Genomic DNA, 72,089 nt, shown 5'->3' with positions numbered 1-72,089 from the left:
AAAGGTATCAAGGAGCTTGACCTAAACTGAGCCCCAGATAAGAGGTAGGCAAGCTACCAATTTGGCCACCCAGAATGTTACTAATTTTAATCCTCCTTCTCTCCGGGGTATTGATAAAATAAACAAAGCTTTTAGACCAATTTATAAGCTGACCAGTAGCCTCCCCATAGTTATCCAAAGCCTTATTTAGTCTTCTAGCGTCCTTCACAGTGGCTTTTCCCATTATTATAGAATCATCAACAAACTACTGATGAGAGCATATTTGATTTGTCGAAGAAGGATTCAAACCACAAAACTCCCTTTTCTCAACCAGTTTTCCAATACATCTCCCCAAACATTCCACCATGATGATAAAGATCACTGGAGATAGGGGGTCCCCCTGCCTGAGACCTCTTGAGGCTTTAAAGAAAGGAGAGGAGGAGCCATTCATTAACACAGAGAAAGTAGCCGAAGAAACAAGTTGCCTGATAAGGACAACACTCCTAGGATTAAAACCAAAAGTGGAAAGAACATCCATCATAAAATCCCAATCCACTCTATCATAGGCTTTAGAAAGGTCAAGTTTCAGAAAAAACCATCTTTTTTAGAGAAGGCTAGAGAGTGGATGTTTTCATGAACAGAGATGATAGAGTCCAAAATTTGCCTTCCCCAGACAAAACCACTTTGCTGAGGTGATACAATGGAAGGAAGCAATTTGAGAATTCTAGAGGTAAGGACCTTAGAGATAATCTTGTAGAGAGAGTTGCATAAGCTTATAGGTCTGAAAAGATCCATTGAATCTGCCCCCATCTTTTTGGGTATAAGAGCTATAAAAGTACCATTAACTTCTTTCAAAAGTTTTCTAGCACCAAAAAACTCTTTCACAACTCTGGTAACATCATCTCCAATAATATGCCAGTACATTTGGAAGAAGAACATGGGAAAGCCATATGAACCTGAGGCTTTGCTACCCTCAAAGGACTTGACAATTGTCAGGATTTCATCATGGGAGGGAATGGCAGTTAAACGATCATTGTGATCTTCCCCCAAAATGGTAGGTATACTATCCAGAAGTTCCCTTTGGGCCTGTATATTCAAATTCTAATCCTTAGCAAGTAAATTAGAGAAAAAATCCATAGCAGCCTTGCTCATGGAATCATCATCTTCAACACATCTGCCATTCACTTTAATCTGTATAATTCTATTTATGGTCTTATGTCTAAGGGTGGACATATGGAAGTATTTAGTGTTCCTATCCCCCTCCTTTAACCAGACATTTCTCGATCTTTGTTTCCAGTAGGTTTCCTCTTTAGCTATTATTTCATGATATCTGATCAAAATAGCATCTTCAGTGTTTCTAGACATATAGGTATAACCATTGTGTTGTATCTCATCCTGGATTTCCTTGAGTTCTAAGAGGGTTGTTTCTTTTGAGGTAAAGATGTTCCCAAAGCAATCCTTATTCCACTTCTTGACATTATCTTTAACATTCTTCAGCTTTTTGACCACTTTATACATGGCATTGCCTTCAATACTGACCTGCCACCAGTCCTTAATCTTACTTTCCAAATCCGGGTGTCTAGTCCACGTTTTTTCAAATCTATAAGGGAAATGTCTCCTTCTATTCTTTACTTCAGCCATTAAGGTTATAGGGTAATGATCTGATCCTGCCCTTATGTGAGAAGATAAAGAACAATCATGAAGATTAAACCAATCTAAGGAAAGAAGAGCTCTATCCAGTCTAACCTGAATCAAATTCTCACCACTTCTTCGATTAGTCCAGGTGTATTTGACTCCTTGCAACTACAGATCATGAATGGTATTATTGTTTATAAAGTCCATTAGGTCCAATATGCTATCTAGATTAGCATGACTCCCTCCCTTTTTCTCATTTTCCTTCAAGGGAGTGTTGAAATTTTCCATAATTATCCAACTGTCCTCAGCAAACCTTCTTCTTAGCCTAGTAAGATATCTTCACATCTCACTTCGTCCAGTCTTAGTGTTAGGAGCATAAACATTAGTTAGGACCCATGTAGTGCAATTCTGAATGTGCTTAAATCTAATATAGGCCAGATTGTTGTCCTGAATTAATACCTCTCCTTCTATATTGTTTTTGTTCCAGAATGTAACAATTCCTCCCGAGGCACCTTCTGAACAACCTCCGCTGACTCCTCCATTTTTGAAAATATTCAGACTTTCAACTTTATCTTTCACCATCTTAGTTTTTTGAATCAAAAAAATATCAGGGTTTTTGTCTCTAATCATGTTTCTAACTAAATTATGTTTGTGAGGACTATTAAGTCCCCTAATATTCCAGGAGCTGTTTTTCATGGATTTTTAGAAATACCTACCTCAAAGATGGTTCTTTGGGTACCATCTGCTAAATTCTTGCTTGTTTCCAATGTTCTTTTTTTGGCATTTGAGTGTCTTCCTGGAGAAGTGTGTTGCACTCCCACATCACCAAGCCTGCTTCTATTATTTCTAGTCAGCGTACTATTTACTGGGTTATTGTTATTCTTTTTTTTTGGCTTGTTCTTTCTTTTATCCTCTGCTACTTCTTCGTCCTCCTGCTTTGTTTCATTCTTCCCCGGTGCCTTTTTTATGTCCTCTTCATCTCCCCATTTTAGATCTTGTTCCTCCAAATAGGCCAGCTTTCCCTTTGCTGGGGTGGTTAATGAGATTTCCGATAGCCCTTGGCCCAAAATGGTATCAGGTTGGGCCTCTTGGAACCAGTCTGTTTCTTTATCTTGATCTTGAGATTTTGAGACAAGGTTGAAGTTATCTCCTTCCTCTTTATTATCTATAGGTTGTTTATATGCTTTCTCTACCTTTGTCTTGTCCTCTTTCTGATCCTCTTGCTAAATGTTGTCTTTTTCTTTGTGTACTAAGTCCTTAACACCCTGTTCCAACATCTGAGTCTTTAGTTCATTACCCACTTCACTAGTGATTTCTTCCTCCACCCTTACTATTTGGGACTACTTCTCCTGATTAGGATCATTGGAATCTCGAGCTTTTAGTGGCTTGTCCACTTTTTTCCAAACCTTAGTTTGGATATGGGGTTTATCCTCTATAGATGGAAATTTTTTAACCCAGTGTCCGACTTTTTTACAATGAAAATAGGCAAAGGAGATTGTTTCATAAATAATATTCTGCTTCCACTTCCCCAGTTTTGATTCTATCTCTATTTCCTCTAGCAAGTTCATCTCAAGTCCAACTCCAACACAAATCCTTGCATAGATCAGCCTTCTTCTAGAAGTCATGATTTGATCAATGGCGATAAGCTCCCCAAAGGTATTGGCAATTCCTGCAAAAAAGTCTTCCTCCCAGAATTCCATTGGGAGCCTAGGGAGTTTGACCCACACTGGGACTTGGGCAAAAACATTCTTTCCTTTCGCTACATTAGGGTACCACTTCTGGATGTACATGATGTATTTGCCTATTGCCCAAGACCCACTACATACAATGTTTCTTCTATCCTCATCACAAGAAAAGGAGAAGGATAGATAGCCTTTGTTCATTGCTACCACATCAACCTGACCTTTCAGGTTCCACTTTCTTTTGACAAATCCATGAACTATTTCTATGTTAGGTCTAGATCCAAAGAAATAACCAATCAAAGTGTTTTCCATTCCAGTGATGTTTTGATCAATGATTTGGTCAGGAACAATGATAGCAAACTTGCCCTGAGACACATTTGAGGATTTTTTAATAGGAGGCAATGAGGACTTACCTTTGGGCTCCACCCCAAACAATGAGGACCACTTACATGTTTGTCCATTGGGTCCCCCTTTAGTGTCCGTTGACAAAAGAACCTTTTTCGGATGATCTTTACCTTCCATCGTGTTCTCTAAAACACAAGTCATTTGTTGTCCTTGGGCTCCTTCCGAGTTGTCGTCTTCTATTTTTGAAGTTTGAACCTGCCCTTTCCTGTTCTCTATTGCTAACTGCTCTTCACGTGGAGTTGTTCCTCCCCTTGGGTCCCCCAAGTTCACGGGATTATCGGGGTCCTTACCATCTGAACCTTCTCCTTCAGTAAGAATCTCTGAATCATCTGTTGTATGTTGTCCTGATGTCGATCCAGAATTCCCGCTCGAATTTGAATCTTGGAAGCGCCCGCCTTCCATTCTTTGGAACTGCCTGCCATTATAGGAGTTGCGCTAGTTACCCTCATTTCTTCTCAAGCATTAAATGCTCTTTCCCTCTCCTCTCAAGCCATCTCATAGTGATACTTGTCATCATGGGATTGGGTTTAAAGCCATCACATGGATCATGAATCATTCAATCTTATCCCTTCACAAGCCCTTTCAATCCTGACCATCCAATCCTTTATTTTTCCTATAAATAGAGCCTCATTCCTCAAGAAAAAGAGGAATAATTTTGAGAATTGTTACTATACTTGTATAGACACTAACACTTAATCTTTTTCATGGTAATCTTGTTGTAGGCATTTGCATAGGAATAGGAAGTTTATTTCATTCAACCATTTGAATCTCCATTGGCATCCATGGTTTAGTGTTAAAGCTAAGAGCTAAATATACTCATTTGGATCTTGGGGAGGAGAGAGACAAGGGAGAGGCAACAAAAGGCATCATAGGAGCATCTAAGGTAGACTCCTCTTCATTCTCTTCTTTTATCTTGCTTTCTTTGCATTCTTTTTAATCTTTCTTGATATGTATGTGAAGGATTTTGTTTCATTTGTTTTAGTTTTGGTTGGAAACTAACACACTAACATTTGAATCTTGTTTTAGGCTTGTGTCCCCTTTCATGTGCATCACTGTGGTGATGGCAGTTTGTTATTTTTTTTAAATTCTGAAAAAGATATATCTAATACTATGATATATTGGAGTTGTATTGTGTCATCTTAGGATCTAAACTTGCTCATGATAAAACTAAATTCTTGATGTTTCTCTTATCACTTAGACCTACACCCTTTGCTAAGCTCTCAACTAAGCAAGCTTGTGCGACATGGGAGCATTCTCAGACTGTGCATAACCTATAGTGAGAGTGGACCTCCAAAGAAAAGACTTTGCAGAGAAAAGAGTAAGGATGAACAACATGTAAATGAAATCTAATCCTAAAGGTGAAGCACCAAATGATTTATGAATTTTACACAAAATAAAAGTAACAAAAGTTTACTCCTGAACAACTCAAAACCGATAAACTTTGCATAAATAATTTATAAGGAGGCTAAATACTCACAATCCTAGTAGGAGAAAGCATGTTTTTCTCACAACTTGAGACTGGTTATATTTTTTACACAACTTCTAACCTACAAATGTATATGTAATTCTAGATAAAGGTACAATTATGAGACAATTATAAAGATTAAGATATCACATGAAATTGCATCAATCACTAAGTACACAATTTCTATAAAAGAGAAGGATAACATTGTTCTATTACTGACAAAAGATGTTACAATGTTGTGTAAATATCTAAAATTTGAGTTACAAAATATATCCCTTTTGCTAAAAAAAACCCTCTCTGAAATTATAATTAACAAGAAAATAAATAATAAAAACTAACTTGATCAAAAATAAAGTTAACACCATACTTATGCTTTTCAAATGGCTACATGAAAATAACAACAAGATTGTTTGGGTCAAATGCCTCCAAAAAGTGTAAAATATAGCAATGAGATCTTCTCCAAAAGAGCTCCAAAGTGTTGAAAAGGTCAACTTTTACCATGTCAAACATGATGACTCCTTGAAAAATGCATTAATCTTCTCAAACTAACTCATAAAGAGTCCCTAGATACCCTCCACTTGTTGGACAAGTTGTTCAAATTTTCCTATATCTCCTCACACTCATAAATTTTTTAACTCCATCCCTTTACTAAAAAATAAAGGCAAATGCAATAACCTTATACCATAAATAAGACCAATTGCTTCTCTTTTGAATTACAAAAATAATATTCGCTAAGTGTTATACAACATTATTTCAGACAAAGACACAAAAATAAAAGAAAAATCCAAGGGATGCGGGAAATTGCTTGAATGAGAATAAAATAAAAACAAATCCATAAAATTCCTTGTCAAAAGGTAATACTTAGGGTAAAAACCCTAAATAATATTCCATCTTCATTCATCATTTTTTTTTGTGCTTCCTCTGGAAGCTTTGTTGTCTCCTTAGGGTTTCCTCTAGACTTTGTCTATAGAGATTTTCATGGCATTCTCAGGCAAATTATCAACCTCCTACAACATTGGTAATCTTATAACAAATTCATTCTATAATTTCTTGAATTTTATAGGCTCGAGCCCAATCTTTCTTGGCCAAAAAATGATGAAGTCTTGTTCATTTACTTTGTCTATAACTTACATGCATTTTTTGAATGTATTTTTTTGTGCTTATGGCAAATAGATTGTCTTATGTCTACACCATGTACCTTAATCTAGGATTGATATTGCGTTTATCCCTTGATAAAGGACATGATATTACTCTAATGATATTGGTTTTGAGCTTTTTCTTTCACTGTCCTTTTGTTGTAGCTCACCATCTGCACAATTACCAGGGTAATGACAACTTTTTGGACTGTAATCTTGCTTCTAAGTAGAATGTCAAAACAATAGTCCAATCATTATCTAAGGTTGTGTTTACTCTTTGAAAAGAAGGTAATCTTTGTAACAATAACTTAGAAGATGAGTACTTTGAGTAGACTATTATGTATGACTTGCAACTAGTATGATTGTCAAATGAAGAGCCAAAGATAGTCCCTTTTTTATAGTAAATAGAGCATTTTCAAATTTTGGATAAGTATTGTGTTTTGAATTCTTAATCATGGCTTTGTGAATAGCTAGGACTATTCTTATGAAGAAAATCAGTCTATTTCTCATGACTAAAAAAAACCCTTGTATCATGATGACTTGTGGCTGCTATATATGCTCTGTCATTTTACTGTTCTTACAGGGTGCTATGACTTTTATACTACACTAATGACTAGTATGACAGACATTTTTCTCTAATTTGCCCCTTTTCTCTGCTATTTGCATTATTTTCTCACTATCCTGGGAATCCTTTTGAGAGATCAACACCTTTCATATGGTTTGTTGTAGATGCATATGGCTACATTCACTTTCCATGTATCTTCATATCATTGTGATTAAGCATCTAATGTGATATATTATCATTTGATCAATCTTTTATAGCATTGTGACTACATATTGTCACTATCCTTTGATAGTGAAGGCATATGCCTTTTGACTCACAAGGGTTTATGAATACACAAAACCTTTAATCCTAATCTATCCTCTTGTAGCTTCATATAAGATATGTCTTATGGTTTTCATCATTAACCATACATGTTGTTTGGTAGAGATTGCAATCTTGTCACTATCTATGACTCGGGTCGTGACTTCTCTGAATGGATTCCGCATGAATTGAGTAGTGATTGTCTTGTAGATAACTGTTGCAAGGTCATTATAATGGCTTTTAATGACTGATAAACATTATTGAAGCCTTGATTTGGACTTCCCTTTGACAATAACCTCATGTTAGGTCACTGCCTTTTGAGATGGGTAGTCAATAATGTTGTTGCTCCAATGAAAAATTGGCAATGGCTTTTGTGCCTATCTTTATGATTTTCATTCATGTGTCTTTCCTTTGTACATTGGACTATCACAATTCTCATTGTCTTACTAGTCATTACCCTAGTATGCTCACTATCTTGATGCCACGGGTATTTTATTGACTGTAATGTCAAGTATATGTAGTGATGTTCATTGATTTTATTCTAGGTTCTATATGCTTAAGATTGTCTTATGAGATTCTTTTACGAGTTAGACACTGGTGACCCTACTGACTGATGGTTGATCAAAAGAGTATTCCATTGTTTCTCTCTCTAAGAGGTGTCTTGACTGTCAATAGGATGTTATCATATGACTATATTTGAGCTCTCAATGATCTTCAATCTCTATCTAGATTGAGCTTCTACAGGAAATAATTTGATATCATTACTTATAGATAACCTTGTGTCATAGATTTGCACATCTTACTCCATTAACCTCTGTTATAATACCCTTTCATTGTCCATTTGAATATGTTGTTATAGTACTTGTATGCTTTGATTTGTATCTCACAAAGATATGATTACTTTTCTATACCATTGGTACTACCTTGAGTTATAGGGTTGTGTTCACCAGTTGATTCTCAAACAATGTCTGATACCCTTGTTTTGACAATGATATCTCTTGATAGCTCTTGTACCTTTCTTAAATGCATCTACCTATGATTACACTGTCCTTTGAGTTCAAGACTATAATTGTCTCAAGGTTGTGATAGATATTTTGCTACTAACTTCCCTTAATCACTGTACTTTAACTTTACATTCTTGGACTATTGAATGCCTAAGACTGAAACATTGTCCTTGACGTCCTTGTTTCTCATATATCTTAGTTTGTATCAGACCTCAATCTTGTATATGACTATCATGACCACGTTATGCTCTAAGAGATGACTACACTATGAGATGTCTGCTATTTGTTTTTTGCATCCTTGAAGATAGTCACTTGGAATTTACTTTCAAATATCTATCTCATGAGCTCAATGACTGTTCTTTAATTGCTTTAGGGACAATGCTTTCATACTTGAAACTTCATGAAGGCTCTGATCAGCCATTAGAGAATATCATTGTATGATTTTTTCTTTATGTTAGTATAGTTCCATTAGGCACAAACTTGTTATCTATAACAGTGACCTCATGGCTCATCATTGTGAATGATGAGTTCTTGCCTGATGAAGAAATAATGGAAAAACAACAAGTTGGGATCAACCCTTGTGGGAGCCTCATTTCACTCTAGATTTTGTAATTAGATAGATGAAACGGTAATGCACTATATACCTGTATCTGGGCAATGAACAAACTTGTTAGAAAAATATGTGCATATGATAGATGTGTTTGATAATTCTCTTGTCTTCTTGAACATCTATGATATGCCTGGCTTTTAATGCACAAAAATGATCAGATTATATGTTTATAGATGAATGTACATATATTGATCAGTGATCTTTCATTGCTTTAACACATTATCTCTCTTAGATGTAGGCAACTAGGAGCAACAGGGAAGAAACTAAGGCAAGCAAGGAACTGGATACGATACATAAGTAGGACAACTCAAGTCAAATTCATCATTCAGGCAATGACGGGTAACTTTTCCTTAAATGTGCATTTATTTTTCTTTTCTATAAATGTATAATGCTTTCATTTGTTTGCATTAGAAAAGTTAGTCTCACGACTTGTGTGAGACATTGCACATTTATATTATCAATAAAGACTATGTTTCTGATAAGATTTGTATAACTATTCTTTTATGTTATATGCGTTTGTGTTATGCAAAAGGTAGAATAGTCTTTTGATTTCTTTATATACATGAATGTAACATAGCAGAAGTTAAAACGTACCTTTATTTCAGATTGAAAACACAAACTCTACTTGATTGAGCTAATAGAAAACTTAGGTAACAATTTTGGTAACATTTTCTATATGTCTACTTGCTAGACATCAAGACCTGTTTCCTAGGCTATCCATTGGGTACAGATTCACTTAGTAAACTCAAAATCACACTTGAAAACAACCTTATGTACAATTGGAACTCACTTTCATTGCTGAAACCTCTCCTATCCCATTGAGTACAAGTATATGGTTTGTGACAGTGAACTAAACACCTCACTGCTATGCAATATATATGTGTACTTAATGAGTTATGAGAAGATAACAACAAAATATCTTCTAACTCACTACATATTGCTATGATTTATTACAACTATATGAAGAATATATTTATTTTGTCTGACAATGAATACATAAATTCCTTGTTTCATATGATGAATACCTTCGTTCTATAACTATAATGTGTTATATCAACATAATCCTTATTACTCCTGCAGAATTGTGTGTAAAGCACTTAGAGAAATGAAAACTACAACTAATCTATTGTGCAACAACACTTATTAACATCAAAACTTTATGGCATACCTCAAAAGAAATGCTTGAGGTGAATCTCAACTGGGATTGGCTCTATTTCACCATACAACCTTGATAGCTAAAAAGCATTGTGCTACTTAAATTTTGAAATAATATAGGGCCCAATCCAAAAAGCATCAAACTTGGAATGCTTTCTAGGTTTACTCTTTAGCTCATCCCATTTTAGTACTATGTCACCCTCCTAGAATGTTCTTGTAGATTCTCTTTTGTCAAATGATCTCTTGATTTGGGCTTGATGATGTTCTATCTTTCTCATGGCGTCATCCCTGGTCTCTTCAAGCTCAACTAGCTGAGCTAATCTTACTATCATGGGCTCTTCCTCTAGCATATCAAGTTGATGGGATAAATCAAGTGTTGGAAGCTCAAGTGGGATAGTAAATCTTGCCTCTTTACCATAAACCATCTTGAATGGTGAATTTCATGTAGCTCTTTTGGGAGTTATCGTATCAGCCCGCAAGGCTAATTTCAACTATGTATGTCAGCCTCTCTAGTTACCCTCCATAGTCCTCTTAATGATTCACATCAAATTCTTATTTGTGGATTCCACTTGGTCATTTCCTTGTGGATAGTAGTTGGAGGATGTATTGAGATAAATCTCATTCTTGATAGCCCAGTCAGAAATTCCAATACCCACAAAAGAAAGGGCATTTTTTAGAAATAATAGATTATGGGACTCCAAATCTGGTAATCAGGTCCTCATAAAAGTTTAGTACAGAAGACTCATTGATCTCTTTGAGTGCTACAACTTCAGTCCACTTGGTAAAATAGTCTATGGTTGTAAGAACCCACTTGTGGCCAGCAATCGATGGAGGATTTATAACTCCAATAAAATATAACCCCCACCTCATAAAGGGTTGTTCAACCTAAATAGGTTGTAGTGGTTAGGCTGCCAACTTCTCCTTTCCAACAAACAAAGCACATTATTTTCACTTTATGACCCACAAGTTTGCATCTTTAAATAAACTAGGCCAATAATAGCCACCTTTCATCACCTTAAGAGTTGTTTCTCTAGGTGAAAATGGCCTCCAGTTGACCTTTCATGAAACTCATGCAATACTTTATCAACTTGGTCAGCTCTAATACATCTTAATAAAAAATTGTTAAAATATTTTCTAAATAAAATGTAATTGAGAAGTACTTAAGGTATGGATTGCAATCTGAAATACCTTCTTTTAGCCTTATCCAAACCTTGAGGAAATTCATCAATTTACAGAAAATGTACTATGTCTTGAAACTACTTGTTCTTGGTCATGCAAAGCCAAAACAACTTCTTGTACCTGTCCTTCTTTGTTGATAACACCATCAACAAGTTGTTCACATATCCCTTTGCCTCTAACCAACTTGGTAACTTTAATGTCTACATCATACTCCATTACCTTAGTTACCCAGCCAACTCTCTTATCAATGAGATCTTTACTCAACATAAATTCCTTCACACTCAAATGAGTGACCATTAGATTAATCTTATTATTAGACAACATGTGTTTAATTTTCTTTAAACTCCTTATAACAGCAAGCACATGCTTTTCTACAAAAGTATACCTCAGTTCATAATCTTTGAGTCTTTGACTAAAGAATGCAATAGGCTTCTCAAAACCTTTGTCATTACATTGTACAAGCATAGTTGAAATATAATCAATGTTCCCATAAGCATATAAAGTGATGTCCTTGGAAAAATTAGGATTCAAATGTGTAGGTGCAGTTGCCAATGCTTCTTTTATAAGCTCAAAACTCTATTTTCCTTCCCTAGTCCATCTGAAAGACACATTCTTTCTCAACATAGCAGTTAGTGAACATAACGAATCAGCAATATCAGGAATAAATATCCTGACAAAATTGATTCTACCAATGAAACTCTGCAGTCCTTTCTCGTGTGTTGATAAGGGGAGAGCTAGAATTGTGCTTACTCTTTTAGGGTCAATGGTGATAACCTATTTTGACACCACATAACCAAGCAATCTGCTCTCATGAACAGAAAAAACACACTTTTTGAGATTAAGTGATGTCCCAAACTCCCTGCATCTCTCAAAAATCTCCCTCAAGTGGTTTAGATGATACTTGGCCTCTTTGGAAAAAAATAATGATATCATCAAGGTAGACTAAGACAATCTTGTACATTAACCCCTGAAAGGCCATATCCATAGCTTTCTAAAAGGTTGCCCTAACATTAGAAAAATTGAAGGGCATCTTCTTGTAGGCCATAGTCCCCCATTTTGTGCTAAAGGCTATTTTATACTAGTCTTCCTCTTGTAATAACATCTTATTATAACCAAAATAACCATCTAGTAAGGAAAACCTCTCGGATCCTGAGACTACTTGAAGTATCTATTCCATGGAAGGAAAACAATGACGGTCTTTCAAAGAAGCTCTATTCAAGTCATGAAAATCTATGCATAGTCTTATCTCCCCATTCTTTTTCCTAACCAGTACAAGGTTTGAAAACCATGAGGTATGTTTACTAGGAAAGATTATACTACTATCAATTAGTTTGTTCAGTTCTTTCTTCATAAGAGGCTCCAACTTGGGATTCAATGGCCTATGTTTCTACCTGATAGTTTTGGCATTAGGCTCAAGTTCAATGGCATGTTGGGCAAGATGAGGGTCAAACCCCTTTAAGTCACTCTATTCCCATGCAAAAATATCATTAAATTATTGAAAAAGATAAATATTGCTTTCTTTTCTTTAGTCGTACATACCTTGCTCAATTTAAGAAGCTTCTTGAAGACCTCAACCTCTTCAAAGTGATCTTGTTGAACTTGTATGTTGACCTTGGGTTTTCTAGCTTCATCATCAGTATTAAAAATTGATTCTAAGGTGACCAAACCTTTTGGCATCTTATTATTTTTTAGCTAAATAATTTGGTCACCATACTGATGTTGGAGCTTCTCCTCATTAGCATGCGGGAACTCAACTTCTTCCCTTGAGAATTTTACTATTTGTTGGTCACTATCAAATAATTTCTAGTGAATGTTATTATTAGGTACAATAGACCTAAGAATAATCTTAACATTTTGATGACTATTACCACTACCGATCTCCTTGGTAATATCAAACTCAGCTCCTATAGCAGCTAACCTATCAGCAGGTTTATTTTGATTTCTAGGTATGGATATCAAATTAAATGCATCAAATCCCTCCAAGAGGTCCCATACCCTATGCTTGTAAGAGTTAACAAAATATTTTTTTATAACACAAATACTTCTCACCTAATTAGTAATTAACTCATTGTCCCCATATACCTTCAAGCAGCTAATACCCTTTTGTCTTACCCATTCCAAGCCATGGATAAGAGCTTCATATTTAGCAACATTGTTACTACAGCTAAAACTTAATAAAAAAGATGAAAAATATTTCTCACCTCGGGAGAGACAAGCATGCACCCACCACCAACACCAACTCTACTCCTTGAGCCCCCAAAATACAACTCCCACACCTCATTATCTTGATGTTTACCATGTTGTTATGTGCTTTTCTCAATATTAGGCATAAAGGAGTCGGACTCATGCATCATATAAACACCAAAATCAACTTCTTCTAGATTCTCACATGGACCAATCACATGAGTCTAAGTTGCCCACTCATCAAGAATAACATCTGGTATACCTTTACTTGATGTATTACCTTCTTGAACAATAGATTGTTCTTCTTGTTCACTTGAAACCAAATTGGCATTAATAGGGGGTGCATTGTAAGGCTCGATATGATCTTTGGCTATGGGTTCTAATTTTATAGTAACTTTTATACCATACATGGTCCTAAACAGCACATGAGACCAATTTGAGGATAAATAACCACCTTTCTTGGCTGTGAAATCCCTATATAAACATATGGCAAAATGGGGAGGTAGCTCAATGATATAGATATCTTATGGGATGGAGAAGTTAGGGCAGGCATGTAAAGTTAGACTTGGACCTTTAATGACCCCTATGGTGTTAACAACAGTACCATCTAGTTGCACTACCCCTTTTTCAAGTGGCTCATACTCAATACCCAGCTTATCAATAATTTGTTTAGGCATTACTGAACTACTGGCCCCTAAATCTATCATGTAGTTATGTACTAAATGGTCACCTATAATGACAAACACATAAAATGGTAGGGGTTTAACTTTTGAAGCTTGTTCCTCTTTATCATTCACAACAGTATTAGTCAACACAACCTTGGCTTTATCTCTATTAGACTCATTAGACATACTTAAATTTGACAAAGTTGATTGGAGCAGGTCCTTTTGACCAGGGATACTCAAGGAATCCCAAATAAACATAGATACATTATCATTTTTCATATGCTCAATAATGTTAAAAGAAGATTTACTTGACTTAACTTGGCTTTTAGGGGTAGTGACATCACCTTGAATAAAATCTAGTTGAACTAACGAACTGCTAAAAGAAGATGTACTTGACTTAACTTGACTTTTAGGGGCAATGACATCACCTTGAATAGAAGTTGGTTGAACTGATGAATTGGGTTGCTCCTCGCCTACCGAAGGTTGACTTCTTGGCAAAATTTGAATATTCTCAGTATTTGAAGGGCTAGGAGAACCTTGGTTCATATGAGTTTGAGCTCTATCAAACTGCTTCTCTTCATCAATATCTCTCATCTTGTTGTGTGTATTGGCCGCAATTGAAGAACCATCTTGGTTCATACCATATAATTCTTCTCCTTGCCAGTTAAGGAGTGTTGCTTCATGTATATGTTCTTCTTTTTGCTACACTAGAGCTTCTACAAGCACATTAGACTGCATTGTTGGACTGTTTTGAACCATCAAGGCCTAATTAATCACCTCATTTGCATAGGTACTTTGATTATGGGGTTGAACACATGGAAAAAACAACTCATAATCCTAGGCTAAATTATCCTAGATAGGCAATAGGCACAAGCTCCTTGGAAGTGCTAGAAAAATTGGGATTATAGGCTTGATAAGCCCTTGAGTTAAGAACAGGTCTTTGGCCTTGATTATAAGGCTGGTAAGGTGATCTGATTGACTAATTTTGTTGGTAGTTAGATTGAAATGGGGGTTGATAAGGCCTGAAACTTTGATTTTGTTGCTTCTTTAGACTCACTATCTCATTACGAAAGGTCTGCAAAAGGCCCTTGATTTCTTGTAATTCACGAGACTAAACTGGAATAGCATTCTCTTGATTATTGGGTTGGCTATTAGGTGCTGACAATGCTAGGACAACTAGAATAACAACAATAGGTGGTACTTGTAATGGTGTAGTTGGTTTAATAGTAGGGAATATTGGCAAAGAAGGTCTTGGGGCAATTTTACTAGCCTATATGAGGTTGTTCTCAGCTTTTATGGCTATGGCATAAGTAGTTGGAAGTGTGTTTTCTCCCATAGATTGGACCATTACTGAAATATCACTATTTAGAGCCCTTAAATAATAAATAAATGCATGATCAATAGTAGGCCTTAGCGTTTGTGGAATCCTATTCCAGGTCTTTTGAAAACGGAAGTTGAAGTCTACCATGAGCTCGGGAGGAGATCTCTTGATAGTGTTCATCTGCTCCACCAAAGATAAGTGATCAGACTTATCTTCAAAAAATTTGTAAAGTTCCTCACCTAGACGATCCCATGAATTTATTGAACTCATTGGCAAACTTCTAAACCGCTCTAAATCCCTTCCTTTGAAGGAAGATGCTAACAATCTAATTGCAACATTCTCTTCTATGACATGGTGAACAACACAAAGGTTGGCCATATATTTAATATGTTTATCTTGGATGGTCTGATCTTCACCAGTAAAATATGGCAAACTCTTCAAAGCAACTATAGGAATGTCATCATGATGGGTTAATTCAATGGATTGCTTTGGTTGAACGCAACAAATGGTTGATTTATTGCTCCTGGAATCATGATAACTAGGATTCTTGGCAAGATGGTATGAATTCTAACAGCAGGAGGAGTAGACTTGGCTCTCCTAAAATAAATAATAGTTTTTTCTGTCTTTTGAGTTCCTTAACCTTTTCTCCTAGGTGGAGATAATTGCAAATATTCAAAAGATGAAGAGCTACTTAGTGTTTGCACTCTTATAATAAGTTGTAATACACTAAATCTTATTCACCAAAGCTAAGAGTCGCTATGTATGTTAATAATATGTCTCTTAAAGACTGAAATTATTGTTACACACACCAACAACAACATAACAATTCTGAAATTGGATTGATAATTAGCTCTCGGTCCCACCAAGCATGCCAAAAATTGTTATCACTTAAACCTGCACCCTTTGCTAAGTTATCATCTAATCAAGCTTGTGAGACATGGGAACATTCTCAAGTTGTGGGTAACCTATAGTGAGAATGGACCTCTAGAGAAAGGGCTAGCTCCCTTGATACCTCACCTAAATCTATCTTACTAATGAGTTTGTAGAGAAAAGAGTAAGGAGGAATAACATGTAAATGAAATATAATCCTAAAGGTGATGCACCAAATGATTTATGACGTTTACACAAATGGAAACATATAACAAAAGCTTATTCTTGCACAACTCAAAACCCATAAACTTTGCATAAAAAATTTATGAGGCTAAATACTCACAATCCTAGTAGGAGAAAGCATGTTTTTCTCACAACTTGAGACTGGTTATATTTTTTACACAACTTATAACCTACAAATATATATGTAATTCTAGATAAAGGTACAATTATGAGACAATTATAAGGATAAATATATCACATGAAATTGCATCAATCACTAAGTACACAATTTCTGAAAAATGAGAAGGCTAACATTGTTTTATTACTGACAAAAGGTGTTACAATGTTGTGTAAATATCTAAAATTTGAGTTACAAAATATATCCCTTCTGCTAAAAGATTTCTTTCAAATTACAATTAGCAAGAAAATGAATAATAAAAACTAACTTCAAAAATGAAGTTAAGACCATACTTATGCTTTTCAAACAGTTACATGAAAATAACAACAAGAAATTGTTTGGGTCAAATGCCTCCAAAAAGCGTAAAATATAGCAATGAGATATTCTCCAAAAGAGCTCCAAAGTGTTGAAAAGTTTAACTTTGACCATGTCAAACATGATGACTCCTTAAAAAATGCATTAATCTTCTCAAACTAACTCATAAAGAGTCCCTAGATACCCTCCACTTGTTGGACAAGTTGTTCAAACTTTCCTATATCTCCTCATACTTATAAATTTTTTAACTCCATCCCTTGACTAAAAATTAAAGACAAATGCAATAACCTTATACCATAAATAAGATCAATTGATTCTCTTTTGAATTACAAAAATAATATTCATTGTGTTATACAACATTATTTCAGGCAAATATTATTTGGCCTATGCAAAGACACAAAAATTAAAGAAAAACCTAAGGGTTGCAGGAATTTGCTTGATGAGAATAAAATAAAAAACAAAGGCATAAAATGCCTTGTCAAAAGGTAATACTTAGGGTAAAAACCCTAAACAATATTTCATCTTCATTCATCATCCTTTTTTTCAAGCTTCCTCTGAAAGATTTGTTGTCGCCTTAGGGTTTCCTCTAGACGTTGTCTACAGAGCTTTTCATGGCATTCTTAGGCAGATTCTCAGCCTCCTATAGCATTGGTAAGCTTCTAACGAAATCGTTCTATGATTTCTTGAAGTTTATAGTCTCGAGCCTAAGCTTTCCTGGCTAGAAAATGATGAAATCTTGTTCTTTTACTCTGTCTGTAACTTCCATGCGTTTTTTGAATGTATTTTTTTGTGCTTATGGAAAATAGATAGTCTTACATCTACATCATGTACTCTTCTCTAGGTTTGATACTGCTTTTAGCCCCTGAGAAAGGAGATGATATTACTCTAAAGGTATCGGTTCTGGGCTTTTGCTTTCATTGTCCTTTTGTTCTAGCTCGCCTTCTACACAATTACTAGGGTAATGAAAGCTTTTTGAATTGTATTCTTGCTTCTAAGTAGAATTTCAAACAACACTCCAATCATTATCTAAGGTTGTTTTTTACTCTTTGAAAATAAGGTAATCTTTGTAACATCAACTTAGAAGATGGGCAGACTAAATTATGTATGACTTGCAACTAGAATGACTGTCAAACAAAGAGCCAAAGATAGTCCCTTTTTTATGGTAAATAGAGCATTTTTAAATTATGGATTAGTATTGTGTTTTGAATTCCTAATCATGGCTCTATGAATAGATGGGACTATTCTTATGAAGATAATCGGTCTATTTATCTTGACTGCAAAAAACCCCTTTATCATAATGACTCGTGGTTGCTATATATGCTCTTTCTTTTTATTGTTCTTACAGGGTGCTATGAATTTTATATTGCACTAATGACTAGTATAATGATCATTTATCTCTAATTTTCCCCTTTTCTTTGCTATTTATATTGTTTTCTCACTGTCCTGGGAATCCTTTTGAGAGATCATAACCTTTCATATGGTTTGTTGTAGCTGCATATGACCACCATTCACTTTCCATGTATATTCATATCACTGTGATTAAGGATCTAATGTGATACATTGTCCTCTAATCAATCTTTTGATAGCACTCTGACAACAGAATGTCACTGTCCTTTGATAGTGAAGACATATGGCTTTTGATTTACAAGGATTTATGAATACACAAAACCTTTAATCCTAATATGTACTCTTGTAGCTTCATATAATATTTGTGTCTTATGGCTATCATCATTAACCCTACTTGCTATCTGGTAGAGACTGAAACCTTGCCATTGTCTATGACTCAGGTTGTGACCTCTCTGAATGGATTCGACATGAATTGAGTAGGGATTGTCTTGTAGATAATTGCTGCAAGGTCATTATAATGGCTTTTAATGACTATCAATCATTATTGAAGCCTTTATTTGGACTGTGCTTTGGTAGTCACCTCATGTTAGGTCACTACCTTTTGAGATGGGTAGTCAATAATGTTGTTGATCCAATGACAAATTGACAGTGACTTTTGTGACTGTCTTTGTGATTTCCATTCATGTGTCTTTCCTTTGTACATTGGACTGTCATAATTCTCACTATCTTACTAGTCACTACCCTAGTATTCTCATTGTCTTGATGCCACGGGTATCTTATTGACTGTAATGTCAAGTATAGGTAGTGATGTTCACTAATTTTGTTCTAGGGTTTGTATGCTTATGATTGTCTTATGAGATTCTTTTATGTCTTAGACACTTGTGACTCTGTTGACTGATGTTTGATCCAAAGAGTCTTCCATTTCTCCTCTCTCTAAGAGGTGCCTTGACTGTCAATACGATGTTATCCTATGATTGAATTTGAGCTCTCGGTGATCTTTAATCTCTATCTAGATTAAGCTTCTACGGGAAAGACTTTGATATCATTACTTATAGATAGCCTTGTGTCATATATTTGCACATCTTACTCCATTGACCTTTGCTATAAGTCCCTTTCACTATCTATTTAAATATGTTGTTATAATACTTTCATGCTTTGATTTGTATCTCACAAAGATATGATTGCTTTTATATACCATTGGTACTACCTTGAGTTATAGGGTTGTGCTCACCAATTGTTGCTCAAACAATGCCTAATACCCCTATTTTGATAGTGATATGTCTTGATAGCTCTTTTACCTTGCTTAAATGCATCTACCTATGACTGCATTGTCCTTTGAGGTTAAGATTGTAACTGTCTCAAGGCTATGATAGAGATTTTTCTTTTTGATTTTGCTACTGACTTTCCTTAATCATTGCATTTTAACTATACATTTTTGGACTGTTGAATGCCTAAGACTGAAACATTGTCCTTGACATCCTTGTTGCTCATATTTCTTAATTTGTATCAAACCTCAATATTGTGTATGACTATCATGAACCCATTATGCTCTAACAGATGACTACATTATGAGATGAGTGCTCTTTGTTTTATGCATCCTTAAAGATAGTCACTTGGCATTTACTTTTCATTCTTTGTCTCATGAGCTCAATGACTACTATTTAATTGCTTTAGGGACAATGCTTTCACACTTGAAGCTTCATGAAGGCTTTGATCTTCCATTAGAGGATATCATTGTATGATTTTTTTTCTTTATGTTAGTATAATTCCATTAGGCACAAACTTGTTATCTATAACAGTGACCTCATGGCTCATCATTGTGAATGATGAGTTCCTTCCTAATGAAGAAATAATGACATAACAAGAAGTTGGGATCAACCCTTGTGGGAGCCTCATTTCACTCCACATGTTGTAATTAGATAGATGAAATAGTAATGCACTATATACTTGTATCTGCATAGTGAACAAACCTGTTAGAAAAATATGTGCATATGGTAGATGTGTTTGATAATTCTCTTATTTTCTTGAACATCTATGATATACCTTCTTTTTAATGCACAAAAATGATTAGATTATATGTTTATAAATGAATGCACATATATTGATCACCAATCTTTTATTTCTCTAACACATTATCTCTCTCTTAGATGTAGGCAACTAGGAGCAATAAGGAAGCAACCAAGGCAAACGAGGAACTGATACAATACAAAAGCAAGACAACTCAAGTCAGCCTCCTCATTTAGGCAATGACGAGTCACTTTTCCTTATATGTACATTTATTTTTATTTTCTATAAATGTATAATGATTTCATTTGTTTGCATTAGAAAAGTCAATCTCATGGCTTGTGTGAGACATTGCATATTTATATTATCAATAAAGGCTAAGTTTCTGAAAAGATTTGTATGAATCTTCCTTTATGTTAAATGCATTTGTGTAATCCAAAATGGTAGAATGGTCTTTTGATTTCTTTATGTACATGAATGTGTTGGCATATATGTAGAGTTTGATGACATGATGATATTGTATGTTGTCATTGATGTCAATATGCTGAAGTATGAACCGGTATATTGAAGAAAGCAAATAGGCAAGAGAACCGGTATGATGGTATGAAGTGAACTGGTATGATGATGTGAACTGGTATATGTGAAAAGGTGAACTGGTATGTTGGAATGTGAACTGGTATATGCAAAGTTTGTATCGGGGTTTCATTTGATATAATTATCGGTTGGTAGTCTCAACTTCAGGGTTTCCGATTGATGCATTTCAAGTCTATGCGATTCAATCGACGACATCCTGTGATGAGTTAGCATTGAAATGAAGATCAGATCATGTTGCCACATCAGCCTTATGCACGTGAATAATTTCCTTGAGGATATTGCATGAAGAAGATTGATTCTATCTACCTTGGGAATGTATGAAGTCTCAGTAAACGGTGGAGAGCGCGTGATGGGTTATTAGCTTTCAGAAGCGGTGAAGAATGAATGATGGAGAATGTCTTAAGATTTGTTCAAGACTATTTCACCCTATGCAATGTGATTGAATGGTCAGGATTGGACCGATTGTATTGTTAACCTAGATGCTTAGGGTTTTAGGTTTTGGCTACCGACCTAATTGTTGTCTATAAGGTCGATGATGATTCTCATTCAAGATTGTTGGAAAATGTTATGTGTGTATCCAAGTGAAGAGATACTTGATTCTTGTCAGACCAGTGCAGTGAGTAGAGATCTATAGAGTGTGATTGCAGATGTAAAGGAATTAAAGTGGATCTGCCTTGGCATTAAGTGTTGTTATCAAATCAGTGTATTACCTGTTGACTTCTAACCATTTCAGCAGTTGGAAAATCCCTTTACCAGATAGCTTTAACAAGCTTTTTGTAAATCCTTTAACAAGGTGACTCAAAATCATTGAGTTCTTTAAATCCTCTGACAAGGTAACCTTTAACAGGGTTTCAACCTTTAACCGGGTATTTAGCCATCCCTTAACCTGGTGATCCCTAGCAGGATCAATTCCTAGTAGAACCTATTGTAAAGTCCTTAACCGGACTAGGCTCCTAACAGATCAGACTTCTGAAGAGTTCAAGAACAACTTGTGGATATTCATCCCCACCATGGTTTTTCCTAGTTGGGTTTCCACGTGAAAAATAAGTGTGTCGTGTGTGATGCTTTTTTATGTGATGATTAGTGTTTTTTGTTAAGCGATAAAGCATGATGATCCAGTGGTCATTATATTTTTGATGTATTACTTGTTTACGCACATGGGTTAAGTGGAAATGAGATATTAGGTTTAGTGAAGATCTAAGTGTTACCGGTTTATGTCTTTCATAGTCATATTGTGTTTTACCAGTATTGCCTTGATTTAGATCGATGATGTTGTTTACCAGTTAGTGCAGTCTTTGCAGTTTAAGTTGTTAAAGAAGTTTTTATCTATACTCATTCACCCCCCCCCCCCCTCTCTCAGTGTTTGTTGAGTATTTACTGTTCATCATTATTCATCAAAATGTAACATAGCGGAATTTAAAATGTACCTTTCTTTCAATTTGAAAACACAAACTCTACCTGATTGAGCTAATAGAAAAATTAGGTAATAGCTTCAATATGGGCCTATTCCCCAATGGATGCCTCGAGAATGGAAAAAAATCAAACATGGGAAAATCTTGAGGTACCTTGGAATACCTTTTAGCATTAGGGTTCCTCTTTCTGATATATGGACCTAGTATCTTAATTGAGCAAGGAATGAACTTTTTAATTGGGGAAATAAATTATTTTCCTTGGTTGGAAAAATATAGGTTACTAGTAAAATAATTCTTGCAACACATGTTTATTATTCTTCATGTTGGATGCCTTCTAAGAAGGGGTATGATGATTTAATTAAAATTATTCATCGGTTTCTTTTGGCTAAATGGAATGGTAATAGGAGATTTATATCCACATCATGGAACCATTGTATTCAACCTAAATGTAAAGGTGTATAGGGGTTAATAGATCTAAGAATGCAAGGATTTTGTTTTGCTGCTAAAAGGATTATTAGAGTTGCTCGTGGGAATGAACCGTGGAAGATTCTCATATGGAATCACATTAATCTTGTCTTTGTCAAAGGTAAATGGCAGCATGTGGGATGACTTGATAAAGTTCTTCATGCTCATTTTTTTCTCAATCAAGGCCTATTTTCCAGTTTAGTCAATTTGGAAGGTTTGGAAACATATTTTTCGTCTTCTTAAATGGAGAGAAAAATTTCTTCAACATGGATTTAGCTTCACTTCATCTATTGGAGGGATAAACAAACTTTTTATCAGAATCAGTCCCTTGCCTTAAAGTTTCTTAATTATTCCTTTTATTTGTTTAAAAGAGGAGTTTGCAAAGTTGGGGATCTTTGGGACTTTCTTACAATGAGCTAGTTACCTTGGCATATTGTTAAAGCTTCTTTCAACTTGAGCAACAAATATAAAGTGTTCTTGACTTTGTGTAATATTTGGTTCCTTTGGATCTATCTATGAAATTATGTACTCCTATGTAATGGATTTCTTTAGGGACTGGTTAAGGATGTCTTCATATACTTTTCTATTTTTTCCTTTAAAAATGTCCACTTGCAACTAATTCCTCATATGCACCTAAATTCTTGATTGAAATCCAAATGGATTTGTAGGTTCAATGAAAATTTATGGTCAAAATGTTTTGCTCAAATTTGAAAATTAAAAGTTACTTAAAATGCTCAATTAATTGCTTGGAAGATTCTACTTTGTAAAATACCCATTGCAAGTACGATGAAATGTTTGATGGTCCAGCCATTTAATTGCCCTTTTTATCGTAAGCAATAAAGCATAAGATATGTTTTTAGGGATGTCAATTTGTTAAAAAATAGAAAAATATTGTCTTCAATGACCTACCTACTATCCTTGAACACAAACTAAGGTAGAAAGAGGCTATTCTGAAAGAAGGCTCACATGTTAATACTATTGTTGATGATGTTAAACATGTTATTTTATTGCATATTTGGAGGAACGGGTGTAAAGTTCTTTTTAATAACCACGATGATCATCAGGAATTTGAATATTTAAGGTTTTACTTTGATGTTTTATACAATCTTGCTATTGTTTTTTCTTAACTATAGGTCGAGGCCGAAAATAATTTAAAGGTGGATTTTCAAATACAATGAATCAAATCTCAAGTCACATAGTTGCTTAAAACAAAGAAGATTGGTGTGGGGAAAATTTTAAGGCCTCTCTTGCAGGATTGAATGTTGTTTATGCCACTTAGTCATGTTGTTGATCTATTTTGTATTGTTGTAATGTCACATTATCATGTTGTTGGTCTATTTTGTATTGTTGTAATGATTGGTGTTATGATAGTCATGTTATACTGATGTTAATGTTTATTTTGTGTCCATATAATTTCTTTTGCTGCTAGTCAACTTATTCTTGTAGTTTTAAACTACAAACTCTTATATAATTTACATTCTTTGAATAAAGAAAAGGTCAAGTGCCTTGGGAAACAAAAGTTTCCCATGTTTACCATATTATCCTCTGTTTCCTTAGATGCTCCATTAAATCATGACTATTATGGTCCTAGAAGAATACATCCAACCTCAACCTAGTTTTGCCAACTCTTGCCTCACCTTGTTTAACAAATGGTTAAGCCATCTATAGTTTGTATTATTATGATGCTGAAATTAGATGTTGAATGAAATATAAATTATGATGATTCGTTGATTCTACTCTTCACTTTGTTCATTGTTATTTATTGGATAGGTATACATAATGATTGAAATGGGTATGTAAAGAATTTTTATCTACTGATAAATTAATTGGAGATAAATTATATAATTTGTTTGATAATTATAAATAATAAGACTTGAGATGTTGAAACTTATCAAATCAATATCCAAATCAATTACAATTTTGAATCTCTATTGTACTATCTTGATAATTTGTTTGCTTTCTTACATACTTTTATTTATTTTCTAATTTTTATTTTAGTTATTTTAACTGAAATTTATTTAAAAAGATTTAGAGAAATGTGTACATTTCGTTGTATACTTTTATTATTTTTGCATATACATATTGATTGTCTTAAACAAAAATAATTAAACATAAGATTATATTTAAATAATCAAATATATGTTTGAAATTAAAATGAAGAATTTAAAAGTCTTTTATAGTATTATTTTTATATTTTTGGTACAAAATAAAGTGAGTTTACTATATATATACACACCTTAAAAATATTTATAGCTTTAAAAAAGTGCAAACTAACTTTCAAAATATGAGATCTTATTAGATATTTATGAGAAAAAATAAGTATTTGTTGAAATTAGATATTATCTCATATTTGAAAAAATAAGTGTGAAAAAAGATGAAAAAGGAAAAGGATTTAGATATTAGCTTATTTTGGTACAATAAAAAAAGGGAAAAATAGTGAAGTGTGTGTATGAAAGAAAATTTGAAGCTTGCCTATTGGTTCTTTTAGGAGAGAGAAAGATCTCCAACCTTACAACTTTCTAATCTTGAATTCATTGTAAACAAAAAGGTTTTCTTATGATTTTGTAGATTTAAGAAAGATATATATGATTTTAATTATCCTTATGTGAAAGAAATTCAAATTTGTTAGTATATGTGTATGATTATGTTATGTTCTCTTTGTACTTAGGCTTTGTAAGATCTAGGGGGTTTCTCTTTATGACACTCAATGTTAATACATGACAAATTTGTAACATAGTGTTTAGCAAATGAACTTCATACAAAATAACAAGGGCTTGCACAATTACATACATGACTAATTCATTCCCTGTGACCTTTACAATGTTGTTATGAAGTTATCAAATAATTACAAATACATTACATAATGATTTGAGATTTATCATTTTATAACAAACTTGAAAAATGGTGCTTCTTATGAGCTACAAAGACATAATATCATGCATTTTATATCACATCAATAAAACATATCATGATGATCTATTAAAAAATTATTAACATCCATGATACATTAAAAAAAAATCATAAATCTAACATATAGTTTATTTATGGCTTTGTTGTTTGGTGTATAGTTAAGAAAAATGAACCTTTATGCTTGACAATTGTTAGATTTTATTTACATATTATTGAAAATTTAATTTGAAAATATGAGTTTCATATCCAAATCTTTGTAAATTTTGTTTAAAAATTATGTGATAGCAAAAGTGTATCATTAGGTGAATTTGGAGAAGGGGTTTATTTCTTAATTTTGAATTTGTTTTGTACTTCGAATTTTGGATAAAATTTAATTTTTTTCTAATGGTGGACCTTGGATATTGGGAAGTTCAGGAAATAATTATCTTATTTAAGAATTTGTAATTTGTGAGTAGTTTTTTATTTTTGTGAGATATAGATTTTTGCCACAAAAATGGTGTGTTGGTGTCTCTAGGGATGTGTTTGCATGCAAACTATACCTTACCCATCTTTAAGCATTTTTGCAAAAGTTAGTCACTTGGATTGTCTTAGGAGTCAAGATGAAATTAGGGGCCTGAAGTGAGACACTGAACTGGTCTATTGAGGGATTGAGAGCAATGCTTAATGAAATAAATATGTTTTGAGTCTAAACTAAATTATATTATGGTACCAAACCATTGTATGGATAATGATTGGTGTCAAACAAGAATTAAAATAAATCCATCATCGAACTAATCTATTGAAGGATTGAGGGTATGATCAATGAAAAGTGTTATTTGAGGTGAATACTTAGTGATATGATAATATCTTATATTCTGCTTGTGTTTTGTAATGCCAAGTAGGATGTCATTACTCTTCTTTACATACTTTACTAGATGAATTGATGCCAATCGTGTGATAAAGAAAGCATGATGTGTTTTATGTGACAAAGAAACCATATGGTATGTCGTGTCTTTAAGACCAACTTTATATCTCATGTTTATGCTTGTAACCATGGTGTTCATTTCTTAGTATAGAGGGAGTAGAGGGAGCGGGCATCAAGGTCCCACATGGTTAAGTAGTGTTGGTCACTATTGGAATGTGTTATAAGATCATGGTGGTGTGCCTTGAAAAATGTGTAGGGATCTCATCTCTATTGGAAAATGTGTCTAAACACTGCTCCTAATGTTAATATTACAAAAGGTGCAATTTAGGATATAAAATGGTAAAACTCAATTTTTGGAATATAGAGTTAGTTTTTGGCCAAAATAAAAAATTCAATTGTTTGACATTGCTTATAGTAGTGCTTGTTGCATAGATCTTTTGAGCATTTTTTTAAAGGCCCAATTAGCCTACTAGATTAAAAGTTTTGGCCTCCAAAAGTTTGTATAGAAAACATAAAAAATTGTTGGACACATAAAAGAGTTGTAAAGGGGATTTATACATATTGACCAGCTTATGACACATCATAAGATAAATTTGATTGAGGGATAATTTGGGCACCGCATTTGGGTGTTTTTATTCCATGGGTTTCTAAATACCATTTGATGGTTTCAAGTTTTGTATCTCCTTTATATTAAGTGCTTGAGATGGAGGTTGAATGTAGAGGTTTGTAGATACTATTAAACTACAAGAATTCCTCCAGATCTTTGGTTAGTGATATTCTCATGAAGGCTTTCTTTGCAAACATATTGTACTCGTGGTTTATTGGATAATACATTTTGATTAAGAAAAAACAGGTATTTGAAAGGTACCCGAACCTTATACAAGCCAAGAAAATAGAAAAGCTAAAAAAAAAAGTGCCTGATCACTTCAAAAAGTCAAAATGAACCCACCGGAAGGGCACAGCTTAGTACATCATTACATAAAACTCGGAACAGATAGCAAAAGGAAAAGACAACAAAGAGACAGAACCAAGGACAGCAACTGGAGCCTAGTTTATTGGATAATACGTTGAGTTGCTTTGCACTATAGAGTTTTTCTTCTAGAAGGGTTTTTCCTCATGTACACCTATGTTATGGTATTTATTATTTTTCCATTTAAATGTATTTTTTACTTTTTAAAAATAAAAATTTGAAACTTGCACAACTCTCCTCAAAATATTAGTGTAGGAAGCATCTTAATGCATCCCACTTTCTTTTTATTTGGCATCAAAGCTTGATCACCTCAAATTCTAGGTGTTGGGTAGAGGATTTTTTATACTAATCTTCATTTGAGTGGTAGCTTGCACAAAGATGGTTTTGATCTTATTACGAGAAGAGATGGAAAGCACGTCAAGGATATAGATTGAAAAGTTCTCAAGCACAAAATTTGAGTTGTGGAATCTCAAGATAGAGGACGTTCTTGTAGATTGAGATTTATGGGTTGTAGTATCTAGATCCAAACATTAGTTCTACATCACAAGAAGACTAGGACAAGATGGATATAAAAGGGTTTTATTAGAGACTATTTAGTTGATTTAGTGTTATTGATTGTGCATGAAGAGACTACTACAATGAATCTTGGAACAATACATGGTGAAATGCTAAATCCCTTGTGAGAAAGAATTTGCATACCTTCAAGATGGAGGATGGTGGTTTTGTGGCTAAACATATAGATTCCTTCAAGATGATTGTTACCTAGTTGCACTATGTGAGAGTGAAAATAGAGGAGGCGGATCAATGTATGACTGTTGTATTTTTTGCCAAATTCACAAAACCACCTTGTTATGGCCATTGAGAGCACTCCCACCAAGTTCAAGATGGACAAAGTAGTTGCATCTTTGCTTTCAAAAGAAACAAGAATTAGAGTTTCTAGTCGGCTAAAAAAACCCTAGTGGTTCATAGAAGATTAAAATAAAAAGACAAGAAAGACAAGAAGCCAAATAACTCTAGATCTAAATCTCGAGGTAAGTTTAAGATGAAATATGATAAAATTGTACATTTGAGAAGGGATTTTAAGGAGGAGAAGAAAAAGCCTTGAAGACAAAGGAGAGATTTTGATGTTGAGTTTGAAAGATCCTCCCAAAATGAAGGTGAAGCTTTTGTTGTTGTCTTGACTACTTGTTCATTAAGTGTGTGGTTGATAGTTTTGTAAACATTGTTAACATGTAAGAATTCTTTCAAATCTTTGGTTGGTGGTACTCTTCTAAATCCTTGAGTGCGTGGTTTATTGAATAATACACTAAGTTGCTTTGAAGAAAAGGATTTCTCCTAGAACATATTTTTACTTTTTATAATTGTTAAAAGATTGAAATTTGCATCTCTCACAAAATATTAATGTAGGAAGCATTTTCACATAGCCTACTTAATTTAAATCTGTCATCTTTTTCTCTCATCTTATCACTATAATTTGTCATATTTGTGCAAGTTGTAAAATTTAATTATTAGTATTTTATTAAACCATGAAAAAGTGTAAATTGGATATGTTCCTTGTTCGCATGTTTGTTTGTGTCATTATTGTATTAAGTGAATGTACACTTTTACATGAGAAATAATGCACTTTCGGTTAAAAAAGAATATTAGTGTTTTGTTAGTCAGGGTTATTAATTTGTCACTTAGCTCTCTTAAATTGGTTGTTTCAAACCATTCTTAAGTAATTCATAACTCAAGAAAGATATTTGGTGTTTTGTGAGTTAGGGTTATCAAGTTGTAACTTAGCTCTCTTAAATTGGTTGTTTCAAACCATTCTTAAGTAATTCATAACTCAAAAAAGATATGTTATGTCTCGCATAGATTGTTTTAAACTTGTGTATGCCCAAATCTAAAAAGATATGTTATGTCTCGCATAGATTGTTTTAAACTTGTGTATGCCCAAATCTGTACCCGTTTTAGGGATTTGAATCTTATTCATGGCTTTTTTGTCAATGTGTTTGAGCATTGTGAATCCATCCTTGTATGTTTTCTGTTATTCTTTGATGGCCTGCTTTGACCTTCTGTTATCATACAATTTATGGTGCCATTGTGTACAAGCATGAGATTTTGACTTTTTTTTTTTTTTTTTTCAATTGTCATCAATATTTTATCTACTACTATTCTATTGTAAAAAATCAAGTATTACACATAAAACCTAGACAACTTTTATATTTATCCAAACGAACCATTTTTCCTACTTTGCAAGAAGACTTGTTATCTCTAAACTCACGACGAGTAAAATTCCAGACAAATTTTATAAATAATATCAATTCTTGTAGAGCTTCTGGATTAAATTGTGTGTCAAAAATTTTGGCACACAATCTAATCCAGAAGCTCTACAAGAATTATAATATGGATTGTGGAAATCTGATAGCATTAATAATATCAACTTTTAAATTTTATTCTGAAAATCAGTCTTATGAATGAAAATCAGTCTTATGAAAGAACGTGGAGTTGAAGATACTTTTTGCTGCCAGATTCAAATTATACCCCAAACAAAATCTAAAATTGACTAAGAGTGAACATACAAGATGCGAAGAAATCTCGATCAATCTCAAAGAGCTTTACACCCTACTGGACCAATATAGAACCTTACACCCTACTAGACGAATATAGAGCTTTAGACCCTACCAGACCAATATCTGTTGTAATGCCTCTGAGGTCTATAATTGGCACAACAGGTCAATAGCGTATAGCTAAGACAAGGCTATTCAACATGTCAAGGAAAATGTAATAATCCCAGGTAATCTACCACGAAGAAATTTTTTTCATTTTCAAGTAGAAACGTGCCAGAGCAACAGAACAATCCAGAAAATATTGACGTTTCTTCACCCTAAAAGTCAACTCCCCCCTGTTATAGAGGGGATTTACAAATTTAACTATAAAATTTAGCATTGAATAATACAAGTAGATTACAGACGCAATCAAAAGGTTAATTTTAAAATATACCCAATAAGCTTCGTTCTTTCCTTTTTTACTTCAGATCTTCATAAGGTTTACAGGTTTATCATATATAAAACAAATTAAAAATGTCATGACAATATACTACTTTCTATATTAGATTATGTAGAATTTTTGTTGCCAACATTTCGAATCGAACTCTATGAGGATAGATAGCCAGAGAAGAGATCTTCATAAGGTTTACAGGTTTATCATATATAAAACAAATTAAAAAAGGTTTATCATATATAAAACAAATTAAAAATGTCATGTCAATATACTCCTTTCTATATACTCCTTTCTATATTAGATCATGTAGAACTTTTGTTGCCAACATTTCGAATCGAACTCTATGACGATAGATAGCCAGAGAAGAGAATTGTTCATTTGAAAAAGTCTCAATCAGACTAGAAGTTAAATTGATATGGAGACTTCTTACCCATGAGATTTACCTTATGTATTGTTTATTAAGATATACAACCTTACACCCTTCCATGTTAAAACTTGTAACCTCTAAAACAAAGCTCACAAGATCCTAAAGTAATAAGTGGTCAACTTAAAAAATGACTTACAGTTGGGCAGTGTATCAAATAAATGAGCCTCGCCAAATTAGCAACATCAAAAAAGATCCTCCTTAACTATCAAAGTTTTACGTTGTAGAAGTTCAACCATAATACGGCTCAGCCCAGAAACGAGATAAATACGAAGTTGTCTTCAATCAAGAACTGAAAATAAATATTTCCAAACATTTATGGACAATGCAAAACAATCATTGATTCTATATGAAGGCTTTGTGTACACTACACAAGTAGAAACCAAAGTAAAAAGAAATTTGTGTTCTGATTAATGGTTAATATTAAAACCATATACACAACGCAGCAAAATCAGTTTATTTATTACATAGTTTTCATTCACAAAGTTCCCAGAATAAGCTAAGACCCCATCATCAAATCTGTGGGATGACAGAAAGCATAATTAACATGATAGAAAAACTATCCACAGTCATTGTCAATGGTATAGTGCAGTAACAAATTTTCATCCAATTTTAAAGCCTCTTTGCAGCATATCAGAGAAAGAGGAGTTGTAAAGGAGAAAGAATAAAAGAAAATTCAGTCCTTTGAACCATTGGGCTCAACATTTTTTTTATTACAAGGTGTACCGTTATTGAGGTGCCCATTTGATTCAACGTTAGTTTTATGACATGGAGCTACACTGTGGAGGTGCTCTTGACAATATTTCTTCTGCCAGGCTCTCCCTGTATCCACGGTTTTTCCGTTCCCATATTCCTCCAGCAAGTTGAGTCCATTTGGAAGCTGAATTCAAGCATATAAGAAATACCAACAAAAAATATAGCATAAGCAAATAAACCATGACTTTTTTTTTCTGTAATTCCAAGATCCCAAGGACAAACCAAAGGCCAGTCACCTGTGAAAAGTGGACTACACTTGAGGCAATTAAATCTCAGAGCAGACGACACAGAGGGAAAAGGCAAAAAGAAAATAAATTTCACAGCAGCTACAACTAAGCACATACTCATCTAGCTTGGAAGTAGAAAACGTATGTGTTTACCTCGACTCTTTGCCCCAATAACAGGTACCTTTGGTGGGTTCTTTTCCCACCTATATGGACATCCATATCACATTGGAGGCACAAGGATGATCCATCAATGCTACAATGCAGAAAAGCTGCGGTGGAAGTCCAATATGCACAGTAAATAACTGGATTTTTTATGAACTATACATGAGTGGTAAACTGAGAAGCTGCACCTCACGGTTCAAAAATATACTACATGCACGTCTGACCATTTAATTTATGGCAAGTAAAACATATCAGTGAAACATAGAGACCTAGAGTCACAGATAACATCCAACAAAGCTTGTACACGTATCAACAAATACTGGTTCCACAAGGCAAAGATGTGAATACCTGGTGCAGTTTCACAAATGTCACAGCGTGGTACCGACCAGGACTCTCGCAGTTGCAGCCTTATATGCCTGCTTGCCAGCTTGTTGCAACTATGGACCTTCACAGCTACATACACAAAATTAATTCACCCTTGGATTTACAAATTTTATATAAGTAATTACTAATTATTCATATGCAATGATTAGTAGAAAATATATGTGATCTAATTCTGTGGTTCAGCATGTCACATAGATAATGACCAGGAGGCATGGAGTACAGGTAAAAGGACACCATTTCAGATCGAAGATATTAGGGCACATGAAAAAGGTAATGTTTAGCACATTCATGTACCCAACTTTTATGGAGAACGTAATGGAGCAGTTTTGGATTTTTTGTGAACAACTTTATTTTCTCTGTTCTTTTCTTCTTTGGATTTAAGCACATGTGCCTGCCATCCATGAGGCAGTCCTGAGGGGAATGATAACCTTGGAGATCGTTTCAATGTGAATTCCATGCAATTATTTGAGGTGTATGGTTTCACTATCTGCAAGACTCGGGTTTTCTTGTCTCATTTTCGTTTAGACTCCGCCATATATCTTTGCCAACTTAAGCCAGTCCTTATTGCAATTCTATGCAGTTTACTTTATATTCTTAGATTTCAGTCAGTAAAATTAGTGTTAGTTTTGGAGCACAAAAGCTATAAATTGCATATAAAGTAAAGAGTGGTTATTGTATTACCAAATCATATTCTATCAATATCTGACAAAATTAAGTGCAGACAAACAGTGATTTTGCACAACCCTCCTATGGCATGGAAGAAAGTATGCATCGTATTAATGGGCACGTAGTACAGCCCACGATTTCTCAAGCTACTTGGGAACCTGTAACCACCAGTTTGCTCTCCCCTCTGGATAAAATACTTTTGCTCTTTATGCTACAGTTGCCTAACACATGATGCCCTGATATAGTACATCTACAATATTGTGAACAAATCTGTAACGATCATTATACCATGGTGAAACTAAAAAGGCATATCCAGAACTAACACCCCGGACCAAAATGTATGCAAAGACGAAAGAGAGCTAAGATGGCCAATGCTTCAAGAGCTTATTAAATACCTACACACTAAGGAAACCATGGCCAAGACAAGTTTTATTACAACGTATAGAAGGGGCTGGGATTAAGTTCCAACGAAAAATAAACCTACTAAAGAATGGCACCATAAAAACCTGCTAAATCTGGGCAGAAGAGTTTGAGGAAAACAATCACATGATTTGTTTTGAGTTATATATATTAGATTTCTTTCATTAGACCCAGGGATTTAAAGAAGGTTAGGTCGGATAGCTATATCACAAGAAATGAAAGTGAAAGGAATTCAATTTCCAAACAACTTAAAATGAATGCCATAAATCTGATAAATCCCCATAATGATATGTATAAAACAAAAAGTTTTGGGAAGAAAAGAGAGCTTAATGATAAACATCATTTGATTAAATTCGGTGGTTTTGCCAACTTAGCTAGATAGCTTTATCCCACCAAGTTACTAAAGGAGCTGAGATTGAATCCCAAACAATTACGCTAACTTCAGATCAACACCAGAACAATCTGGTAAATCCTTGTTAAGATGTGCATTAAAAAAAGGTTTGAGAATAACAATCACGAGTTTTGATTTTGAGCTAATTGGTAAACCCTATTAAGACCCAGGGACTTCAATATAATGGTTGGATAGCTTTGTCCCAATAAGTTACGAAAGGAGTTTGAACTTAGGATTGAATGCCAAAAAAACGCTAATTCCAGTACAATGCCATAACAAATTGTAAAACATCAGAACAATATGCATGAAAAGTGACTTGAGAAAAACTTCATTTGATTAGACCCAGGGACTTTACAAATTGGGTTGGACACACTTAATCAGAAAATGTTACAAAAAGGAGCTGGGATTAAAAAACAAACAAAATATACACTAACACGTTTATCACAACAAGTTACAACAGGAGCTGGGATTGAATTGCAAACAAATACACTACCCAATCTAAGAACAATGACATAAAAACCTGCTAAAGCCTGGAATTGATATGCATAAAAACAAAAAGGTTTAAAATGATAAACATCCATAACTTTATCTTGCAACCAGGTGCATGGATAATTGGTCTTCTTTGACTGAGAGCTAAGGATGCTGGCATAATCTCTTGAACTATTGGGTCACTATACTCAACAACAAGTTTCCCCTGGTGAGCTCTTTTAAATCAAGCAACTTCAACAGTAGAATAAAAGCTTCAAGGGAATTGATTAGGAGTTGGTAAAACAAGGGGCTTTAGAAACTTGCACAGGATAGCTTTTCATAACCTAGGGAACTGAAACCCTGCTAGATCGAACTCTTACTTCATACAAATACATAGAGCTCCAGGCCTGACATGGTTGGACCTGAGTGGTTTGACAAAAACAATGGATGTTGGTAAAGAAATGGGGGAGGGTATCACACCACAGCACTAGAAAACATTCAATCTAAGAGACTACTCTAATGAGTATTTATTCATGGACTGAAGTCCTCCTTCCATCAATAGCTAAAGCAGAGGACCACACACCTCCGAGGGTTAGTGCACACAAGCAGGAGTTCGGACTACTGGAGTTCTAGATATCTCTTCATTTAAAAAAAACACCTCTCAAACCTAGTTTATCGCTTCCTCGAAATAAAACAAAATATGGGTAGTAGCCATATAAAAAAAGGATTACATCAAACCACTAGAAATTACTCCATTTCATAGCAGGTATTTGTTATTACAAAAGAACACAGGCTGACCCACAATTACAACAATTTAATCCCAACCAACACGGTGCACTTATTACTTGGACAGGCAAAAGCCATTGACGAAATTGACCATGATACTTACCCAAATTACACCTTATCCACGTATAGTAAAAACCAGAAAATACTCTATCAAATGAACAGTACAAATCCAGATGACCTCCCTATCCAATAAAATCACAAATAACAAACCAAAGAATTTTCATAAAAAAGAAAATGAATTTAAAAAATTTTATGGGTTTGCCAAAGAGCACCTTTTCATCACACTGGGCACACAGAGCAGCCTCATCAGCAGCACAAAAGAACTGGGCAGCTGCAGCCTCACAGCTATCACAGAGAGTCCGCATTATCAATGTCCTGTTTTTGTAATCGTCGTTGTTTTCACCGCCGCCAAACAAATTTATAGCTTTTCTCGGAACCCAACCCTAAATACAGCTCTATCTATAAGTTCACCATTTTCTTTATCGTTTGATGGCCTGTACTCTCTCTCCTTTCTATACAAGGCCGACAAACTATCAAAATCAGATCAAACTCCAATTTAATATAATACCCAAAATCCAAAAAACAATGTTATGCATCTGTAAATCCAGCATTAGCCTATTTTATACTCCCAAAAGTATTCTACAACGAAATCACAACTTCCCTCTGGTTTTTTAACAGCGAGGAAAGGCAAAAATAAGTAACCCAACTGAGCTTTTAAGGCCTGAGAGTACAGGGATCTGATATCCTTTTTTCTGTTACTGGACAGAAAAAAACTTGAATAGAATCTGTCTGGCTCAGGAGTCAGAATTGTTTGTGGTGATTTTCGCATGAGACCAACTAGTGGCTGAGAACAATTCCATGGTGTGACTAGGATTACACAGTCCGATTTACCAAGGATTGAGATATTGATTCTCTTCTAGATCTAGTCGGCAGATCCTGGCCATTAATCAAGGGAAAGTACGGCGCAGATCAATTCTAGGGTTCACAGCCCCATGGCCTACAGAATCTGGGCCCAGGTATTTAATCTGACTACTTGGGACCCTTATAAATGTTAAGGTTTTAAGTTCTCTATGGTGGGGCCTGCGTATTATCCCGAGACGGATATCTCAAGGGACATTATTATCTATAATGAATGGTGGCATGATGCATGAACCTGTGTCTAGGCTAGGTGGGTTCCTGTAATTAGTACAGAGCGTGAGTGCGACGTAAGCAGATCTTAATGACAGAGAGAGAAGGTAAGGAATGGCTGGAATTCATATTGTGGGATTTCTTTTGGTAGTTGTTTGCCACAAATCACAATCCCACTCCATCTGTTTTACAACAGCACAGTTGTAAGGCGTGGGAGGTACGATTTCTGAAAGCAACTGGCTAGCCAAGCACAACCATTTCTTTGGGAACGAACCTTCGCAAGGACACAAATTCACATTTACAATAATTGCATACTACAAAATTTCATGTATGATGGAATGATAAAATTATTACATATTGTATGATGGAATGATAAAATTATTACATAGGTAGGTTTACTCTCACAAATTTGGAAGTAGTGGTCCAATATTTATGTAGTAGGTATATATTTGAACTTAATTTACAAGTTTAAAGTTGATATATATTTGTTTAAGAGTTTGGATAAGAGGTTAGGTATCAAGTAGTATCAATTTCATCAAAGTTATCTTGAATGACATCCCAACCTCATCTTTTATAGCATTGAGGGACTTATACTCAACAAGACACCATCCCTAGTGAGCCTATTCATAACCATTCAACATCATTGCTATACTAATGACTCCTTGATTTAGTGTTTTTATTTGATAGCTATCACTTTCATCATTTTATTATCTTGTGGAATTCTAATTGTTATTGAACATGTATCCTTCATTCAAATATAATCATTTACACAAATAAGCATTTTGTTTTCCTTGTCCCTAACTTTTTGCACCCTAGATACTAGTGAAGTATGCTAATGTTCTCTAAACAAGACTATGCACCATCACATCACCCCAAATTTAGAATCAGTATTTCCTACCCAAACATTTGTCTTTCGACACATCAAAGATCCAAATTTGCATCCAATGATCAAAGAGGGTTGTTTTATAAAAAAGAAGATAAAAGGAAATGATCATAATAATGAGTAGTAAGTTGCATGCTTGAACATCTAAGACACTTAAAGGAGAATGTACACATATGCAAGAACAATGAGACCTCAATTGATAGACTACCATGTTTATAGTAGCTCGCACCTTGCACCTAGGGTTTATTCACACTATTAAAATATTATGTGTCGCTTAAAACTTTTAAATTTGTCTAAGCATCTAATTGAGAATTCCTAAATGTGCCAGAAGCACCTTCTTTATCATCTTTAGTAGTTATTTTGAGTGAAGGTGGAAATGCAGGCAAATATGTTAGTGCTTGAAGGTTTCCACTAGAAAGTTACAAAGGACATCATTGCAACCATATGGATGTTAGTGTGCTCGAGAAAAAAAGATTGCACATGCACAAATATTAGTCCATTAGGCATGGCATTACTACTTATTATTTCATTGAAGACAACACAAGTCCAAAATGTAGAAAACAAGTATATTATCTTTCCCTTCCTCTTTCTTTTGTGCATTATATTTTTTTATTATAGTTCATTGTCAATCTCAAATTTGTTTCTCTTTGCTTTTAAAATCTAAAATGTAAATTTAGTATCTTGTTAAATTTCTTTCTAAGTTTAGCTTATAAATAGAAAAGAAATAATGATTAAAATGTGACTTAAACTATCTATATTTTTTTTTTTTCATTTTGGTGAACTTGATAATATTCTATCAAAAAAAATCCTTCTTCATTATGCACTGTTACATATCTCTAATTGCAAACTAAATTAGCAAAATGAGATCTACACAAAAACTATCATGCTTGTCGAATAGTTGCATGACTAAATAGATGTGACTACACATATTCAAATGTAACTATGTATCAAACAAGATAGGACCATGCTTGGGTTCATCCAGGTAACAAAGATCCTACAAATTGAGGACAAACATGATAGTACATCATCCTAATTTGTGTCAATTATCATAATCTTCATCATGTCAAATCACAATATGTTAAATCCATTTCCTTCTACTTCATACATACATTATTTGCTTTTTGTTTTCAAATTTTATTTCAAAATTATTCAATTACCTTTATTAAAGAATATAATTATTAAAATAACATATTTAATCTTTCTCAATTTCAACACATAAAAAAAAACCTCACCTCATTATCTTTTGACCTCTTCCTATCTATCTATAATCTAGTGGTGTCTTTTTTTTTAAGGTGTTAAATTTTTGTACATTTAAAACCATGCATGCATTCTCATCTATTCTAAACATTCTCACTACATTAGCCTAGCGTCTTGCTAATATTGATCCTTCTTTCATGCATATGACAATGATTCCATCCTTATACAATCTTGAGCTATCTAGGGATAACAATGATAAGGAAGGCCAAGAAACAAGGCAAATGGAAGCCAAGGGATATCTCCAATTTAGCTTAAATAAAAGGCACTTATAATGTGATGTGGAATTGCACAAGGTGCAATTTACAACATTACATTTTGCAACCACTTTAGCGAGCATATAAATGAGAAACACAAAAAAAAGTAGAGAGAAAAAAAATTGAGAAAGGTGTACCAAGATACGAAGAGAACATAGAATCCTCTATTTGTGTGAAGTTCCCCCAAGGAAGAGACTTGAACCTTCATGAGATGTTCCTAAGATCTCTCACTACAAACATGCTAGATTCAAAAAATAAACTTTTTATACAAAAATGATTGATGATCAAACATAGATTGCAAGATAGTTATCGCTAAGATTAAGGATTGTTAGATTGTGTTGGTATGGGTACCAAGTTGTGCTATGTTAGATAGCCATACGATAGGGTGACATGTGACTGGTACAAACCACATAAGAGATTAATGATCAATAAGATAGTGGTTTGGACCCCACAAAGGGAACAAATAAAAGATATGATAAAATGTTATGATAAATATGATATGAATGCAGATATGCAGAAGTGCAAATATGATAGCCCCCCTTAGAATGATATGTGTTGCACAGAGGGAACACGAGTCATTTTAAGGAGAATAGAAATTGTGTCATGTTAACATAACTAGATGTTTCCATGGAATGCTACCTTGCAATAGATGATGCATGATACCCACAACATCAACAAAGTCTCACAAAGATCTAAGGGGATTTGATTATTCGACAGGAGAAGAACTCGCAATAGTGAAATTAGATAATGCATACATTTGCATATGAGTTACTCATCATGGTTTCAAATTTTTTAGATTTGAAGAAAAGCACATGAAGACAAAGATAGAATAAAAATTTGAGTCAACATGGAAGAAGGCCTAAATGCCCCAAATGCTTTGCATCATCCCCAAATGTTGAAACTCAAGATATGACAAATAGAAGAAAGATGATTAACAAATAGAGGAAGGACATGACACATAATCCCCTATTTCCAAGCACCTATAGAGTAACTCAAGGTTCCTCCAGGAGAGCACAAACACATAAAAACCAATACAAACTCATGTTTCCAAGTACCTACGGAGTAACTTAGGTCCTTCAAAAGGGCACAAATATGTAAAAGCATATACAACCTCTTGTTTCCAAGTACCTATGGAGTAACTTGGGTCCTTCAGGAGGGCACAAACATGTAAAAACAAGCACAAGGGAACACAAGCAGGCACACTCCAATCTACAAGATAAAAAGATTTGTTGCCCCTCTTGGCCATTGATTGGCATTAATGTCAAATTATAAGACATCATGGTGGTTTTACATCTTGCATTGGTTTGATATATTTTGAACAAGGCATACTTAGTTGGTCCTAATGAAGTGTTATACTTGTTGAAAAAGTGCACAAATTAAAGTCTAAATGACTTTAGACATAACATATTTTTCAATGGTATTAAAGGTTTGATTACACTTCCTAAGGTAGAAAATTGGTCAAGTCACTAGGACTTGGTGGGGTCATTAATTTGCTTTGACATCCCACCGAAATACATGGTGAGTGGGACATAATGTGTGATCGACATTTTATGAGTTTTTTTACGAAGACATATCCCACTGAAATACTTGGTGAGTGGACATAATGTATTATTGGCATTTTATACAAATAGTACAAGCATTTTGTTTTTGTTTGAGCTCTTTTTCGAGCTAGGGCATGAAGATAAATAACTGGGGTTTGATCTACAACAATTTCAGCTTGAAAGTAGTATATGGTATGTGACGACATGGACAAAACTCAGATGGCAACACTAGTTTTCAATAACTTATTTGTTCAAGGTGTTTCTACTCCTTAATCTTCGGTTTCAAATAACACAAATAGTTAAGGGTTATTTGCTTTGTGTTAGTTTGATGCAGGTAAGCATTTGGGTAGCCTTTGCTTTTCTTGGTTTGAAAGTGTTCTTTCTTTTGTGAGTCATTGTCTCATTTTGTTAACTCGAGAAAAGTAATGGTTTTTAGTTTCTCAATTAAAAGGGTTTTTGTTTTAGTTTTTTTTTTAAATAAAAATACATATTTGGACAAGTTGTAAGTGGTGTTCTTGAAATAGTAGGCCCTAGTTCGGGTCTGTGTAGTTTATGTGAAATAAAATGCTACAGTTTTGGTTTTATTAACCTGAGTACATGTGGTTAGAAGATATCAAAGTAGTTCATCTAGTTATTTGTTAAGGTTCAATTATGAAGAAATCAGTTTTGTTTCAATTTAAAAACATAGAACGATATAAATGTATTGTGAAGACTTTCAAATTGTGTGTTAAAAAAAAATATCTTTCTCAGACTGTGAGGCATTGTATTGAAAAATATTATGTATCTTGATAGCACATTCTATGCTCTGAAAAATTGCAATTGCGGAAATATTTCATAGTATTGTGTATACAAAATATACACACTACTATGTCTTATTTGGAACTATGTCTCTGAATCTTAGATGATGCAAGATCAGAGAATGTACTTGAATGAAACAAAGATGATACTCTTTGATTGAAATAAAATGATTGTGAAAGTGTTGAAAAGCTAGTGAGGCATTGAAAAGTATATCAGTGAGATAGCATTGTCAGTGAGACATACAAAATAGCCAGTGAGGCATTGTAAAAGAGAATGTTTTAGATAAGCCATTGAGGCAATTTTGAGTGGTTTTATTCCCCGGGAGCGTTTCCACTCAAGACATATCATTGTGTCATATTCTTGTGTATGTTTTGTTTATTCTATTGTTTATTCTATTTGTTTCATATTGCTCAAATAAGTCAATTTTGAAAAGGCATTTAATAAGAGAAAAATTGTGTATGAACACCGATTCACCCCCACCCCCCTCTTAGTGTTCATTGTACTCCAACAAGTGGTATTAGAGCCAAACCCTTGTTCAAAATCAAACTAGGGGTTTCTTGGTAGGAGTACTTATGGAAATTCAAGAAGGTCTATCCTCTATCAGACACCATTATTTGATGGTATTGACTATGCTTTCTAGAAGTTCAAAATAAAAAAAGACATATAACTTCTCTAGGATATGAAGTCTAGGTTGTAGTTGACACTGCATATATTTCCACCAAAGCTTCTACTACTCCTGATGAGAAAAGAGCTTATGAATGTGATGCAAAGGTTGCAAATGCCATTTGTTGTGGTTTGACAAATGATGTACTTGTCAAAATAATGGATTGTAAGTAATGCAAAATCCATTTCTAGGATAAACTCTCCAATATATATGAGGGTGATGGCAAAGTTAAAGAAGCAAAACTTCAAACCTTTAGGGCTAAATTTGAAAGTCTTAAGATAATTGAGGAAGAGAAAATAGCTTATTTCTTTCTAAGAATCTCAAAGGTTGTTAATTCAATCCGAGGACTTGGTGAAACATTGGAAGAAAAGGTAGTTGTAAAAAAGGTGCTGAGATCCTTAACACCTAAATATGATTCTAAAATCTCTTCCTTAGAAGAAATAGATCTAAATAAGTTTACTATAGATGAGATGCATGGCATCTTAACTGCTTATGAAATGAGAATTTTTGAAATGTCTCAACTAGTAAAGAAACAACTTTTAGAACTCAAAAAAATGATATTGAATCTAAATCTGAAAATCTTGATAAAAATGAGTCTGTTTTTGTAAGTAGACTAAAAAGAGAATCAAGTAGGTATAAGGAAAAATTGCCCTTTAAATGTTTCAATTGTGGTAAAATTGGGCATTATGCCTCTCAATGTCCAAATAATGATTTTGTAGTGATGAAGAAGAAAGTAGTAAATCAGAAAAGGAAAAGCATTTAAATTTTAAAAATAAAAATGTTTTCAAAAAGAAGAAAAACTTGTATGCAAATGCGGTTGATAGTTGTTTAGAGGAATTTCTAGAGGAATGAGAGGAAACTCTCTTCATGGCCATTATAACTCCACATGAAAAACAAAAGGAAATTATTTTTGACAATTCAAAATTAGAAATAGATCTAGAAGGAGAGCTAAAATCTGCTCTCAAAGATTAAAAGAAATCAAGAAAAGAAGCTATGAATCTAAGAGATCAAAATCAAAAGTATATTAAATATATTTATGAGCATAAACTACAAATTGAAGAAAACAAAATAATTGTCGAGGTGATTCAAGAAAAAATGAATCATAAAGAGAAGGAATGTTGCTCTTTAGAAGAAGAAGTTGTTAACTTGCGAACGAGGCTTCACTTGTGTGACAAGTCATCTGATTCATTGAACAAGCAAGGTTTTTTAGAAGGGCAATTCTCAAAGCAAGCTGAGAAAGAAAAAATTATTAACAAAGAAAGTAAGTCTTTTTGTTATAATTTCTTTGGTTATTGCTTTTACTATAAACAATTTGGACATAAAGCAGTTGAATGTAGGATGGTATCTAGTAGAAAGGCTAATCTTTTAAATGGCAATCTTTACAAGTTCTTAAACAAACTCCAATTCTATAAATGTGGTGAACTAGGACACATAGCTAAATTTTGCAAATTTACTTCAAGAAAACATAATGTAAAGACTGATAAAATTTATTTTCAAATCAATAAAACAAAACTAGTATGGAAACCAAAGAAGATTGATGTAAAGAAGGTAGCCATGATTGTTCACATACTTCAGTATTCACAGATAAAAGAGCAATGGATTATTGACAGCGGATGCTCTCATCACAAGAGAAAATTTGTTGAATATGTAGAATTTGTTGGTGGCTCAGTCAAATTTGGCAATAATTCTTGTTTTCAAATAGAAGGTAAAGTTACTATATTCTTGGATAGTGTCACTCCTGTGATTGGTGTTTACTTTGTAAAAGGTATGACTCATAATCTTCTCAGTGTGAGTCAAATTTGTGATAACAATCTCATGGTAACATTTACTGATTTAGGGTGTCAGATTATTGAAAAGTATGGAAGAATTATTGCAGAAAGTATAAGAACATAAGGTAATGTGTATAGTTTAAAAGAAGTTTTAAAATTTACAAGTTATGATGAAACTTGCCTTGTAGAGTCAATTGTGAATGTGGAACTCAAAGATGTATGTGAAGAAAATGACAATCATATAGACTATGAAGATTAATTGATCAATGCTTTAAAAGAAAAGGAAGAGTGTAAAGAAGTCTTTCAGAAAGAATTAAAGTTTAAAACAGGGGAATGTCAAAAGTCTAAGAATAATTTTTGTTGGCTAAAGGACAAACTAGCAAAATTTGACACAAAAGTTGAATCAACGTTCATGAAAAGACATTCTCAGAATCTAATGAATAATTTGATATTTTTTGATATTCATACCATTTTTTATTAGCAGATATGAATGACATATTCAGGATAGAAATTGGGAGGTGTTTCCCTTTCGATTTTTACTTAGAAATTATGTTTTTGGTTTTAGGGGGAGCTATATCCTTCTTTCCTCTGAAATCTATTATGCTTCTATGAAGGATGTTTGATATCTACATGATTAATTGAGTGGTTGTAGTTCTAGTAATCTATCTATCACAGGTTTGAGTGTAATAATTATTTTTACTCCAGATCATGAAGTTAAGGGGAGTTCTTTATATTTATTGTTACCCCCTGTTGTAGATGTTTTGGCATTCTAGATCTTGCATAGTATTTTGTATGATGCATGTTTGTACATTGTAATTTCATGTACCATGCATTATGCTTTATTGCCCATCTTTACCTGGCTCTCTTTCAAGATATTTTCTTTCTCTCCTTTGGCATTGTTGTCAAAAGGGGGAGAATTTGTGGTGCAATGAGTGATTTATGTGTAGTACAATGATTTAGCATTGATTTATTTATAGTGGTACAATGATTTACCAATACAGTGATTGTGAATTCAGTGATTCTGTGCAGTGATTTCTACTATGTTCTCAGTTATTTTAGTGATTCTGTGCAGTGATTTCTGCTATGTTCTCAGATATTTTAGTGATTCTGTGTAGTGATTTCTGCTATATTCTTAATGATTTAGCATTACAGTGATTGTGATTTCTGCTATGTTCTTTCAGTGATTATGTCCAATGATTGTTGCTATGTTTAGTGATTTTTATTTATAGTTTCTCACTTTGCAGTAATTTATGTAATGTCCATGTGACTGACATTTCTATTTGCTCCCAGTATTCAAGCAGATCATGTGGCTACCATGTCATTTGTTTTGGTATAGGTATATCCTTTATTTAGAATTTGACTCTGATTATTTTTATGGTATTTGACATCAATGCCAAAGAGGGAGTTTGTTGGCCCTCTTGGTCATTGATTGGCATTAATGTCAAATTCTAAGACATCATGGTGGATTTACATCTTGCATTGATCCGATATCTTTTGAACAAGGCATACTCAGTTGGTCCTAATGAAGTGCTATTCTTGTTGACAAAGTGCACAAATTTTTAAGTCTAAATTACTTTAGACATAACATATTTTTCAATGCTATTGAAGGTTTGATTACACTTCCTAAGGCAAAAAAGTGGCCAAGTCACTAGGACTTAGTGGGGTCATTAATTTTCTTTGACATCCCACCGAAATACATGGTGAGTGGGACATAATGTGTTATCGATATTTTATGAGTTTTTGTACATAGACATATCCCACCGAAATACTTGGTGAGTGGAAATAATGTATTATCGATATTTTATACAAAGAGGAAAAGCATTGTGTTTTTGTTTGAGCTCTTTTTCGAGCTAGGGCACGAAGATACATAACTAGGGTTTGATTTGCAACATTTTCAACTTGAAAGTAGTATATGGCATGATGGTATGTGACGTATGGACAAAACATCAGATGGTAACACCAGTTTTCAGTAACCGATTTGTTCCAAGTGTTTCTACTCCTTAATCTTCTTTGGTTTCAAATAACACAAATAATTAAGGGTTATTTGCTTTGTGTTAGTTTGATGCAAGTAAGCATTTCTGTATCCTTTTCTTTTCTTGGTCTGAAAGTGTTCTTTCTTTCATGATTATTGCCTCATTTTGTTAACTCGAGAAAAGTAATGGTTTTTAGTTTCTCAATTAAAAGGTTTTTTGTTTCAGTTCTTTTTTGAAATAAAAATACAGTTATTTGTACAAGTTGTAAGTATATTTCTTGAAACAGTAAACCCTAATTTGGGTATGTGTAGTTTATGTGAAATGAAATGCTACAACTTTGGCTTTATTAACCCGAGTACATGTGGTTAGTAGAATCAAAGTAGTTCATCTAGTTATTTGTTAAGGTTCAATTATGAAGAAACCAGTTTTGTTTTAGTTTAAAAACAAAGAAAAAATAAATGTATTGTGAAGACTTTCAGATTGTGTGTGTTAAAAAATATATATATTTCTTAGACTGTGAGGCATTGTATTGATCAATGTTCGGTATCTTGATAGCACATTTTGTGCTCTAAAAAAATTGCAATTGTTGAAATATTTCATAGAATTGTGTATACAAAATATACACACTATTATGTCTTATTTGGAACTATGTCTCTGAATCTTAGATGATGCAAAATCAGATAATGTACTTGAATAAAACAGAGATGATACTCTATGATTGAAATAAAGTGATTGTGAAAGTGTTGAAAAGCCAGTGAGGCATTGAAAAGTCTATCAGTGAGATAGCATTGTCAGTGAGACATACAAAATATCTAGTGAGGCATTGTAAAAGAGAATGTTTTAGATAAGCTAGTTAGGCAATTTCGAGTGGTTTTATTCCCCAGGAGGGTTTCCACTCAGGACATATCTAGTGAGGCATTTTAAAAGAGAATGTTTTAGATAAGCTAATTAGGCAATTTTGAGTGGTTTTATTCCTCGGGAGGGTTTCCACTCAAGACATATCATCGTGTCATCATCATCCTCCCCCATTAGATCATCATCCTCCCAATATTGATCATACAAGGAGGCAGGAGGATCTTGAAGAAGGACAATTGCTAAGGCAGTTGTAGACACCTCACCAACAACAAGAGCCAAGGAAGATGCAACCTCAACATTCTCATCCAAGAACTCTTGAGAGGTAAGAGTCGACGACCATGTGAAGATCATAGAAAATGTTGGGATGTTCTCTAAAGAGTCAAACAGATGCCCCTCCATAGAAGAGGAGGGTGACTTGGCCTAAGGCAAAAAATAAGGAGCCACACTATTGACATCTGAAATAGGGGCATTGAATAAATTGGGAGGAGGAAGAGACTCCTCAACAACACACATAGAAGAAAGAAAAGAAGTCATTGAAGCTAATTTTTAATGACAAAACTTTGAAATGGACCCTACTCAAACTTTCATTTAGGCTTCTACAGTGGTGAAGGCCTCCTATCAAGAATAGTTGGTTTGAGTTTCTTGAGAAAGATGTAATAAAGATGTAGTTGAAAAGAAGGAGGGTCTAAAAATGCTACACTAGACACAAACTTTGTATGCAACATGTCAATTGGTTGGGAGAACGAAGGGATATTAGACAAGGAGGTGATAAGGGGAGGGTCCAAGGAGGGATCAATGGAAACTTGTACCTATTTAAGTTGAGGCTCATCAACTATCCACAAAGTGGTATGTAACAACATGGAGGATGTAGTGGATGAAAGTGCAGATCTAGCAGTCAGAGCTATTGGAGAAGAAGTGGGCATAGACACAACAAGAGAAAGCGCGGGCATCAATGACTTACCCTCAGAAAGCCTCATGTTCTCAAGCCATTGTCTACCGCCAACACTTATAGTCACATGCAAGCTAGTTTCAGTATAGATGGGGACTAGGTAGAGAAGCCTGAGAAGGACCACTAGCATCCCACTCCATAGGAGAGACCATCTACATCATTTTTAGCATAGAAAAAGGCCCAACCTGAGGTAGGAGGTGTCATTGTAGCAGGAAATACATGCTCATCCATAAATACCCTTCCCTATTTTTCTCTGGGAGAAATTGGAGGAATAGGGGATACCCTCAAAGATGTAGATACATGAGCTGAAAGTGAAGGATGAGCACGAGGAAAATGCCTACCCTTATCATATTAAGAAGGATGAGGGATATCAATTGTTGAATATCCAAGACAATTGAGAGGGGAGGTGAATCAGTTGTTAATTAAAAATATTTTACTTTTCTCACAGAAACAGATCTAGAAAGTTAAACTCAAATAACTTAACCATAAGCATATATAGACATGAGAGATCATACACATGAAACACTAGATATGACATGGAAAACCCAAGAAGAGAAAAACCACGAAGAATGTTAGTTTTTAATATGAAAACACTTGTTAGGGTGACATTGGTTAAGGTGATTTTTAAAAAGGTGGCTCATTGCCAGAATGCTCACTATAGGTGGGCTCACTGTCCAGCTAAAATAGCCAAAAAAAGGAGGGCTCACTTCCCAAAAGAAGAAATAATCCACCACTGAGGCACAACTACCACACAACTATAATGTCAGAAGAAACCTTAGGTTCACTGCCACCGGTACCAAACAACATCAACTCACAACCATATTGATCAACCACTTCGCATCAACAAGGATAGATCTTTCTTTTCCGATCAACTTCCTTCTATATTTTCTTCATTATAAGCATCCTTTATTTATATTGATCTTTGAAATAGAATTTTCCAAGTCGGCCAAAGAGATAAAGAAACATAATTCAAAATAGGTCTTCACTAAACATTCTTGTGGTGGAGAGGAATGAGAAGTGGACCACAATATAACACATTGTTGATCAAATCAACATGTTATCAAAATGCCACAATCATCGGAGCAAAATATGGAGTATTCAAGATCAATCAAACCTAGAATGGATATATAGGAACAACCACAACTCCAGAGCACACCATCACATGTTGAATCAAAATAACAAAGATAAATATATGAATAACATAAATCCAAAACCTTATCAACAAAATTGGAAATGCAGAGAAATGTGAAGCTCTGCAAACTCTGCCAGAAAACATCATTATCACTTCATCGACTTGCGAAGCACAACTTCTGGACCACCAAAACACAAGAGTAGCATCTCAAGGAAATATCCAACAAGATACCAACCCATCCTGAACATATCTGCAACATATCAAAAATGTGGACCAAAACCAAACACTAAAACACATAATTAGTACATTGACATCAATGATAATCAATGACAACCATATTGACACATCAAACATCTTCACATTTTCAACAATCAATAAGGATTGGGAGCTTGAAAGGAGGGCAGGCCAAGTACAGGTCAACAACATGGGTGTCTTTCCCTTGTTTGTGTTGGGCACAAATGTAGGAACGAAAGACACCATTGGAGATTTTGTAGTCCTCAATGAACAAGGAGGTCTACCCTAAGGAACAAGTCATTCCTTAGCCCCAAACAAAGAAGGGGAAAAAGGCACAACTAATTGTAGTACAATAAAAGATAGGGAAGGAGTAGAAACTAATGCAGGAAGAGCTAAAGAAATTGCAAATTGAACTAAAATAGGTGCTAGCTTCCCCAACTTAAACTTATAATAATCTTTGTATAACAAGTCACTATGGGGAAGCATGGGCTCAATTGAAGCAAGCCAAAAATGATCCAATGAAAAGCTCCCACAGGCCACCAGTGACTAGTATCTAGTGTCCTAGACAATGTGCACTATAACTTCATGAGAAAACAAAAAATATCATAAAAGCTCTTGGAAAAGAACTAAAAAATAAAAAAACAACAAAAGAAAATTGCAATAAAATGTCTCGCAAGAATCAAACACCCTAGCATATATCCAGCAAACACTTCGCATGAAGTTAACAAAGGATACAACTATCAAAGCAACAATCTGCAATCAAACTAATCAAGTTGTCTAATAAATCGTATCAACTATCCATATCAAGTGGTCATTATCTTGTCTTAAACAAAAGAGGATACACTTGGAAATCAAACAGGTCAGTCTTAAACGAGGTCCACACTTTTTGAGATCAGACATTATCAACCATCACATCAAACAATAAAAGCAAAGGTACATATCAGTATGGCTGCTGAATTTTGTCCTAGTTAGTCTTTATCTTTTATCATTTGGTGACAGGTCATGTTTCTATGCTACTCAAGGACATCCATGAGTGACTAAAGGAGTCGTGATGGGCATGATCCTTTTCTTTGTTTTGTGGTGTGACCCAAATGAAGTTCTGGGGCTATAGTGCCTTGGGTGTTTGTGTTGGTATGTTCATTTTAGAAAATATATAATGAAAAATATCATGGATAGTTATACTTGTGACTATCGCACATACCTCGACCCCTGGCATTATTCCCATAATGGGGGGTTGACTCCTTGTCTACAATGTGTGTTTTTGCAATGAGATATCATTTACACCTTGGTTCCTTATACTCTGGTGTGCAAAGCTCCATTGTTACATAATAAGGCTCAGTGATGAATATATATTGTGCTATGAATAAAGGAACACAAGTTCATGTATCCATTGTCATCAATCATTTTCATTTCATTTTCTCATCTTAATTTTGTTGATTCTTTCTCCTTATCGTTCTCTCATCAATCAAATATCTTTTTTGGAATCAATTCTATCATTTCATCTAACACGTTCTTTCATCAATTCTCTCTTTCATTACACTAACAATTCTTCTATTTCTCACTAGCATGATACTGTTAAATTCGTCTCAGTTCCATAATTTTTCAACCAATTTTTGAAGGGGGCATAATTATACCGTAAGCATCATCAGGGCATACTAGGGCAGGAGTTTTTTTTTTTTCTTTGAAACAACATCATTTCAACATTGTCTTAAAGAGGGGCAAATGTAGACACCTAAAAATGTCTCATTAATCATATACTAATTATTCGTCTAATTGATTAAATAATTATTTAATTATTTAATTAAATTAATTAATCTTATTCTTCTAAATTCACATTTCTTCACCATCTTACTAATTATCCTATTTCAATTTCTATTCCTCGTCAGTTAGTCATTTAACCTTTTTTCTAAATATTAATTAAATATTAATTATTTAATTAATTTTGATTTAATTCATTTGATTAAATATTCTTTAATATTTAATTAAATTCAATTTCTAAATAAATAAATAATTTCTTTAAATTATTTAATTAACTAATTTATTCTTCTAATTCAAATTTCAATCCCCGAATTCCAATTTCATCTAATTTCAAATATTCTTCTAATTCAAATTCAAATTTGAATTTCCCCAAATTCCAATTTCATTTACAAGTGCATTTCAATTTCATGATTTCAAAAATCAAAGTCAAAGACATGCAAAAATCAAATTTAATGTCTAAATCAAGTTCTAAACATATTCAAAAATTAAATTGAATTTAAATAATTCAATTCTCATGCAAAGATTAAATTGAATTCCTAAATCAAGTTCAAAAGCATGCAAATAAGAAATTGAACTTCAAATAAAATATCCTACATCACATGCTAAATTTATAACTAATTGATCAATTCAATTAATTGATTAATTAAATCATTTTCTTTAATTCTCTCCAATCATTATTTTTCTATTTTCCAATTAGCTTTTTTCCAAAAAGCATTTCATCAGTTAACTCCTCGATCATTCCTTTTTCTATCTTTCAATCAGCTTTTTCTCAATCAGTCATCTCCCCAATTAACTCAATTAACCATTCAATCTATTCAATCAATTAAGTTCCACCTCTTTAACTATCAATCAGCATGTGACCTCACTTGAGTTCCACCTTTCATTCAATCTCCTCCAAAAATCTATAAATTTAGCATCAAATCTCCATTTTCAACAATCATGAACTTTGAATCTTTGTGCCATATTTATGTAGGTTAGCAACGCAATATCTGAGAGCCACAACATTATTACTCAAAGAAGAAGAAGGACAATGGAAGGAAAGTACAAGCATGGAATAGGGAGTTTTTGATTGATTTTTTATACCCCTATTGTTGTATTTGCATTATTTCATTGGTCTTATTAGAATTCTTAGCTAGAGTAGGATTCATGATTTCCTATTTGATTCTAGTTAATTTAATGATGAATTTTAGTTAGAAACATTTGGTGAACCTGATGTGAACCTACAACTAACTATCTTCTATATTTTTTTCATGTTTTTTCAAATTTGTATGGATTTTTGCAGGTTGTAGGTTTTTTGTACGAATTTCACAGACATGACTAACTATTTCGCATTCGTCCAGACACTATGTCACATTCGTTCTGACAAAAAAATTGCAATCATGTTAATAGAAATTCACAATCATTCAAACATCATGTCGCAATCATCCTTAAGGCAATTCACATTCATCTAGATCAGTTTTCCATTCATTTAGATTAGTCATTTAGGGTTGTAACTTTGTCTTCTAGCTAAACCCATCATTAATTTGTCAAATTCTTGAGTCATTATTATCATATGATGCTTAAAATACATGAAATCTTATGGCAGACAAGGTAAGGTTTAAAATTTCAGGTTCTAGAAGAACAATGGAGTAGGGAAGACAAGCAAGACACTTTTAGGGAATGCAAAAACCGGAAAAAAGAATCCAAGACTTGGAAGATCAAATTTCCTCATTTAAATACCATAATATGGTGAAAAATTACATTATGAGATACAATATGATGAACGAAGATGAAGTAATGGATAATGTGATTCTGGACTAATTTTTTGTTTTGCAGGTTCCTTTATTTTTTTAGGTTTTTATGTTTTGCATGTTGTATTAGTCTAGTCAGAAATTCGCAATCATTTAGACATAAATTCACATTCGTAGTTTCAATAAATCACATTAGTTTAGATATCATGTCACAATCGTTCAAATAGAATGTCATGTTAGTCTGTTGAAATAGGAAATTCATTGTCTCTAGTTTTTATGTTTTGTTCTGGCTTTTGGATATTACTAATAATATGTTTGCAGCCCGTGGCGAGGAAAAAAGGGAAGGCCTTGATCAATCCAAGATTTTTGGTGAAACTAATAATGTGTTTAATCGCAGGATCTTGTAGATTTTAGTGCACTTTTCGATTTGGTGTTTAAAATTGACATGCATGATCTCATCTTTCGATTTGGTGCTTAAAATTGACATGAGATGCAAGTAAAAGTGACATACAATACAATTTTACATTTGAGCTTTGGTGCTTAAAATTGACATGAACATGAGTATCTCACACCTCAATTTTGGGTTCTAAAATAGACGTGAATCTGGCTTTTGATTAGACTACCTCACACATTGCAATATTTTTTAAAGGAAAATAACTTTTTTGTGTATGGCGTGGTCCTACTGCTAACACACACTATCCTCTGCCCTGGCTTTTGTGGACTTGGGTGCAAGAGAAAAGTGTTAGCGACACTCAAATTTTATTTTTAGTAGTAAGGGGTATCTTTGACTGGGGATTTCATCACCCCACAGAGGTTCTTCCAATTAGGATGTGTTGGGGATATCATCTCTCCCAGCATACTCTTGAGTGGGTTTTTCAATCCGTTATATAAATATACTGGCTAGGCGGCTGAAGTGTTGAGTGAATTCAACATATGTAGGGGTCATACCTGCACAGATAAACTTAACTAAATCCTTAAGTGGCCTGCTTTAAGAATCCATCATTCGATTGAGACCTCTTGAAATTACACCAAGAACCAATATAGTAGCCCAAATCCCGCATTTATGATTCTAGGAGTGTGGATTGTACCCCATAGACACCCTTCATGTACCTTGCATTATGAGACAAAAATACCTTGGTGATAAGATCTTCGGGGTAAGAGAAATTGGCATGCCCGAGAAGTGTGTGTCGTGGAGTGGAGAGAGTGCTTCTAGATTCTCTAGTTGTCCATCTTGTTTTGGTATTTTGTAAGGGCCTCATTAAATGGTTTCAAATTTCCAGCCTAGGCTTTGTATGTTGTGTATTGCTTGTCTTGAACCAGTATTGAGTTAGTTCTTGGGATAATCTAGGCCCTTCACCTTGCGTTACTCTAGGTCACAGAGTCTGTCAGCAAAAAAATTCAAATGGTCATACTCATTTATACATAGTGTTCTCAAAATTGGCAAAATTAGTCAGTCCAAACAAAGTTACCTTAGCAAAATTTCAGTAGAAACAAATAAACATTGCAAACATGGTCCGCACTTGTCAAAACAAAAACATCTTATCTTTGTGATCATAGGTTCATAGTCCTCACATTGTCCTTGCATAAGTCCTTGCATAATTCCTCATTATCATCCTCATACTAGTCCTCATATAGTTTTCACATAAGTCCTCATTATCGTCCTCATATAGTTTTTACATAAGTCCTTGTATAAGTTCTCATTAGCGTCCTCATTATCTTCCTCATTATCATCCTCATTTTGCGCTTAGCTTAAAGTCCAAATTTTAACAAGGTTGGCATTTAGCATAGTCCTCATATCAGTCCTTGCATAGTTTGTTACGTAGACCTCATATAGCATCATTTTGGCATAAGTCCTCACGTAGTCTACACTTATGTATGTCATAGTTTTCCACTAGTTGCATAGTCATTGTAGAAGTCATAGGCATGTGTCGAAATGGGTCTCCCAGGTGACTGTTTATTCCCATTTGAACAACCTAATTTACGGCCAAACAACAGTCAAAGAGAAATCCCTGACGAATTGGACAACCTAGCTTGGGGATTAAAAAATAGTGCACCCCAGTATATAGGAGTTGAATAAAAAATAAATCAAGAATATAGGAAGTCCCGCAAAATTGATAGAGAAATTGCAGAAGAACTCTTTCGACAAGATCTTGAGAGGCTCACATTACAATAACAACTTCCTCAACAATCTCCTTAACAACTCCCCCGTCCTAATCCTCAATAGGGTCATTATAGTCTGCATACAGTATAGTCCTTCAGTCTTGAGTCTCGCATTTGCAACCTAGGTGCATCAAAGTATTGCATAAGTATTAGTGTCATAATTAGCCTCATCACTAGTGTCATTAGCCCATAACTAGATCATAAAAAGCAAAGAATAAGATGGATCCAAATAGTGACCCATTGTATAATCCCACATGGAACATGGACATCTCAAACAGTCAAACCCAGAGAAATACAACAGTGTCTGGAAACGTTTACACTATGCCTTTAATAGAATCTAGGTTCAACAAAACTTGACACATGAGGAAATTGAGGCTGCCCAACAAGATCCATAGGTCCTCATGATTCTAAATGTTCTTATTAACAATGATAGGGATAGATATCTTTCCCTATTGTTACAAAATAGTGCCAAGTTACCTCAAAATTTTGACATCATAACAATCTTACCACCAGGTATCACTTTGAGTCAAAATATCAGTCCAACATCTAATATATCACGAACACAAGTTGTATCGTCGAGCTCAACACAAAATGCTACTCAAAGTACACAAGTCTCGTCAACCCAAGAAGTTGTGGTTTCAACTAAAAGTTCACAATATGGCACGGTATCATCCAATATAAACGTTACTACTCAACCACTTGCCAGTGTCACTACACCAACTATAACAAGTACCCCTCCACAGAGTCAGACTCAAATACTTCATATATCAAATCCAATGAGTGTGACTCAACCTCTGGTTTCTGTATCACTGGGGTCAACGTATAGTCATCAAAATGTGAACCCAGGTCCCACTAGCTCATTTGGTGCAACTTAGCCAAATGTTAATACACAATTTGCTTATTTTACTCTACCTAGTGGGACTTAGAACACACAAAGTTACAACTATGGTACATTTCAACAACCTCCCATATACACAAGTGCAACTCCATTTGTGGGAAATACATACATACCAAGTGCACCATTAACTCAAATAGAAATACTTTCTTATCAAGTACAAAATATTCAACAACAAACATGCAATCAATAAATGATAAGAAAAACTATACGATGCAAGACTTATGTCTGTATCCTTTTGATCACACACTATACATGCCGATTTTTCCTCCTCACTTTGAAACACCAAAATTTGATAGATACAGAGGAAAAGGGGATCCTAGAGACCATATCAGAGATTTTTTCATCGTCTATGTAGAGGTTACATATGAAGATACATACCTAATGAGATTGTTCCCCAAGAGTCTTGGAGGTTTGACTTTGGGATGGTTCTCACATCTCCCGCCAAAGATTACATCATGGGGTGAGATAGTTGAATAGTTTATATAAAACTTCTCACACAACATTGATACCCCAATCACTTTGATGGATCTATGTGCTACACGACAAAAAGAAAATGAAAGCTTTGCGTCCTTTCTACAATGATGGATATCTTTATACCACAAATGCTCAAGTCATGTTCCCGAAATTGAACAAGTTGGTATTTTCATGGAAAACTTAATACCTCAAATCAAGTATCCAATACAAATTCAATGTCTTACCTCGTTCAAACAAATCATGGAAAAGGCCCTAAAATGTGAGGAAGGACTTATAGAACAAGGCATTCTGAAATACTGTGGTACAGTCAATAATGCAAATAATGAAAAACCAAGGTTTTGGTCCAAGAACAAGAATGTGACCAATGACAGTGTTGTGGATGCTCATGTGGTAAATAGATCTCAGTCGTCAGTATCATTACAAGGACCAGTTCAATCACTAATAGTAAACATAAATCAGTCATAGGATAACACCGCTATTAATACATTACAATCCACTAATACAAGGTTTCCAAGGATCAACACCCCAAGAAGAAATTATACACCACTTGGAGAACCCATTGAGTCTGAACTGAAAACATTGATACAAACTAATGTGATCACATTACAAGAAATCAGGGTATATGAACCAGGTCCATTCAAATGACTTGGTGGAATGATAATGACTTCTGTGATTACCATCATGCAAAGGGCCATAAGATAGAAAGTTGCAACAAATTGAAAAACTTGATTCAAGATCTTATAGACCAGGGTGAAATCATAGTGGACACCAACAAAGGATAAACAAATAAAAATCATACTATATTTAAGGATCCTTTTGTTAAGCATGACAAGGGAAAAGCTTCTAGCTCAAGAAAACAAGATAATAATGAAAATTATACCAAGGTCGTGTACGACTATATATACAATCAATGCTACCAGTTCAGGAGATGAGGTAGTTGCTACCATCACTATAAACCCAAGGGATAGGGATTGTGTAGTTATCACACGTCGGTCAAAAGATACCCTACAAGGAGTGCCTTCCAACCCTCCTCCAAGAGTAGAAAATTACAATATAGTTGATCAATTGAAGAAAACTCTCGCTCAAATGTCACTTTTTGAGTTGCTATAGATATTGCCAAATCATAGGGCTCTTCTAGATAAGGCTCTCCAAGATTCAATTGTTGCACAAGACATAGATATGAGCACTTTCCAATGCATGGTGGTAAATTTAAGTGCTTCTATCTATATTGCTTTCACAGAGCAAGATGTTCCTATAGACAAACCCTTACATAATGATCCTCTACACTTAGAGGCGTAGATACACAAGAAAATGGTTAGAAGAATACTGATAGATGGAGGAGCTGGTCTCAACATATGTACACTCAAATTTATCAAAGCATTGGGCTATTTTGACTTTCACATTGGCCCCACAAAGAGAATAAACATTAACGCATATGATGATGAGGAACACCCATCAAAAGGGGTGGTTACTCTATGAGTACAAGTAGTACCAATTACAACTGATATTAGATTCCAAGTATTGAATAGAGAGCTCAGTTATACCATGTTGCTAGGGAACCCATGGATTCATGATATGAGGGCCATGCCACCAACATTTCACCAATGTGTCAAATTCCCATATAATGGCATTGAGATCACCATACAGGGTGATCCAGACACCTTCCAGCATTGCAATCATTTAAAGTCAAGTGTTGATAACCAAGTACCTATTAATCAAGAAGCTCCACTCACATCACAAGTGGAGTCATTAGCAATCACAAATACACATACTTATGCACCTTGTATACCTACAACACCCTCTTCACAAATGAAAGAAGTAGGATGTGGGGAGTATTCCATTGCATAGGCACCAACGGTTAGGAAAATATCTCTTTCTTAAAGATCTTTTGGGAAACCCCAATCTACTATAAGTAGACAAGACAAAGGGAAATAGATAGTTAGATATTCAGACTCATGCTCATTCATTAGATGGGGAGATTTACAGGAAGAGTATCTAGATGAAGATGTGAACCAATGGATATACAAAGAAGAGGATGACATGACTGTAGTCAAGCTTCCTTTAGATCAATATGGAAATGGTTTCAAAATGTTGCATAAACATGGCTATGATGGTACAATGGGCTTGGGACCACAAAGACAAGGAAGGAAAGAACCTGTTTTACCTCAAGAGAACCCAAAGAATCAAGGTTTGGGATACAAACACATAACAAAAGTATCAAAGGCTAGACAACAAACATTGGATTTATTAAAAAGACCTACACATGATTCTAAATTGATACCTCAAAGCAATTCATCAATGGTGGTGTGTATCCCATCATCTCAAAGAAGTGAATTAATTGAAGATGACCCTACTGATGATTCAGTTGTTGAGAGATTCCAACTTTTCATCCAGGATACAAATATAGTACCATCTAGTGATATGGAACTTGCAACATCTTCACAGGCCAACATGGTGACAAAAACGGGTTTAGCGCCAACAAGTGATTTAGTTATAGAAAGACTAGAATGCCTTATACCAGAAATGAGGGCTTTCTCTACAACAGAACAAGGATCCACAAGTCATCGCAATGTCCCACTATTTGTCAATATAGATGAAACCCCTCTTTCTTCTATTGAGGAAGGTGGTGAATTAAATGAAGAAATATCAGACATTGAGACATACATGGAAAGCATAACTGACTCTCATGATTATGAATTCTTGTCTACTCATAGTTGTATCACATATACAATATTTAGAGATTATGACAATCAACCACCTATGGATAATGGCATCACATATGAAGACAAAGAACTAGATCATGTGTCAATAAAGTATGTTTATAACAGTCAAGCATGCATCATATCAGCAACACCTTACACAGAAGAAAGTAAGGATTTGTGTCTTATCCATCCACACTTAATTGACTGGGGGAAAGAAGAACCACTATATGTGGATTGGTTTGAAAATGATGAAGCTATAGCAGATTTCCTAGGTGTCAGAGATGGATTTCCATATGATGACCAAAAAGTTGGTTTTGCAATAGACCTTGACAGGACCACATATTTTGGAGAAGCAAGCTCCTCTACTTCGGAAGATGGTGATGAGATTAACAATACTAGAAAGAGAAGACTAGATGATCTTCCTATTGATCAAGAGAAATTAACATTACTTATTGAAAAGACAGAAGAGGTCAACATAGAAGGCAAAGTTATAAATAAGATACACTTGGCTAAGTCATTAAATTTAGAGAAAGACAAATTCATCCATTTCTTCACACAAAAACCAATAAAGTTTGCTTGGTCATATGCTGACATGCCAGGGTTGGATACAAAATTAGTGTTACAGCATCTGCCATTGTTACCAGGAATCAAACCATATAAGCAACAAAAATGTAAGATGCATCCATAGATCACCTTGCTAGTGAAGGTAGAACTACAAAAATTGTTAGATGTGGGCTTCATAAGACCCATTGATTATGCATAGTGGATATCAAACTTAGTACTAGTGAAAAAATCCACTTGGGGCATATGAATCTACACAGATTTCAAAGATTTAAACAAGACTTGTCCTAAGGATGACTTACCCCTTCCAAACATAGACATGATTGTCAACCTCACTACTGGTAATGAAATGCTATCACTTATGGACAGATTCTCAGGCTATAACCAAGTTAGGATCGCACCAGAGGACCAACACAAAACAAATTTCACTTGTCCATGGGGGACATACTATTGGAATGTGATGTCATATGGTTTAAAGAACGCTGGTGCAGCTTATCAAAGGGATATGACAATATTAATTCATGACATGATACATGATATCATGGAGGATTATGTTGATGATAATTAGCAAAGTTAAAAACCAAAGATGGTCACCTTGACGTTCTAGCCAAGATCTTTGACAAATTGGAACAACAAGGTTAGGCTCAATCCAAAGAAATGTGTGTTCAATGTAATAGTAGGAAAGCTCTTAGGTTTCATTGTTTCTAATAAAGGAATTGAGGTGGATCCCGCAAAAGTGAAGACTATTCTTGAAATGCCAGCACCATCCATGCTCAAAAAATTAAGAAACTTATAGGGAAGGTTGAAATTGATAAGAAGGTTCATAGCACAATTGGCAAACAAGTGTCATCCATTCCAACATCTATTAAAGAAAGGAGTCACCTTCAAGTGGAGAAAATAGTGTCAAGAAGAATTCCAGGTATTAAAAGATTATTTGTTAGCCACACCAGTTTTAGTTCCACCCACACAAGGAAAACATTTACTATTATACATATCAACAACTAATTCCTCTTTGGGATCTCTCTTAGTGCAACATGATGACCAAGGAAAGGAAAGAGAAATATACTACATAAGTAGAATACTAATTGGTTATGAGCTTAATTACACTCCCATTGTGAGAGAATGTCTAGCAGTACTCTTTGTTTCTCAAAATCTTAGACATTGTATGATGAGCCACAAAATTCAACTCATTGCATGCTTTGATCCTCTCAAGTATCTTTTGAGTAGAGCTACATTAACAGGGAGATTGGCCAAATGCGCCATGATCTTAAGTGACTTCAATATTGAATATTTTTATAGAAAGGTTATAAAAGGACAAATCATTGTAGACCGGTTGGCAGAAGCTCCCGTACAAGATAGTCATCCATTGTTGATATATTTTCCTAATGAGTCCGTGTTCACAATTATAGAATCTACCAGATGGAAATTATACTTTGATGGTTCATACACTAACCATGGAGCAGGAGTTGGAATTATCTTTATCACCCCTCAAGGTGACTCAATTCCTAAGTTATTTAGAATCAGATGTACAAATAATATAGCTGAATACGAGGCCCTCATCATAGGACTTCACACTTCTATATAGTGGAAAATAACATAGCCACAAGTTTATGGCGATTCTCAACTAATTATCAATCAAGTCAATGATGATTATAACACTAAAGATGATAAATTGATGCCCTATAAACACATGGTCAAATATTTCAAGCAACAATTCAACCATATTACTTTTAAGAAAATACCAAGGATGCAAAACAAGGTAATTGATGCAATGACTACTATAGGGTCTCTCCTAGACATGTTGAACAACAAAACTCTGTTCAAGTTCCTAGTAGAATAATTCATGGTACCGACATATGAGATTCCTTCATTTTAATATGTGTGTGTAATTGTGGGTCCTGAATCCCCATGGTATAATAAGATATATGCATATTTACATGAACAATACATGTCTCCAGACTTATGAAGAAATCAAAGAAAAACTCACATTCATCAGGCATCCAGACATACCATTCTTGTTGACACATTGTATAAAAAAAGACTAGATGGAACACTTCTTCTTTGCCTAAATTCCGAAGAAGCTCAACTTGCCTTAAAATAGGTACATGACAAGATTTTTGGTGCACATTCCAATGGTCTTGCACTAGAAAAGAAACTACTAAGAACCAGATATTATTGGCCTACAATGAAAAAAGATGCCTATAAATATGTACAAAAATATAGACAATGCCAAATACATGGGATCTCATTCATGCACCATATCGTCATGGCCATTCTCACAATGGGGGCTAGATCTTGTTGGTAAAATTAATCCTACTTCTTCCAATGGACACAAGTTCATTCTCACTGCCACAGAGTATTTCACCAAGTGGGTTGAGGAAATCCCTCTAACTTATACCACTGGTAAGAAGATAAAAAAATTCATGCTTAATTATATATATCATCTGTAGATATGGAGTCCCAATGTGTATAGTAACCAATAATGGGCATCCCTTCAAGAATCAAGAGATGCGGGAACTGTGTGATCAATTCCATATACAACAAAGATTTACAACTCCCTATTACCCACAAAGTAATGGTCAAGTAGAGGCAACTAATAAAATGATCCTAAAAATCTTAAATAAAGTTGTCAATGATGTAGGACGGGATTGGCATCTGCAAATGAATCCCGCACTATGGGCATACAGAATAGGTGTTTGCACAACTACAAGTGTTACACCATACAACTTGGTCTATGGTTCAGAAGATATTCTACCAATTGAGGTAGAATTACCATCGTTAAGAGCCTCCGTGAAACACATCACATCAGAGGAAGACTATAGAGTTGCAAGACTCTAAGAGCTAGAACTATTAGATAAAAAGCGACAGAGCACCCTGAATCACCTACAAGGCTATCATAATAGGCTAAGAAGGATCTACAATAAAAGAGTAAGGCCAAGAAAATTTGAAGTGGGAGATCTAGTCGTCAAAGAGAATCAAAGGAACCTAGCAGATCGAGAAAAACCAGGCAAGTTCGAACCAAACTAGTTGGGTCCTTTTATAATAACAAGGGTTGTTGGCAATGGTTCTTATAACTTGGCTACCATGGAGGGAGATCCACTCCTTGATCTCGTGAACAACATGCACCTTAAACACTATTACATCTAATAGCAGGGTAGTTTAGGTTCATTTTTATTGTATTTCTGCATATCTTTCCTAAGCATTGCATTGCATATCATTTTACTTTCACAGTTGCATCTCCATAGCATATAGTCATCCCTTTCACATGTAGCTGCATCAATAAAACAAGGCAATTGTCTCAGTTAATCACTTCTTTGCACATGAAAGAAGAAAAGGTTACCTCATTTCTTAGATACTTGGACATAAAGTTTTCGTAAACCTAAGATCAATCCTCTTCAACATTACCTTGTGGTTAAGCTTTGTCTATGGTTGGGTAAAAATTTCACTGTTGTGCCTTGCCTTCCAAATCTATCAATTTCTATATCTCACACATTAAACAGTTTCTCTAAATCATTATAGATACCTAGTTAATCACGTGGCTAGTGGAAAATCCAAAATTTTGCTTCAGCATTTCTATAATTATCACAACCATGTAGGTTTCATTACTTATAAGTCAATGCAAGAGAATAAAAGAGAAAATATAGCTATGTTTACATATCTATCAAAAGAAAAAGAAAAAAGATATATAACTAAAATATCATGCATCAAAAGTACAATAAAAGATTGGCTATGGCAACATGCGAGTAACTCCATCATGGCTATGGATGCATGCTGACAATGGAGCAATATTAGAGAGATTGCACTGATAACCTCATCGAGGCTATAGACGTTCACTGGCAGTGAGGCTCTATCCAAGATTCTTTTGAGAAGTCAGAATAAACTACATAGCTAGTCACATAGGATGCTAAGGCTCTCCAGTGATCATAAGAGCTGGAATAAATTCAATTGCACACACATAGGCAAAAGAAGACCAAAAGTTTCAACAATCAGTGGATAAGTTTTCTGCATCTCCATTTACAAATTTTAGTCACCTAGTGTGTTAAGATGGGTGGTCCAAGGGTTCTTGACAATCGATTGAACATCAATCTCTGAAATGTTTTATACCTTTGAATCAACTAGTGTATAACATAGTGATAAACACAAACAATCATCCTTGTCCAAATAGGAAATGCATTTTCATCCTACACATCATTGCATTAAGCATAGTCTCATATCAAAAATTTCATTGTTTCCACTTGCATTTTGTTAGTCATCATATCATAACAGGTTTGCATATTGGGGGCATCACTGAAAAAATCCTAAAAAGCATAAAAAGTCCTGAAAAAATCCCCCCAAAAAAGAATTAAAAAAATTGAAAACAACAAAATCCAAAAAACATCGAAAAAAAACATTCAAATAAAGGCCTGAAAAAATCAACCAAAAACATTCAAATAAAGTCCTAAAAAAATCAACCAAAAACATTCAAATAAAGTCCTGAAAAAATCAATCAAAAAACATTCAAAAAAATCTTGAAAAAATCAACCAAAAACATTCAAATATGATCCTGATCGAATCTAAAAACATCGAAAAATATCTTGGAAAAGAAAAAAAATCTAAAAACAACAGAAAAAATTGCAATAAAATGTCTGACAAGAATCAAACACCCTAGCAGATATCCAACAAACACTTCACATGAAGTTAACAAAGGATGCAACTATCAAAGCAATAATCTGCAATCAAACTGATCAGGCTATCTAATCAATCGTATCAACTATCCATACCAAGTGATCATTATCTTGTCTTAAACAGAACAGGACACACTCGAAATTGGAAAGGTCAATATTAAATAGGGTCCACACTTTTGGACATCAGACATTCAACCATCACATCAAACAATCAAAGCAAAGACACAAATCAATATGGCTGCTAAATTTTGTACTAGTTAGTCTTTATCTTTTATCATTTGGTGACAAGTCATGTTTCTATGCTACTCAAGGACTTGTGGAGCCGTGATAGGCATGATCCTTTTCTTTGTTTGTTGTTTGTGGTGTAAACCAATGAATTTATGGGGCTATGGTGCCTTGGGTTTTTGTGTTGGTACGTTCATTTCAACAAATATCTCATGCAAAATATCATGGCTAGTTATGCTTGTGACTATCGCACATACCTCGACTCCTAACATTATTCCCATAATGGAGGGTTCACTCCTTGTTTGCAATGTCGTTTGTTTTTGCAATGAGATATCATTTATACCTTGGTTCCTTATACCCTGGTGTGCAAAGCTCCATTGTTACATAATAAGGCTTAGTGATGAATATATATTGCACTATGAATAAAGACACACAAGTTCATGTATCCATTGTCATCAATCATTTTCATTTCATTTTCTCATCTTAGTTTTGCTATTCTTTCTCCTCATCATTCTCTCATTAATCAAATATCTTTTTTCAAATCAATTCTATCATTTCATCTAACATGTTCTTTCATCATTTCTCTCTTGCATTAGACTAACAATTCTTCTATTACTCACTAGCATGATATCATTAAATTGGTCTCAATTCCATAATTTTTCGACCAATTTTCCTAGGGGGCATAATTATAACCTAAGCATCACTAGGGCATAATTTTTTTATATTTTCTTTGAAACAACATCGTTACGACATTGTCTCAAAGAGGGGCAAATGTAGACACCGAAAAAATGTCTCATTAATCATGTACTAATTATTTGTCTAATTGATTAAATAATTATTTAATTATTTAATTAAATTAATTAATCTTATTCTTCTAAATTCATATTTCTTCACCATCTTACTAATTATCCTATTTCAATTTCTATTCCTCATCAGTTAATCATTTAACCTTTTTTCTAAATATTAATTATTTGATTAATTATAATTTAATTCCTTTGATTAAATATTCTTTATTATCTACTTAAATTCAATTTCTAAATAATTAAATAATTTTTTAAATTATTAATTAACTAATTTATTCTTCTAATTCAAATTTCAATCCTCAAATTCCAATTTCATCTAATTTTAAATATTCTTCTAATCCAAATTCAAATTTGAATTTTCCCAAATTCCAATTTCAATTAATTTCATTTACATGGGCATTTTAATTTCATGATTTCAAAAATCAAAGTCAAAGACATGCAAAAATCAAATTTAATGTCTAAATCAAGTTTTAAATATATTCAAAAATGAAATTTAATTTAAATTATTCAATTCTCATGCAAAGATTAAATTGAATTCCTAAATCAAGTTCAAAAGCATGCAAATAAAAAAATTGAATTTCAAATAAAATATCCTACAACACATGCTAAATTTATAACTAATTGATCAATTCAATTAATTGATTAATTAAATCATTTTCTTTTAATTCTCTCTAATCATTCTTTTTCTATCTTCCAAATAGCTTTTTTCCAAAAAGCATTCCATCAGTTAACCCCTCAATCATTCCTTTTTCTATCTTTCAATCAGCTTTTTCTCAATCAGTCATCTCCCTAGTTAACTCAATTAACCATTCAATCTATTCAATTAACAATTCAATCAATTAAGTTCCACCTCTTCAACTATCAATCAACATGTGAGCTCACTTGAGTTTCACCTTTCATTCAATCTCCTCCAAAAATCTATAAATTCAACATCAAATCTCCATTTTCAACGATCATGAACTTCAAATCTTTGTGCCATCTTTTTGCAGGTTAGCAACACAATATCTGAGAGCCAACATCATTACTAAAAGAAGCAAAAGGACAATGGAAGCAAAGTGCAAGCATAGAATAGGGAGTTTTTGATTGATTGTTTTATACCCCTATTGTTGTATTTGCATTATTTCATTGGTTTTATTAGAATTTAGACCCATCATACCAATGAGCGTATGGTCTATTGTCAAGTAATAATCTAATATCAGGAAGGGTCACAAGATTATCCTTTAACAATTTTCGCAATATGGTCAAATATGAATCAAATAATTTAGTAAAGACCTAATTTCATTATGGTTCCTATGTATTCTCTCAAATGCCTAAGGCACATTAATAACATTTGCCACAAATTTACTCTTTCTAGACCCTCCTAAAGAAGATGCATCCCCAAAGGCATCAACATGAGAGTTCAAAGTATAATTTCTAAACTGAGTCACTGTATGTTGATATTTAGTGAGTGTGGAATAAAGATTGGCAAAATTTGAATATCGATTAAGAGAGAGATTTTCCCTCAATTTCGGATATAGCTTCACAATGAACTTTCATTGAAGGTTTCTATCTGGTAGGGTAAAGGGGACCTTAGTAGATATAGACTAAAAATGAGAGAAAATTCATGACCTTCTTATTCAACTTTTTCTTACAGTGAAAAAGGTTAGCAATGGTGACCTTACTGCCAATATTCACTTGAAACCTCTTCACAAATGCATCCATAATTTGATCTAATTTTTTAGTAGAATGATCAAGCAAGAAACTATATAGTTCTAACGAGATCCCCTAAAGAGATTATTTTTAGCATAACAAAGTCCAAGTTGTGATAATAGCTACACACAGTCATGGAAGAATCAATATGCACATGTGGATCTCCTTCTCCATTATACCGATCAAACTTCAATGCCTCATCCCCTTGGGGAATAATAGTGTTCAGGATAGTCAAGTCAAGCAGACTATGCCAATAATATGCATGGAGCAAAGATTGGTTAATAGTAGATGCAAGGTTGGTGGGTTGTTGTTACAACTGCCCCATGTTATGCAAGATGGTATTCAGGATAATATTATTAGGTGGAGGAGGCAAAGGAGAGTTATGCATTACAGCAGAGACACAGGCACCAAATCCACCCCTAAGACTAGGGCTAGTACTAGCACCCACACCAATGCTAGCAGAAGCAAATTGAACAGTGGAAGTGACAATAGTGGAGCTAGTGGCCATGCTAGTTGTTGGTCCAAAACAATAGGTGTTAAACACATCATTATACTCAATCTTAGATACAACTATTCCTAATTGAGAAGCTATCCAAAACCCCACTATCTTGGCTCATTTATCTTACCAATCTGAGGACGTACAACTTGAAATGGGACAACAAAATATATGCACCAAGAATTTTAAGGAACATGTCTATCATATTCTAAATAAATGGAAATGTTGAATAAATCTTCATACGGAAATAACTTGCTTCAATATTATAACTCCGGAAACCTATGCCAACTTTTATAAACAAAATATAAGCTCTTCTAGCCTATGCAGAAATAACTATTAAATTATTTTGTTATGGCTACAAGAATAGACACAGATTATCAATCTAGTGGCTACAGGATCAGACAACGAACAACTTACCAAAACATAATTAAATTACTTCACAAAATAAAGTGCATAAGAACAAATGTACAAAATCATCACCAAATGGGCCCCCTTGAGTGAGTCTCCTAAATTATAAGTTACAACAAAATTTAACTATGAAGCTCGCATAACCATATCAAAACACCATAAAATTATTCAAGATAGTAAATCTGCTTCTTATTCAGAATCAACTCGACAACATAACATAGTCTGATATCAAAATAGTAACTAACTAAACTAGAAAATTTCAGAAGGATTTATATAACATTCATCCTTGCAACAATTTTCCATAATAGCCACTCCACTCCAAATATCTAGGTGGAGGATTTTATTTAAAATATAAAGTCTAAGAGAGTTAAGAAAAACAAGACTCTGTTCCATCCTTGAACATTTGTGAATCTTCCCTAGATTTGCTCTAACACACAACATGGTTATTTAACAAAATCATTAATAGAACATGATTGTTCTTGAAGGCTCCTTAATCACTTCAAAAATCTAGTGCCTGAATTGTAACAACCTTTGACCCTTTCATGCCTTGTTGTCCAATTATGTCCATGTTGCCATTCCGCTGATAATAAAACCCTATTTCATCAGAAAAATTCTTCCACGTGGCTACATCACCAAGGTTGGCACAAGTACTTCTATTCACTTTTCATGACCATTCATTGCAACACATTTATCATCATACAAAGATAAAGTAAATACTTATATTTGCATTCATAAGGTTCATTGTTTTGTCATAATGAAGGTTTCAAATTATAGACAACATGAGCATCATATAGGCTCAAAAAATTCAATCAAAACATAATATAGAATCATAATAGTAGGCATATAAGATTCCCAAGCATGATAAAATGACTGCAAATAAAGACATAAACTAGGGCTCATCATTCTCCCCAATTGAAGATTTTGTTGGTTCATCAACAAGAGGTTTATGGTTCTCTTTCTAAGTGAGCAGCCTGAAATTTGCAATAGAAGTCTCTCCTCTTGTTTTAGCAATAGGACTCCAATAGAACCCTTGGTCCTTTTTAAATTTTTCCCATCTATCTTTTTCCCGCTCTACATAATAGTATTGAAGCTCTTCCTAGTGTGGAACATGCCACCATAACATAGGTGGTTGAAAGATTAGTGGTATCCATTTCTCTTGTTGAGTCCGACCCAAATGAATGTAGGTAGATTCCCTTTTGAGTGTTGCATGGTAATTTTTAAGTGAAAGAGGCTCTATTCTTTTTAGGTCTGCAGGCAGCCAGTTCCACCTATGAGCTAAGTATCCATACACTACCCTTGCTACTATTTCTAACACTTGCTCATATTCATTATAAACTTACTCTCTTAATGTCAACACTCTCTTCTTAATATCAGGTTCAGAGGTTAGTTGATTCCGCCTATAATAAATTTCATCAGGGTCCCTTACTTCGGCTCTCAATGGCAATGGAACAATTTGCTCCATATCTAAGTATTCCTTGGCTTGTTCACCTCTATTATTTTCATTCTAGATATAGGACATGAATGCTCTAAGATGAATATCTCCAATTGTGAGCAATGGATTCCACTGTGGGGTACAAGGGATGGTATAGTTATAGAGATAAAACTCATACAATAATTTTTTTCTGTTGAGGAGATGAAGTGTTATAAGCATTCATAAATTCCTTGGGAGTCATCAAAGATGAATTTAACTCAGACAATTCTCTGCTTATCTTATATGAAAGATGCAATTATTTTAGGTAAAGGGAGTATAACCTAGGAGGTGGTCTACATTCAATTGCTTGAGGCAGTAAAGTAGCTATATTATCTATTCTATCCTCCAATTTATATATTTCTACATCTTTCTTTTTCAATTTATCCTCTAACACTTCCTTCTTTTCCTTCCATTCCTTCTTTTTTTCTAACAATTCCCACAATTCAAAAGTGATTGAAGCCCAAGAAAATGAGGGGTGTCTATGTTTACTTACCATGGTTCTCATCCTCTGCTACTCCAGATTAACTTTTTCTACAACTTCTGCTAAGTTCTTTAACCCGGATGCGATATTCTCTTTCTCAATAACAAGTTCTTCATTTGTGGCTACTGAGGTTCATGAGTGATTTCAATTTTAAGTTCAACCTAGATCTCTCTAGAATGAACTAATGCCTCTTCTGCAATTTCTTCCTCCTCTACTATGACATCTTGTGTTCCCTACTCTGTAATAGGCTGAATTACATCCTAGGCCATGTCCCCTACTTCATAGTAGGTTGCATCCCCTAATTCTTTCTCTCCTAATTTTCCTTCAAACTCTTCTTCAAATAACTCTTCAGAATGGGATGCTTCTTGGTCTTGGCTTTCCTCCTCAATCGGAGAAGAAGATGGAGATGGAAGTTCATGGGAATTCCTTTTAAGAATTTCTTCTTCCTCGATATTTAAACTTTGGATGTCAATCTTTTCCCCTTGAGAATTCTTGCTTTTGAACTTCTTCTTCAGTTTATGAGTGCTCCTAGTAGGATGTTTTCTCGTAGAAGTTTTATCTATTTTCTTTCATTTCTAACCAGTTTGTATTGCTTTAACAACTACTTTCTTCAATTTATGAGTTGCTCCAGGGAGTTTAGACTTCTTCACTTTTTGTTTTTCAGATATAGATGTTTGTAGTGTTGGCTATCTCAAAGTAACACCAGAAGGATTAACCTTCATTCTTTTCTTCATCATTTTTTCCTGTGTTTGTTTCTTATTTTTGCCCTTAGCAGCTACTAACCCTTGTGCCACATGAGTTTCTTCTATAACTTTTTGAGCAGAACCCTCATCTTCACTAGGAATTTTAGTCGCTTTGGAAGATGAAGCACTTGTAGCTTCTCTAATACTAGGTACCTACCTTAATGGTCGAGCTCTAGTTATAGCAAGAAAATATACCCATTGCATTCCAACATTTGTTTCACCTAGGGTTTGCTCAATTAATAGTTGGATTAAAAAATGGTGAGAAACTAACTGAATGTTACCTTTCTGCACTTGGGCAGCCATCTGTTATAGCTTATCGTAAAGGAAGTTGGGAATATTCATGCGTCGTCCATGCATTAAATGACCGAGTGGCTTAAAATGAATGGAATGCAACCATGATTGTCATCCTTCACAAGTGAGATACATAATAACAAACGTTACCTTGTGAGCCAAGAGAGGTGGAAGTGACAACTGAATTGTCCCTTGTTTGGTAATATGCAGTGGAGGGTCACTATGTTCTGTAAACTAAGCTCTGGCAGACTTAGCATCCATTTTTTCAGGAAAAGGTTCTCCATTACTAGGAAAGCCCGTGACTTATTAAATGCATTCTTCTGAAATAGGCACTCTTAACCCTTTTAACACCACCTGGTCATCTTTTAATGTTTGTGTAAACTCTAGGGCAACACCATCATCAAAGGTATGTAGCTTCAGAAAGTAATCTAGCCACCCACATCCTCTAAACAGAGGTTCACAATCTTGGTCATTCAACAAAAGACTATGATCAGTAGGTTCATGTCGAATTGGAGGACCTCCCATTATTGATACAAACACCAACTTCCTCAAGAAAACCCCTCTATTATGCTAAAATTCAAATATAAATTCCTTTCTTTAGTGAGTCTTAACAAGAAATAGCAGGATGCACTTATGACAAAGCTTCTCATATGTAACAAGTGTTGGCAAGAGACACTCCTCTAGAAGAGATTAGTGCTTAAGAATTGTTTAGGAGTTGACTTAGATCAAATGTGTTATCCAGTATATGCAAATTCATTCTACCAGAAGTTCTAAGCTAGTTTTGCTTAAGTCTAGAAGGTGGAACACAATGTTTGATAGAGTATGAGTACATTGAGCGGAACTCGAGTTTGGGTCCACATTTTTGTTTGTTGTGGAAGAGGTAGTCGATTTGTTGGCTAGAATTGCTTAGTCCACAATCCTAGCTTTTGGTGTTGATTTAGATGTAAGTTTGATGATTTGGTATCCGGTATTCGGTATTTCAGGAAGAACAAGGTTATTTTGGTATAGCATGTTATGCGGAATCACCAGGATGATTTTGTTGATTGGTACCATGCTCGAGGTTGTTGTGCCAACTTATATGAATTGTATTATCAATCTGTTTTGGTCCACATGTGTATTGGTGATCGGATTGAGCCGACTTCTTGTTACACGTTTCATATTTTTGGAGCCGACATGTTGGTGACCTAATCAAGTATTGTGGATATATAATACCAATATATTTGAGAATTTTGGTGATTGATGTGAGTTTGCAAAGATTATATGAGCATTGGTGCGCAATTTCACATGCACTGTCCTTGGATTTATGCTTTGGTATGTGACAGAGCATAGCAGAACATAGTAGTGTGCCAGAACAGTGGAAGAAGACTCTTTGCGCTTAACCGGAACTACATATTGATATTTGTAGATGATATTCATTAGTTCATACAATCAGTTATCATCTATAATCATTTGTAGGACAATGAGTCCTCCGAGGGTTGTAGCCCTCTTCTTTATAAGTGAACAGTGAGCTCTAAGCAGTGTGCTTGAATGCATGTCAATTCCCTTGTATTATTATTATACTCCTAATCAAAATATTATAATATTGTGGGTTTCAATCCCACCATGGTTTTTCCCTTTCTGGGTTTCCATGTAAAAATTCTGGTGTTATGGTTTTGTGCTTGTTTGTGTTGAGTTTCTGCATTTTACTTTCATTCTTTTGCATCTAATGGTTTAAGAATCAGTTAAAGAAAATTATAAATTGCAAAACACTTATTCACCCCCTCTCAATGTTCATTGATTCCAACAATTGGTATTAGAGCCTAGTTCCTCTGAGGAAGTCTAACAACTTGAGGAAGATGCGGGAGAGAGAATCAATGGACTCTGGTTTACAGAAACAACTTACTGTGGCACTTGAAGATCTAGATACAACAAGAAATGAAGTAAATAGCCCGAGAAGAAATTTGAACAATGATA

General features: G+C 34.3%; 1 protein-coding gene across 2 annotated transcripts; it reads right to left on the bottom strand.

Annotated features, from left to right (window-relative positions):
- Window positions 1-31,273: 31,273 nt before the first annotated feature.
- Window positions 31,274-36,467, bottom strand: LOC131062605 (B-box zinc finger protein 18). 2 transcript variants are annotated; one of them, XM_057996305.2, is made up of 4 exons: window positions 35,418-36,467; window positions 32,379-32,475; window positions 32,022-32,137; window positions 31,274-31,765 (listed from the first exon to the last, which is right to left on the bottom strand). In XM_057996305.2, the coding sequence occupies exons 1-4, from the start codon at window positions 35,508-35,510 to the stop codon at window positions 31,562-31,564; spliced, it is 510 nt and encodes a 169-aa protein (XP_057852288.2). In that variant the 5' UTR covers window positions 35,511-36,467; the 3' UTR covers window positions 31,274-31,561. The 2 variants fall into 2 exon arrangements, with proteins under 2 accessions (XP_057852288.2, XP_057852297.1); XM_057996314.2 differs by lacking the exon at window positions 32,022-32,137 and having other exon boundaries at window positions 35,418-36,438.
- Window positions 36,468-72,089: the final 35,622 nt, after the last annotated feature.

The sequence above is a fragment of the Cryptomeria japonica genome, chromosome 5 (genome assembly GCF_030272615.1).
Source record: "Cryptomeria japonica chromosome 5, Sugi_1.0, whole genome shotgun sequence".
Classification (NCBI taxonomy): Eukaryota; Viridiplantae; Streptophyta; class Pinopsida; order Cupressales; family Cupressaceae; genus Cryptomeria; species Cryptomeria japonica.
The sequence above is the reverse complement of the archived record's forward strand: the minus strand, read 5'-3'. Positions and strand labels throughout refer to the sequence as shown.

Bases quoted from the DNA above. Each gene is read 5' to 3' on its own strand.
- LOC131062605 (XM_057996305.2), bottom strand. From the start codon at position 35,510: ATGCGGACTCTCTGTGATAGCTGTGAGGCTGCAGCTGCCCAGTTCTTT. The intron at 32,138-32,378 runs GTATTCACATCT...CTTCCACCGCAG, and splicing joins CATTTGTGAAACTGCACCAG to CTTTTCTGCATTGTAGCATT. The intron at 31,766-32,021 runs GTAAACACATAC...GCTTGAATTCAG, and splicing joins TATTGGGGCAAAGAGTCGAG to CTTCCAAATGGACTCAACTT.